The 71,571-nt window shown below is 53.2% G+C and overlaps 1 protein-coding gene across 1 annotated transcript; it reads left to right on the top strand.

Moving 5' to 3' along the window:
- The first annotated feature begins 36,871 nt into the window (after nt 1-36,871).
- On the top strand, nt 36,872-38,783 carry LOC109778193 (uncharacterized). Its single transcript, XM_020336748.1, has 5 exons — nt 36,872-37,150; nt 37,271-37,462; nt 37,547-37,737; nt 37,841-38,459; nt 38,535-38,783. Exons 1-5 carry the CDS (start codon nt 36,872-36,874, stop codon nt 38,781-38,783), a joined length of 1,530 nt encoding a protein of 509 aa, XP_020192337.1.
- Nucleotides 38,784-71,571: the final 32,788 nt, after the last annotated feature.

Genomic DNA, 71,571 nt, shown 5'->3' with positions numbered 1-71,571 from the left:
AGGTTTTCTATCCATTTACATGAGTTGTTATTTGATAATGAGATCACATCATTAGGAGAATGATGTCGGGTGGTTGGTGCGACATATGCCAACGGATGGCTTATCTGTGTGGGTGCCAATAAGACGTCGCCGGTGCCTGGAAACGGGATGAGGCGAAGACATGCACGCCGGCGGATCTTACCCAGGTTCGGGGCTCTCCGAGGAGATAACACCCCTAGTCCTGCTCTGCGGGGTCTCCGCATGATCACTAGATCAGGAAATGCAGCTACAATCGCTCCTAGAGCTGTTTGGGTTCAAGGGAGAAGAAGAACAAGGCTAGCTCTCTCTTCTCTCTATGTATGGTGTGTGTGTGCTATGCTTAGAAGCCAACCCTTTGCATGGGTGCTCCGGGGGGTTTATATAGGCCTACCCCCCGGGGGTACAATGGTAATCCGGCTGGGAGCTGGTCCCAGCCGTCAGTGTCTACGCTTGCCGGCTTCTCCGCCGGCAATTGGGTCCCGCCGGCTGGTGGGTCCCGCCGGCTGCCGGCTTCTTGGTCGACAGGCCGGCCCCACCGCCTAGGGTCTTGTCGGTGGCTGCTTACTGTAGCCTCGCCTCTGATGACGAGGGCTTTGTCGAGGTAAGCGTGGCTACAGTGGGCCGCCTCGGGGGCTCTCACTGTAGCCTCACCTCGTCTTGTCTCCTTAATGGGGCTCCTGCTTCGAGGAAGGGAGTAGCCGGCTTCTGGGGGCCGGCTACGCCCTTGGCCGACTGGGAAAGGCCGGGCCGCCTTCACGCCTCTCTCTGGCTGGAGGGGCCCGCCGCCTGTGGGCCGTACGGGAGTCTGTCGTGGATGACGTTGAGGCTAGCATGGCTACAGTGCCGAGCCGCACGGGAGACGGCCGTCCCGTACAGCCTCCTGTAGCCATGCCCGCCTCGGGCTTCGGGGGTAGTGGGCCGCACTGTGGCCACACCCCGTCTTGTCGCCGTTATGTGGGAGTAGCTTTGGTGGTTGTGGTCTCAGCCGGCTTCTTGGAGTCGGCGTCCTTCTTGGCCGGCTTCTTGGAGTCGGCCACCCCGTAGTCGTCCCGGGGAGAGGTTGCTGAGGCTGGGTCACCTTCCGGGAGTCGGCTTCAGAGGTAGCCGGCCAGGGAAGGCGGCCCAATGCTTGGAGGCCCGAAGGCCTGATAATTTTTTCAGAAGAACCAGGGGCAGTCGGTTAGGCTACCCGTGGCCATTTACTCCGACAGTAGTCCCCGAAGCTGATTGGGCTTCGAGGTGGAGTAGGGGTTGAGAAGCTCGATCAGCTTCCCATCTTAGCAAGCCGGCAGCTGGGAGCCGGCCTTGGTCAGGCGCGCCGCCTGAGTCGAAATCTTCCGGAGTCGGAGGGCGGGATCCCGTTGGCGCGTGCACCGGGCCACGGGCCGGCCACTGGCCGTCTGCGAACCACGTGGCCCCTCGTGGTCGGAAAGCCTGCCAGCCCACACGCGACGGGACGTCGCCGCAGGGAGGGGGCCCGCCACGTCCGCGCCCGGGCCCAGGCGCGGATTCTCTGTATCCCGAAACCGCCCGCACATCCCGTGCGGCAGTTTTGGCTCGCATTTATGCGCAATAATCGCGAGACGTGGGGGGAGTGGGCGCAGTTAATCCCACGTCTCCCCCCACGTCCGGCCTCTTCGGCCTCGCCTCGCAAGGCTACAAGTAGGGGGAGGTGGAGGGCGGCAGGCCCTCGCACGCTCCTCCTACTTCCACCGTCTTCTTCGCTCGCCCGTTCTTGCGACAGCGCCTCGCCGCCGCGCTCTTCCTCTGCGCATTCCTCCGCCGCCGCGCTAGCTTTCGCCATGCCTCCCGCCACGGAGCAGTATGGCGGGGATTGGGACGGCTCCAACGTCCACGACGACCACGTCGAGTTCCTCCGCAACACGCCGCGGCTGCCCAGCGCGGACAAAGTGGAGGTCCGCCTCGCGCCGGCGAAGGAAATTACACCGGAGCCGCAGGAGGGTGAGCGGGTGGTCTTCCGCTCGCACTTCTTGTGCGGCTTCGGCCTGCCAGTGAGCGCCTTCTTCCGCTCCTGTCTCGACTTCTACCAGCTCCAGCCGCACCACCTCACCCCAAACGCGGTGGTGCTGCTGTCCGCCTTCGTCACCCTGTGCGAGGGCTACCTCGGCGTCCTCCCCACCCTTGAGCTCTGGGGGGAGTTCTTCCAGTCGAAGCTGGGTACGCGCATGCGGGGCGTGCCGGCTCAGACTGGCGCCTTCATCGCGTCGCGGAGATCGGTCGCCGACAACCCCTTCCCCGTCATCACGCTGATCCAATCGGTGAAGAAGTGGCAAAAATCGTACTTCTATGTGCGGAACATCGCCCCGCGGGGCGACTACATCAACCTGCCGGCTTACGTAGCCGGCCCACCGGTGGGCAGGCTGCCCCAGTGGTCCTTCCGGGCTGTGACGCTGACGCCGGCTGGAAACGCCGCCATCGCCCGACTGCGGGTGATGGTTCAGTCGGAGGGCTTGACGGGGCCCGACCTTCTGGCCGCGTTCGTCACGCGCCGGGTTCTTCCGCTCCAGAGCCGGCCTCATCTGATCTGTCAGATGAGCGGCCAGCTCGATCCGAGCCGAATGTGCACCAAGGAGATGCCGCGCGAGGTCGCCTACATGGTGAACTACCTTGCGAACTGCAAACTCACCGAAGAGTGGCAGTTCGGCAAGGAGCCATATAGCCGAGCCAATCCGCCGCCTACGGTATGTTCTCCTTGTCTCTTTTTCTCTCTCTTTGATTTGTTGCCGAGTTCCTCTTAGCCGATTCTAACTTAGCCGGTTTGCTTCTCGACAGAGCCCTCTGCTTCGGCCGGCCGGCGGGTCAGACGCGGAGCGCCGATTCGTCCCCGACCGGGCCGAACACGATCTGGAGGACCCCGACCTAGCGGCGGCCGGCATGGACGACGACGTCGAGCCGGGTGGTGGCCAAGCCGGCGGCGAAGCAGGTGGCTCCGGGCTCAGTGCCACCTTTGACGACTGGCCGGACGACGATGAGGCCGAAGCCGTCCCGCGCCGCCAGCTGGCATCTGGACGCGGCGCGGATTCCTCCGCCGCGCAGCCTGCTCGGGGTGGAAGTCAGAAGCGTCGCGCCGCCCAGGGTTTGTTCGGCAGCCGAACGAAGAAGCCCAGAGGCGGGGCGGCAGCCACCAGGCGGGAGGAGGCGGCCGCAAAGGCGGCTCGCTTCCGCAAGGCGGTGAAGCAACCGCAGACCGTGTCGGCGTAAGTTCGCTTTCTTTCGTATACTCTTTTTTCTTTCTTTTCTTTGGTGGTTCTTGAGCTCTTGTCTTCTTCTCCAATGATCAGGGCTCCGTTGTCGCTTGAGCGGGCGGCTGCCGGCTCCGTCGTCGAGTCGCCGGGAGGCTCTGGGAGCACCACCGGCCGCGTGGACCCCCGTGCCGACCTTCTGGAGGCGACAGAAAGGAACGCGCGGGAGGCGCGGGCGGAGCGAGAGGCGTGGGAGGCGGAGGCGCGGAAGGCGGCCGCCGCCCAGGCGGCACGGGAGGAGGAGGCTGCGAAGGCACTCGCCGATGCTGCAGCCAGGGCCCAAGAAGAGGCTGCAGCAGCAGAAGCAGCGGGGGAGGTCTTGATGGTCACCCCTCTGCGCGTTGCGCCGCCGGGGCCCATGGAGCCCTCGCCAGAGGGAGCCAGCGGCGACCAGCCAGGGCTGGGGGGAAGCGGCGACGACGTCATCATCTTGGAGAGGGCGCCGGTGCCGACCCCGCCAACTGGGGCGGCCCAAGGCGGCCGGCCTGATCCGCCGCCTGCACAGTCGGCGGGGGGCGAGCCGGCCGTGAGGGCTGAGATGTCAGTCCGGATTCCGTCGAGCCGGCGTGCGGGGAAGGCCGCGTCGGAGCCGCAGAAGGCCGCGTCGGAGCCACAGCCGGCCGTGGGTTCCAGCTCGTCGGCCCGAGATGCGGAGGCGGCCAGCGCTACCTCGGGGTGGACGCCAGGCGGAGGGACGGCCGTGGTGAATGTGGCTGCACAAGACATCCGGACCCGGCTCCAAAGCCAAGCCGCGGCGCTGAGGCAGTTCACCGACGAGTTCCTCGCAACGCGGGCGGCCATCCGGGTTAGTATTCCCATCTTGCTTCTTCTTGATCTTGATTTCTCTTCTTGATCTTGATTTCTTCCGTGGGGGCGCGTCAGCGCACCCACTGGGTGTAGTCCCCGAGTTCCGAGTCGGCTGCTGAGCAGGCGGCTTGGAACTTCTTGGTGGATTTGCCCTTGCTATCTTTGTTCTTACTTCGGTCTTCTGTCCATCTTGCAGGACTACCACAACCTTCGAGCGGTCGCCTTCAACTCCCAGGCTCGGGAGCTGACTCAGAAGACCGCCGACCTTACTGAGAGCCAAGGTACGTGCTTTGTTCTTTATCTCATGTGGGGGCACGTCAGCGCACCCACTGGGTGTAGTCCCCGAGATTCGGGCCGACTGCTGAGCAGTCGGGTCGGATCTTCCTTGACGATTTCTTACTGTTCTTCTTTTCCTGCCGTCTCTGCAGCGGCCAACGCCAGTCTGAGGGCACAACTGGGAGAGTCTCAGACTGCCCTTCGCGCCAAGGATGCCGAGCTCGCCGCCTTGGTGCAGGAACGCGACCGCCTGGCCGAGAAGTTGGCCGACCAGGAGGAAAGCCACAAGGCGGCACTAAAGGCTGCGCAGGACCGCGAAGCCACTCTCCAGGCCGAGTTCGAGACGGAGGCGGCTGGCTGGGCTGAGGCCAGGCAGACTCTGGTCTCTGGCTACGGCCAGATCGAAGATCTGGTTGACGGTAAGCTGCCTACATCTCCGTCCTTTCTTGCCATCTGCCACTTTGGCTTGTTTTCTGATTTTGGTGTTCTTTTCTTCCTTTCTTCTTCTTTCTTGCGTAGAGTATTTCCCTGGCTATTCTACTGCCGCCAACCAGACCATCGAGGCCCGTCGCCAAGCGCGAAGGCAGGCTGGCTTTGAGATCTCGCCAACCGCCGGCCGCTCGCAGGAGGAACAGCTCCTGGCGATCCAGGCTCGCATCCAGCCGGCTCACCGGCTGCTCCGCCGGCTTCAGCGTGCCGGGGCGCAGGTCTTGGCTGCCCTCTGGCCTGGCCAAGTGGTCCCTCGCACCCCCAGTCGGACTGCCGACTGGCTGGAGGTGGCAGTCGGCCGCTTCGAGGCTTGGAAGGCCTCGGCGGCTCGCTCCGGCGCCAGGCGGGCGCTGGAGTTCGTCAAGGCCTGGTATCCCGGCCTGAGCCTGGACCAGCTGGCTACCTGGCGGCAGCAAGCCGACACGGAGCTGGAGCCGGCGCGGCCGGCCATCATCCGGCGGGCTTCGGCGATCGCCGACTACACCGACACCAGCGTCTTCGCCCCCGAGGTGGACGACAACGGTGTTGGCCAGCCGAAGGAGTGGTTCGGGCTGGACCCGGCGTACGGTGAGGACTCGGCGGAGGAGATCGACTCCAGCGACGAGGGCGAAGAGGAGGAGGAGGAGGGTGAAGACGCCGAGCCGGCTGGTGGAGCAGCCGGCCAGCCTCAGCCTGACCGTGCCTCCAGCACTACGTCGCGCGCGAGTGCGTCTCCTGCCGCAGGTGGTGGTCAAGCCGGGACCCGCTAGTCGGCCACTCCTTCAGCCGGTGAGGCCGCCTTCACCGACCAGCTCGGCCTCCGCAGCGCGCCTTAGTCTGCCGTCTTTTGTTTTCCTGTCTTGTTACTTTAGGAACAATGTTTGGTTAAGTCTGCACAATTCCACCCACTGGGTGTATTCGAACTTATGTCTGTTGCCAGCCTGTTGGGGGCTTTATGTATATATATATAACTTATGCATTTGGCCTTTCCTTGTACTTTTGCTTTTTGTCCTTCTGCTTTTTCCTTTGCCGCCCTCCCTTGGTTGCCGCCTCCCCAGTCCAACAGTTGCTCCGCAATCTGTAGCCGGGGGAGTGCTTGGCCGATTGGGGGGGCGGGAAGTACTCTAGCTTTGTTGGACTAAAGCTTAAGTGTTTTAGGAAGCCAGCCAGCCGGCTGCTTTGACAGCCGGCAGGCATGTTTGGAGGCCGTTTCTTTGCTATATAGGTTCGTTGTTCCTTAGCCATTTTTCGTGTGGGCGTCCTTTCTGTCTTGCCTCTTGCTAGTCGGACAGTCAGTTCTTTGAGCTGCGACTTTCAACAAGAGAGGACTCGGGAGCCGGCGCACTACTTTTCTGACTTTAGGAAGAACTTTCGATATAGCTCAAGGCGGCCAGTCCCCGGGCCGACTAGTCGAACCCGGTGCCGGACAAGAATTCAAAATGTAATAATACATTCATGGATATGACACTCGTCATTCATAGATAAATAAAAGGCAGTCCCCGAGTACTGTTCGGGGGGCCTGTTGGTTCGTGCTTAATACAAAAGGGGGGCGTGATACATACTGCTTTTCAGCTGTAAAATCGTCTTAGGAGGTTTGCGTTCCATGGTCGCTCCGACTCCTTGCCGGAGTCGTCTCTCTTGCGTGCTCTTGGTTTTTGCGCGTCGATCAAGTAGTAGGAGTCATTGCCGAGTGCCTTGCTGACGACGAAGGGGCCTTCCCAAGGGGCCGAGAGCTTGTGCTGGCCGGCTGTTCGCTGGATCAGCCGGAGCACAAGGTCGCCCTCTTGGAAGGATCTTGGCTTGACCTTGCGGTTGTAGTAGCGGCGCAGCCCTTGCTGGTAGATGGCGGACCGGCTGAGTGCTAACAGCCGGCCTTCTTCCAGTAGGTCCACGCCGTCTTCTCTTGCTTCTTTGGCCTCCTCCTCCGTGTACATGGTGATCCGAGGCGAGTCGAACTCGATGTCTATTGGGATGACAGCCTCGGCACCGTACACGAGGAAAATGGAGTGAAGCCGGTTGACTTGTTGGGTGTAGTGCGCAGGCTCCAGAGGACAGCCGGCAGCTCTTCGAGCCAGTAGCCGGCCGATCGCTCCAGTGGTACAACCAGTCGGGGCTTGATGCCGGAGAGGATGAGTCCATTTGCTCGCTCGACCTGGCCGTTTGACTGCGGGTGGGCAACGGACGCTAAGTCCAGTCGGATGCCCTGCGTCGCGCAGAAACGTGCCAGTGCTCCTTTGGCGAAGTTCGTGTCGTTGTCGGTGATGATGCTGTGCGGCACGCCGTACCGAGTAGTGATGTCGGTGATGAATGTCACGGCAGTCGCCCCGTTCAGCTTCTTAATCGGCTTGGCTTCGATCCACTTTGTGAACTTGTCCACAGCGACCAGTAGATGTGTCAGGCCGCCGCGGGCTGTCTTGAAGGGGCCCACCATGTCCAGTCCCCAGACGGCAAAAGGCCAGGTGAGGGGAATGGTCTTGAGTGCAGAAGCCGGCAGGTGTTGTTTGGAACTAAAAACTTGGCATCCTCTGCAGCTCTTGACTATATCTTTAGCATCCTCCAAGGCAGTCGGCCAGAAGAAACCATGGAGGAAAGCCTTGGCCACAAGGGATCTTGAGGCTGCGTGGTGGCCGCACTCGCCTTGGTGGATGTCTTTGAGGATTGCCACTCCTTTTTCTGGCTCGACACAATGCTGGAAGACTCCAGTGACGCTACGCTTCACAAGCTCTCTGTTGATTATTGTGTATGCTGCGGCTCGTCGTTGCACTAGTCTTGCTGAGATCTCATCAGCCGACAGCTCTCTGCTGACTAGGAACTTGAGGATGGGCTGGGCCCATGAGGGATCTGTGACTTCTTCTTCTGTTAATGTGGCCACCATGACTCGGGTGGGTGGGTTGGGTGGCGTTGAATTGGAGTCGGCCACCGCTTCTTGTGTTGTTGCAGTCCCCGGGCTGACTGCTGTAGTCCCCGGGCCGGGTTCTGAAGTCCCCGGGCCGGGTGCAACTACGGCAGTCCCCGGGCCAGTTGTTGAAGTCCCCGTGCCGCCTGCGGGATTTCTCCAGTCAGATCCGGCTGTATCTGGCGCAGGCGGTACGAAGATGGAATCCGACTCTGGAGACGGTTTGATGGACGGCTTGAGGAGGCGCTGGAGGGAGACGCCAGTCGGTATGGCTTGTCGGGTGGAGCCGATCCGTGCTAGGGCATCTGCTTGGTCGTTGTCGGCCCTTGGCACGTGAAGGAACTCGCACCCTTCGAAGTATCCGCTTATCTGCTGGACGAGGAATCGATAGCTCGCCATGTTCGCATCCTTGGCGTCCCAGTCGCCAGACGATTGCTGGACCACCAAGTCCGAGTCGCCGTAGCACAGGATCTGGCGTATGCCAAGCTCTTTGGCTAGCCGGAGCCCGTGTACGAGCGCCTCGTACTCGGCCACGTTGTTGGAGGCGGCGAAGTGGATCTGCAGCGTGTACTTGAGCTTGTCGCCTTTGGGAGAGGTGAGGACGATGCCGGCTCCCAAGCCGGTGCGCATCTTGGACCCGTCAAAGTGCATCCGCCAATGGGTAGAGTCAGGAGCCGGCGGTAGGTACTGGGTCTCGGCCCAGTCGACGAGGAAGTCGGCCAATGCTTGCGACTTGATGGCGGTGCGGGGTTGATAGAAGATCGTGTAGGGCGCTAATGCAATGGCCCATTTGGCCACCCGGCCGGATGCATCCCGGCTGCCTATGATCTCGGCGAGCGGGGCGGTGCACACGACCATGATGGGGTGCTCTTGGAAGTAGGGCTTCAGTTTCTTGGCAGCGAAGTACACCCCATAGCACATCTTCTGGTAGTGCGGGTAGTTTTGCTTTGAGCTGGACAACACTTCGCTGAGATAGTACACCGGCCTCTGGACTAGCTGGGCTCGGCCTTCCTCCGGGCGCTGGACCACAACAATAGTGCTGACGACTCGGCTAGTCGCGGCGATGTAGAGGAGCATGGGCTCCTTCTCAGTCGGCGTAGCCAGGACAGGCGGAGTGGTCAGCATTTTCTTCAACTCATGGAAGGCTTGGTCGGCTTGATCATTCCACTCGAAGTGAGTGGACTTCTTCATGAGTCGGTACAAGGGGAGAGCCTTTTCTCCTAGTCGGCTGATAAAACGATTCAGGGAGGCTAAGCAGCCAGTGAACTTCTGCACATCTCGCAGCTTGGTTGGAATCTCCATCCTTTCGATGGCCTTGATCTTGACGGGGTTGCATTCGATGCCGCGCTCGGAGACCAGGAAGCCCAACAACTGGTCGGCTGGCACTCCGAACACGCACTTCTCAGGATTGAGCTTGATTTGGAATCGGCGCAAGTTGGCGAATGTTTCTTTCAGGTCTTCCAGCAAGGTACCGCGCTTCTCTGTCTTCACCACAATGTCGTCTACATAGACGTGGGCATTTCTGCCGAGTTGTTTCAAGAGGCATTTCTGCATGCAACGCTGAAAAGTGGCACCGGCATTTCTCAAGCCGAATGTCATTGTCAGGTAGCAGAAAGCTCCAAAGGGTGTGATGAAGGCAGTCTTCAGGCGGTCAGCCGGGTCCAACTTGATCTGATGGTACCCTGAGTACGCATCCAAAAAACTTAACAACTCGCATCCGGCTGTGGAGTCTATCACTTGGTCAATCCGTGGCAGAGCAAACGGATCCTTTGGGCAAGCCTTGTTCAGACTGGTGTAGTCTATAGACATACGCCACTTGTTATTCTTCTTCAGAACCAGAACTGGGTTGGCAAGCCACTCTGGAAAGAACACTTCCATGATAAAGCCAGCGGCAAGGAGCCGGGCTATCTCTTCTCCCACAATTCTTCGCTTCTCTTCTAACAGTCGGCGGAGGGGTTGCTTGACCGGCTTTGCATCAGCTCGGACATGTAATTTGTGCTCGGCGAAATCCTTCGGGACACCCGGCATGTCCTTTGGGGACCATGCAAAGATGTCTCGATTCTCACGGAGGAAGTCGACGAGCTCGCCTTCCTATTTACCGTCCAAGTTCGCCCCAATGACAGCGAACCTCTCCGGGTTCTCCGGGTCCAGAGGTATCTTCTTCGTCTCTTTGGCAGGCTGGAAGGAGCCCTGCGCATCACAATCCTTGGGGTTGGGGGACAAGGCCGGCTGCTTGCCGGCCATGGCCACAACCCGTTCCAACATCTTCTTCTCCTCTGCCACCACGAGGGACTCGGCCAGCTGGCTACTGGCCATGGTGCACTCGATGGACTTCTTGTAGTCGCCGGCTACCGTGATGATCCCCTTCGAGCTCGGCATCTTCATCTATAGGTAGGCGTAGTGGGGCACAGCCATGAACTTGGCCAAAGCAGGTCGGCCAAGCAGTGCATGATAGGGGCTCTCCAAATCCACTACCTCGAACCATATTGCTTCTCGGCGAAAATGATCTTTGTCTCCGAAGAGAACATCCATTTTGATCTTGCCAATTGGGGAGCAAGACAGGCCGGGGACGATACCATGGAAGACGGTGCGGCTCGGCATGAGCTGCTTCGCTTTGATGTTCAGCTTCTCCATGGTATCGCGGTACAGTATGTTGATACTGCTTCCGCCGTCTATCAGGACGCGGGAAAATCTGGCTGCTCGCCTCTTCGTCGCGAGGGTGACGTCCAAGACCATTGCATAGGAGCCAAGTGAAGGCATCACCTCTGGGTGGTTAGCCTGGCTCCAGCTGATCGGCTTCTCTGACCAGTGCATGAACTCGGGGGCACTAGTGGCGACTGCATTCACTTCTTGATGCTGTCGGCGTCGCCTGCGCTTGTCATCGGCTTGACTGGTGAAGACGACATAGGCGGCATGCTCTTCGGGGAATTCGTCTTGGATGGCGCCGACTGCCGGCCGAGCCGCCGGCTGCTGGGGGGCTGGAGGCGGCGGGCCGGGAGGCGGAGGCGGCAGCATCCCCTCGCCCTTGGTGATGCGAGTGAGCCAGTGGCATTTCCGGGTTGTGTGGTTGGACGGCTTCGCGCCACTGTGGAACTTGCAGGGGGCATCGAGAGCCTGTTCGTAGGAGAAAGACGGCTGCCAGGGCGGCCGGCCACCCTTCTTCTTGGGAGCGGGCCGCTCTTCGGGCTGCTCGTCTTCAACTGTGGCCACCTGCCGACTGGAGGAAGTCGGCATGGGGCCCTTGCGCTTGTGGTCGTTCTGGTAGGGGCGCCGGTTGGGGTCGCCAGCCGGCGTCTTGGGAGCCGGGGCAATCACTTTCCCCGAGGCGTCCACTCGGAGCTCGGTCTTCATTGAGGAGTCGGCGGTGGCATACTTGTCGGCGATGACCAGCAACTCGTCGAGGGTAGCCGACTCGTCGCAGAGGAGTCGGTGCTTGAGGAGGGTGCCCTCTCGGCACCCGGCGGTGAAGTACTCGATGGCTTGGACCTCGTGCACCCCCTCGCAGGAGTTGCGGAGCTCGGCCCATCGCGTGAGGTAGTCGTGGGTCGACTCGTTGGGCCCTTGGACGCAGAGGGAGAGCTGGCAAGGCTTGGGAGGCCGCTTGTAGGTGCTGGTGAAGTTGCGGACGAAGACTTCGGTGCAGTCCAGCCAACTGTTGATGCTGTAGGGCTTGAGGCTGTTGAGCCATGTGCATGCCGTGCCTTGCAGCATGAGGGGGACATACTTCACGGCGACGCGCCGATTGCCGTTGGCTATGCTGACGGCCGTGGAGTAGTCGATGAACCAATCTTCCGGCTTCACCGAGCCGTTGTACTTGGGCGTGTCTCTGGGGAGCGAGAACCCTTTGGGGAAGGGCTCGTCGCGGATGCGGGGGCCAAAGCATGGCGGGCCGACATTGTCTTCTTCTTCTAACGCCAAGGATCGAGCAAGGCGGTCGATCCTGTGGCGGGTGTTGTTCTCGCCGACTCCTTCTCGGCGGCCGAGTCGGTCGCCAAGAGTCGGGTGTGTGATAGGCGGCGGAGTGAGGCGTCTTTCTCTTCGAGGCGGGGGAGGAGGCAGGTTTCCTTGGTGTTCAACCGCTCGAGGGCGGCCTTCCGCGTCGCGCTCGATGGTAATGCGAGTCCGGCTGCGGCTGGCAGCCGGCTCCTTGTCTTTCTTCTGGCGCGCGCCGCTCACAGTCGGCGAGCGGGACGTCGCGGCGTGCTCCCGGCGCGGGGGATGACTATCAGCACGGGCGCCGGCTTCGTGCCGTTCTGCAGCCACGTCGATCAGTTGCTGGATCCGTCTTGTCATGTAGGGGAGCTCGTCGGCTCCCAGCCCATTGAGCTCTTCTGCGGCCGCCTGGGCGGCTCGCAAATTCTCGAGCGGGGTGGCGTAGACGGGGCGATTTGCCCCCAACATGCTGGCGACGGCCGCGCCGCGCTTCTGGACGAAGCCGGCTCGGCTCGGGCCGCTAGGCGGCGGCGTACCGAAGGCGGCGCGGTCGACCTCGCGCTGGTGGGCCTCGGTGAGGCGTCTCATGGAGGCTATCTTCTGGCCCTCCGTGATGAGGGCGAGGCGGCGTGCCTCCAGGGTCTCGGCGTCGGCGTCGGCCGGGATGGGGACAGAGAGGTCATGCATTGCCGCTTGCAGGGCATCGCGGGCGTTCTCACCCGAGTTGGCGACGTGGCTGATGACCAGCACTTCGGTGACAGCGCTGCTGCCGCTGTCAGCTCGAGGGAGGGGGTCGTCGAAGACCACCACGTCGGAGGGGTAGGCGTCAAGCGATGCTGTGTCGGAGTCGATGAGCATCGGGTCGGTGGAGCCGACCGACTCCATGTCTGCAGCAGGCTCGGTGGAGACGTGGAGCTGGTCGAGGAGGCTGACGAGGCGGCTCTCGGGGTAGTCCGTGCCTGCGTCGGATGCAGGCTCGTCGGAGATGCGCGTCTCGCCGAGCAGATCGGCGAGGCAGCTCGCAGCGCAGGCGTCATCGACGCCTTGCAGCGCGTCGAGGCAAGCGCCATCGGGCGCAGCAGGCTGGCTGCGCTCGCGGGGGAGGAAGAGGGTTCCCGTCCAGAACAGGTCTCCGGACGACGGTGCACCAGGCCCCACGGTGGGCGCCAAATGTCGGGTGGTTGGTGCGACATATGCCAACGGATGGCTTATCTGTGTGGGTGCCAATAAGACGTCGCCGGTGCCTGGAAACGGGATGAGGCGAAGACATGCACGCCGGTGGATCTTACCCAGGTTCGGGGCTCTCCGAGGAGATAATACCCCTAGTCCTGCTCTGCGGGGTCTCCGCATGATCACTAGATCAGGAAATGCAGCTACAATCGCTCCTAGAGCTGTTTGGGTTCAAGGGAGAAGAAGAACAAGGCTAGCTCTCTCTTCTCTCTATCTATGGTGTGTGTGTGCTATGCTTAGAAGCCAACCCTTTGCATGGGTGCTCCGGGGGGTTTATATAGGCCTACCCCTTGTGGGTACAATGGTAATCCGGCTGGGAGCTGGTCCCAGCCGTCAGTGTCTACGCTTGCCGGCTTCTCCGCCGGCAATTGGGTCCCGCCGGCTGCCGGCTTCTTGGTCGACAGGCCGGCCCCACCGCCTAGGGTCTTGTCGGCGGCTGCTTACTGTAGCCTCGCCTCTGATGACGAGGGCTTTGTCGAGGTAAGCGTGGCTACAGTGGGCCGCCTCGGGGGCTCTCACTGTAGCCTCACCTCGTCTTGTCTCCTTAATGGGGCTCCTGCTTCGAGGAAGGGAGTAGCCGGCTTCTGGGGGCCGGCTACGCCCTTGGCCGACTGGGAAAGGCCGGGCCGCCTTCACGCCTCTCTCTGGCTGGAGGGGCCCGCCGCCCGTGGGCCGTACGGGAGTCTGTCGTGGATGACGTTGAGGCTAGCATGGCTATAGTGCCGAGCCGCACGGGAGACGGCCGTCCCATACGGCCTCCTGTAGCCATGCCCGCCTCGGGCTTCGGGGGTAGTGGGCCGCACTGTGGCCACACCCCGTCTTGTCGCCGTTATGTGGGAGTAGCTTTGGTGATTGTGGTCTCGGCCGGCTTCTTGGAGTCGGCGTCCTTCTTGGCCGGCTTCTTGGAGTCGGCCACCCCGTAGTCGTCCCGGGGAGAGGTTGCTGAGGCTGGGTCGCCTTCCGGGAGTCGGCTTCAGAGGTAGCCGGCCAGGGAAGGCGGCCCAATGCTTGGAGTGCTTGGAGGCCCGAAGGCCTGATAATTTTTTCACCAGAACCAGGGGCAGTCGGTTAGGCTACCCGTGGCCATTTACTCCGACAAATGATGTGATGGACAAGACCAAACTGTAAGCTTAGCATACGATCGTATCACTTAAGTTTATTACTACAACTTTCTTCATGTCAAGTATCTATTCCTAAGACCATGAGATCATGCAACTCCCAGATACCGGAGGAATACCTTGTGTGCTATCAAACATCACTTCGTAACTGGGTGATCATAAATATGCTCTGCAGATATCTTTGAAGGTGTCCGTCGGGTTGGCATGGATTGAGACGATTTGTCACTCCATATGACGGAGAGATATCTCTGGGTCCTCTCGGTAATACAACATCGTAAAGAGCTTGCAAGCAAGGTGGCTAAAGAGTTAGTCACGGGATCTTGTATTACGGAATGAGTAAATAGACTTGCCGATAACGAGATTGAACTAGGTATGCAGGTACCGACGATCGTATCTCGGACAAGTAACATATCACTAGACAAAGGGAATTGCATACATGATTAACTGAATCCTTGACCTCATGGTTCAACCGATGAAGATCTTCGTGGAATATGTAGGAACCAATGGGCATCCAAGTCCTGCTGTTGGTTATTGACCGGAGAGGTGTCTCGATCATGTCTACATGATTCTCGAACCTGCAGGGTCGCGCGCTTAACGTTCGATGACACTAGAGTAGAATTGGGATATTTGTATTGGTGACCGAAAGTTGTTCGGAGTCCCGAATAAGATCCAGGACATCACAAGGAGCTCCAGAATAGTCTAGAGTAAAGATTTATATATGAAAAGTGATTTTTTGGGATTCTGGAAAAAACTATTTTTCGGTATTGTACTGGGAAGCTTCCAGAAGCTTCTGAGGATTCCGGAAGGGGGGGGGGCGAAAGTCCACAAAATGGGTCCACCATGTCCCGAGGGCCATCATGGGGTAAGGGGAGGAGCTCGGCCTCTTTGGGCTAGGTGCACCAGCCCCAAAGACCCATGCGGCCAAGGGGAGAAGGACTAGGAGTCCAACTCTTCCCCCCTTGGTGCGCCAGCCATATGGGGTGGAGGGGATGGACTCCTAGCCCTCCCACGCATATAAATAAAGGGGAAGGGGCGCAACAAAGCCCCCTAATAGATTGGACTTGGTTGCTGCCCCGTTTTTCCTCTCGGCATAATCCTTGTCCCCAGTTTTTCGTTTAGCGAAGCGTTGCCGAAACTCCACCACCATCACGCCGTCATGCTGGTTGTGATCCCATCTACATCTCTGCCCTCGCTTGCTGGATCGAGGAGTCGGAGACGTCACCGAGCCGCGCGTGTGCTAAACTCGGAGGTGTCGTCCGTTCAATGCTAGATCGGTTTGGATCGTGATCAGATCGCGAAGAGTACGACTACCAACCGCGTAATATATGCTTCCGCTTAACGGTCTACGAGGGTACGTAGACACACTCTTCCCTCTTGCTGCTATTCTTCTCATAGATATATCTTGGGTGATTCGTAAGAAGTTTTTTGATTTGCATGCAACGTTCCCAAACAACTCCTCCTTGACGATGCAGGCGGGCGGTGGCGAGTGGCGCCCCCTTCATGACGTAGAGGGGCGGCAGTGAAAGCCACTCCACCTTCATGGTGCGCGGTGCTATGGCGAGAGCCGCTCTTCCTACATGGTGCGCCGAGGCTGTGGAGGCAAGAGCCGCTCTTCCTTGACGCAACGTCCGATTTGGACGCCGCTGCTGCGCGGCGGTGAAGAGCGTGGAGGGGACGCCGGCTCCGGCTTCACAGGGAGGAGCGCCCCGGTGATGGAGCTGGACCGTTAGTGTTGACGAAGGAGCGATAGAGCATCAGCTCCATCTGCTCCTCGAACTCCGTGTCGGTGCGGGCGTAGACCTGGCCCGGCACCGCTGACGCGGACTGTGGCGGCGGCAACGACGGTTGCTGGTCCTCCTCGTCGCTGGAGGAGATGATGATCTCCGCCCGCGTCGAGTCACCGCTAGCCGACGAGGATGACGAGCCCGGAGTCCGAGGGCAGCGTCTCCACAAGCCGCCAGATCCCGCCTCAGAACCGCCTGCGGGCGCCGACGCCCAGGACTTGCCCATCGCCGGAGATGTGGAGGGGGTGTGGCGAGGAGGAGGAGGATGAGGAGGAGGATGCGATGCGGACGGCGCCGGAGCGCGGCTTAAATATCCGCGTCCAGGCCATGCGAAGGGCCGGTCAGCCGCTTCAATGCGGCGCAGCAGCTGGAGTTGGTTCCTCGGAAACCTGCGTCCGCATTGAAGGGGTGACTGCCCAGAGGTCATGTGCTACTTGTGAGCTGCATTAGGATTTTCTCGAAGAGGAGATGATGATGCAGTGCATTAGAGATAAGTATTTCCCTCAGTTATGAAACCAAGGTTATCAATCCAGTAGGAGAACCAAGCAACACTATGTAAACAACACCTGCACACAAACAACAAATAATTGCAACACAACACGTAGAGGGGTTGTCAATCCCTCAATGGTTATGAGCAAGATTAAATTGTATAGATTTTGACAGATAGACTGACAAAAATACAAAATAAAATTAATAAAAGAAATTTGCAGCAATGTATTTTCGGTTTTAATATATGATAGAAAATAGACCCAGGGGCCATAGTTTTCACTAAAGACTGCTCTCATAAAAATAGCATACAGAGGGTAAACAAATTACTGTTGGGCAATTGACAGAAAAGAAAATAATTATGATGATATCCAAGGCAATGTTCATGTATATAGCCATCATGTCCGAGACAAGTAGACCGAAATGATTCTGCATCTACTACTATTACTACACACATTGACCGCTATCCAGCATGCATCTAGTGTATTAAGTTCACGAAAGAACGAAGTAACTCCTTAAGAAAAATGACATGATGTAGATAACATAAACTCACGGATGAAATAAATCCCATCTTGTTACCCTTAATAGCAACGATACATGCGTGTCATGTCTTTTTCTGTTACTGAGATTGAGCACCGCAAGATCAAATCCATCACAAAGCACCCCTTCCCATGGCAAGATAAATCAACCTAGTTGACCAAACCAAAGCAATAAATCGGAGAAGAAATACGAGGCTATAACAATCATGCATAAAAGAGTTCAGAGAAAACTCAAATAATATTCATGGATAGATCTGATCATAAATTCACAGTTCATCGAATCCCAACAAACACACTGCAAAAAGTCATTACATCAAATAGATCTCCAAGAACACCGAGGAGAACATTGTATTGAAGATCAAAAAGATAGAAGAAGTCATCTAGCTACTAACAATAGACCCATAGGTCCGTGATAAACTACTCACACATCATCAGAGGGACAGCAGGGATGATGAAGAACCCCTCCGTGATCGTTTCCCCCTCCGGCAGAGTGCCGGAAGAGGCCTCTAGATGGGATCTCGTGGTTCTGAAACTTGCGGCGGCGGAAAAAGTATTTCATGGACTCCCTGGTAGGTTTCCTAATTTTAGAGTATTTATAGAGGCGGAGGTAGGTCAAACGGAGGCTTGTGAGCCCCACTACCCACCAGGGTGCGCCAGAGGCCCCTGGCGTGCCCTGGTGCTTAGTGGGCTACTCCATCATCTACTCGTGGCCTCCCGAAGCTTCCAGGGTCTCTTATTGCCAGAAAAAATCTCCAAGTGGCATTTGGACTTCATTTGGTACTGATATTCTGCAAAGTAAAAAAACAAGCAAAAAAACAGCAACTAGCACTGGGCACTAAGTTAATATGTTAGTCCAAAAAAAATGATATAAAGTTGCTTGTAAATGTATATAAAACATCCAAGATTGATAATATAATAGCATGGAACAAAAAAAAATATAAATACGTTGGAGACGTATCATCGTGTCGGTCAGCGCCGCCCTCCCTCCCTCCGGTCACATCGCGAGGCTCCGCGTACTCTGGGTCGGCATGAATGCGGCGCGGTAAGTGATACGTCTCCAACGTATCTATAATTTTTGATTGTTTCATGCTATTATATTATCTGTTTTGGATGTTTTATATGCATTAATATGCTATTTTATAATATTTTTGAGACTAACCTATTAACCTAGATGTTGGGAAACGTAGCATGCAATTTCAAAAATTTCCTACGCTCACGCAAGATCTATCTATGAGGTGCATAGCAACGAGAGGGGGAGAGTGTGTCCACGTACCCTCGTAGACCGAAAGCAGAAGCGTTTGACAACGCAGTTGAAATTCTTCTCGTTCTGACCGATCAAGCACCGAATGTACGACACCTCCGAGTTCTTCACACGTTCAACTCAATGACGTCCCTCGAACTCTTGATCCAGCAAAGTGTCGAGGGAGAGTTCCGTCAGCATGACGGCGTGGTGACAGTGATGGTGAAGTGATCCACGCAGGGCTTCGCCTAAGCACTACGTGAATATGACCGGAGGCGTAAACTGTGGAGGGGGCGCCGCAGACGGCTAGGAATCAATGTTGTGTGTTCTAGTGCCTCCCCCTCATATATATAGGTTGGAGGGGGAGAGGCAGCCAAGGGGGCGCCCCAAGTAGGAGGAATCCTACTTGGGCGCCTCCCAATTCGGCCTCCCCCTTCCATATTCATCTGGAGGGGGAAGGAAGGAGAAGGGAGGAGAGAAGTGTGACGCCCTCGATTCAATCGTACACTAACCATACACGCAAATGTGTACGATCAAGATCAAGGACCCACGGGAAGATATCACAACACAACTCTAGACACAAATTAAGATAATACAAGCTTTATATTACAAGCCAGGGGCCTCGAGGATTCGAATACATAAGCTCGAATACACAAGAGTCAGCGGAAGCAACAATATCTGAGTACAGACATAAGTTGAACAAGTTTGCCTTAAGAAGGCTAGCACAAAAGCAACATCGATCGAAAAGGCAAGGCCTCCTGCCTAGGAGCCTCCTAACTACTCTTGGTCGTCGGCGGCCTCCACGTAGTAGTAAGCACCCTCGTGGTAGTAGTAGTCGTCGTCGACGGTGGCGTCTGGTTCCTGGGCTCCACCATTTTGTTGCGACATCTGAAAAGAAATGAAAAGGGGGGAAAAGAGGGGGCAAAGCAACCGTGAGTACTCATCCAAAGTACTCGCAAGCAAGGATCTACACTACATATGCATTTGTGTCAATGAAATGGGTAGTATCTGTGGACTGAACTGCAAAATGCCAGAAGAGAAGGGGAAAGCCTAGCCTATCGAAGACTAGCATCTTCAAGCAGCTCCAAGCATTAGAAGAGATAAGAGTGGCATATTATAATATTAGTAAGTATGTTGTAACATCGCCCAGAGATCACTTCCTCGACTCCCTGCGAGAAAACAATCCCGGGGCCATCATATCCATTACATGCCTCATCATCCGGTATCCAGTTCTAGTTGTATCGACCGGGATACAACTCCGAGTGTCTATTACCGTAGGACAGGCTATATATAGATGTTTTCTTCCCTGCAGGGGTGCACCAACTTACCCACCACGCTCGATTAACTCCGTCCGGACACATTTTCTTGGGTCATGCCCGGCCTTGGCCAAACGATACGTTGATAACCCACAAGTATAGGGGATCAATTGTAGCCTCTTTCGATAAGTAAGAGTGTCGAACCCAACGAGGAGCTAAAGGTAGAACAAATATTCCCTCAAGTTCTATCGACCACCGATACAACTCTACGCACGCTTAACGTTTGCTTTACCTAGAACAAGTGTGAAACTAGAGGTACTTTAGGTGTTGTTGGATAGGTTTGTAAGATAATAAAGAGAATGTAAATAAAAAGTAGGGGCTGTTTAGATAAAGACACAACTAAATTAGTTTTAGTAGAGAGATTTTTGTCACAAGAAAGTTATTTGTCCCTAGGCAATCGATAACTAGACCGGTAATCATTATTGCGATTTTATATGAGGGAGAGGCATAAGCTAACATACTTTCTCTACTTGGATCATATGCACTTATGATTGGAACTCTAGCAAGCATCTGCAACTACTAAAGATCATTAAGGTAAAACCCAACCATAGCATTATAAGGCATCAAGTCCTCTTTACTCCCATACACAAACAACCTACTTACTCGGGTCTGTGCTTCTGTCACTCACGCCACCCACCATAAGCAAATCATGAACATATTGCAAACCCTATAGCGGGGACCCCTCACGCTTGCGCGACACGGAGAGCACCATAGGACAGCACCAATAATAAAACATGCAACTCAAACCAATCACGATCATCAATTAACCCATAGGACAAAACGGATCTACTCAAACATCATAGGATAGCCATACATCATTGGGAAATAATATATAGCGTTGAGCACCATGTTTAAGTAGAGATTACAAGGGGTAAAAGAGGGGTTACACCGCTGCATAGAGGGGGGAAGAGTTGGTGATGACGGCGGTGTAGTTGTTGGTGTAGATTGCGGTGACGAGGATGGCCCCGGCGGCACTCCGGTGCCACCGGAAGCGAGGGGGAGAGAGCCCCCCTCCTTCTTATTATTCCTTGACCTTCTCCCTAGATGGGAGAAGGGTTTCCCCTCTGGCCCATGGTCTCCATGGCGTGGGAGGGGCGAGAGCCCCTCCGAGATTGGATCTGTCTCTCTGTCTCTCTTTGTTTATGCGCTCCACGATTCTGGCGTTTCACCGTTTCTTAAATTCCCAGAGATCCGTAACTCCGATTGGGCTGAATTTTGGACACGATCTCTATCCGGATATTAGCTTTCTTGCGGAAAAAGAAGGGCACCAACTGCCTTATGGGGTGGCCACGAGGGCCCAGGGCGCGCCTGACCCCCTGGGGCACCCCCCCCTGCCTCGTGGCCCCCTCGGGCATCGTCTCACGTTGATTCTTCTTCCCCAAAATCACATATATTCCAAAAAAAATCTCCGTCAGTTTTTATCCCGTTTGGTCTCCGTTTGATATGGATTTTCTGCGAAACAAAAAACATGCAACAAACAGGAACTAGCACTGGGCACTGGATCCATAGGTTAGTCCCAAAAATAGTATAAAAAGTTGCCAAAAGTATGTAAAAGTTGTAGAATATTGGCATGGAACAATCAAAAATTATAGATACGACAGAGACGTATCAGCATCCCCAAGCTTAATTCCTGCTCGTCCTCAAGTAGGTAAATGATAAAAAAGATAATTTTTGATGTGGAATGCTACCTAGCATAATCTTGATCACATAATCTAATCTTGGCATGAATATTAAGACACGAGTGATTCAAAGCAATAGTCTATCATTTGACATTAAGACAATAATACTTCAAGCATACTAATAAAGCAATCATGACTTTTCAAAACAACATGGCCAAAGAAAGTTATCCTTACAAAATCATATAGTCTGGCTATGCTCCATCTTCACCATACAAAATATTCAAATCATGCACAACCCCGATGACAAGCCAAGCAATTGTTTCATACTTTTGATGTTCTCAAACCTTTTCAACTTCCACGCAATACATGAGTGTGAGCCATGGACATAGCACTATAGGTGGAATAGAATATTATGGTGGAGGTTGTATGGAGAAGACAAAAAAGGAGAAAGTCTCACATCGACGCGGCTAATCAACGGGCTATGGGGATGCCCATCAATTGATGTCAATGCGAGGAGTAGGGATTTCCATGCAACGGATGCACTAAGAGCTATAAGTGTATGAAAGCTCAAACTGGAAACTAAGTGGGTGTGCATCCAACTTGCTTGCTCATGAAGACCTCAGGCATTTGAGGAAGCCCATCATCGGAATATACAAACCAAGTTCTATAATGAAAATTCCCACTAGTATATGAAAGTGATAACTCAAGAGACTCTCTATATGAAGAACATGGTGCTACTCTGAAGCACAAGTGTGGTAAAAGGATAGTAACATTGCCCCTTATCTCTTTTTCTCTCTTTTTTTGTTTCCTTTTTGTTTTCTTTTTTTGGTGGGCTTCTTTGGCCTCTTTTTTATTTGGGCTTCTTTGGCCTCTTTTATTTTTTTAAAGTCCGGAGTCTCATCCCGACTTGTGGGGGAATCATAGTCTCCATCATCCTTTCCTCACTGGGGCAATGCTCTAATAATGATGATCATCACACTTTTATTTACTTACAACTCAATATTACAACTCGATGTCTAGAACAAAGTATGACCCTATATGAATGCCTCCGGCGGTGTACCGGGATGTGCAATGATCTAGCGTAGCAATGACATCAAAAAACGGACAAGCCATGAAAATATCATGCTAGCTATCTTATGATCATGCAAAGCAATATGACAATAAATGCTCAAGTCATGTATATGATGATGATGGAAGTTGCATGGCAATATATCTCGGAATGGCTATGGAAATGCCATGATAGGTAGGTATGGTGGCTGTTTTGAGGAAGATATAAGGAGGCTTATGTGTGATAGAGCGTATCGTATCACGGGATTTGGATGCACCGGCGAAGTTTGCACCAACTCTCGAGGTGAGAAAGGGCAATGCACGGTACCGAAGAGGCTAGCAATGATGGAAGGGTGAGAGTGTGTATAATCCATGGACTCAACATTAGTCATAAAGAACTCACATAATTATTGCAAAAATCTATTAGTCATTGAAACAAAGTACTACGCGCATGCTCCTAGGGGGATAGATTGGTAGGAAAATACCATCGCTCGTCCCTAACCGCCACTCATAAGGAAGACAATCAATAAATACCTCATGCTCCAACTTCATTACATAACGGTTCACCATACGTGCATGCTACGGGAATCAGAAACTTCAACACAAGTATTTCTACAATACACAACTACCCACTAGCATGACTCTAATATCACCATCTTTATATCGCAAAACTATTGCAAGGAATCAAACATATCATATTCAGTGATCTACAAGTTTTATGTAGGATTTTATGACTAACCATGTGAATGACCAATTCCTGTCATCTCTCTAAATAGATATAAGTGAAGCAAGAGAGTTTAATTCTTTCTACAAAAGATATGCCCATGCTCTAACAAATATAAGTGAAGCAAAAGAGCATTCTACAAATGGCGGTTTTCTATGTGAAGAGAAATAGGCAATCCAAACTTCAAATGATATAAGTGAAGCACATGAAGCATTCTATAAAGCCATACTCAAAAGATATAAGTGAAGTGCAATGAGCATTCTATAAATCAACCAAGTACTATCTCATACCAGCATGGTGCATAAAATAAAAGTGAAAACTAAATGCAAAAGACGCTCCAAGATTTGCACATATCACATGAACGAAACGAATCTGAAAACATACCGATACTTGTTGAAGAAAGATGGGATGCCTTCCGGGGAATCCCCAAGCTTAGATGCTTGAGTATCCTTGAATATTTACTTGGGGTGCCTTGGGAATCCCCAAGCTTGAGCTCTTTCCTCTCCTCCTCCTCATATCGAGACCTCCTCGATCTTCGAACACTTCATCCACACAAAACTCAACAGAAAGCTCGGTAAGATCCGTTAGTATAATAAAGCAAATCACTACTCTAATACTATTGCAAACCAATTCATATTTTGTTTTTGCACTGTAGCTACTGTAATATAACTTTTCCATGGCTTAATCCACTGATAGAAATCGATAGTTTCATCAAAACAAGCAAATAATGCATCAAAAACAAAATCTGTTTTAAACAGGACAGTCTGTAGTAATCTGAACATTCACCATACCTCTGGTACTCCAAAAATTCTGCAAAAATTAGGAAAAATAAAAACTTTGTGTAGAAAGACCGTGCAAAAAGTTTCAGAACCGTTTGACGTTCCAGTAAAAAACGTAAAATTGCGCACTACAGCCAAAGTTTCTGTTCTGCACCGCACAAACCAACAAGCAATGTAAACATCCTAAAGGCAAATCTTGGCACATTATTCTTATAATACAATGGATTTGTACAAGGGGATAATTATTTTTGTTGAAAAGTTTCTGTAATCAAGGGTCACAAAGTTTCCATGGGCATGAACAAAGTTCAAGGCTAGCTCCCATTTTAACAATGCTCGTCTTTCTCACTTTCGCTTTTCTTTTTGAAAAAGTTTTAGGTTCCCCTCTTTTTTTTAAAACTTTATAAAAGCACTCAACAGAAATAAATGACTCTCTAAAACTTCTGGGTTGTCTCTCTGACAGCGCTTTCTTTAAAGCCATTAAGCTAGGCATATAGTGCTCAAGTAATGGATCCATCCGGATCCCAAGGTATATCAAAGCCAATTTTAATTAACAATGATTTGTGATTCAGTAGTGAGCACAAAGTAACATATATCATGCAAGAATGAAGTCTTACTCTCTTCCTATGCATCAGCATGTCATAAAAGAACAATTCATGCACACATAGTAAAGGCCAATGCATAGTATAAACAGTTTCTTGCAATTTTATCATATTGGAAACATGGAGAGGCGGAGATGTAATTCCTCTCTCATAATAATTGCAAGTAGGAGCAGCAAGCACATGCATATTATATCTATCAAAATCATCATGTGTAGTAGTAAAACGCAACCCATCAATATAATCCTTAATAAGGGCAAACTTCTCCGATATAGTGTAGTTTGGAGAATTCAAAAAGATAATAGGACTATCATGTGTGGGTGCAATAGCAACAATTTCATGTTTAACATCAGGAACTATAGCAAGTTCATCTCCATAAGCATAATTCATATTGGCATCTTGGCCACAAGCATAGCAAGCATCATCAAAAAGGGATATTTCAAAAGAATCAACGGGATCATAGCAATCATCATAGCATTCATCCTTCGGTAAGCACGAAGGGAAATTAAACAATGTATGAGTTGAAGAGTTACTCGCATTAGAAGGTGGGCACGGGTAGCAAATCCACTCTTCCTTCTTTTGTTCTTCGCTCTCCTCATCATCTTTTTCATCCAATGAGATCACAGTTTCATCAATTTCTTCCTCCATAGACTCTTGCAAAATATTAGTCTCTTCTTGGACAGCGGAGACTTTCTCAATAAACGCATCAATATCGGCATTATATTCATAATTCTCATAGCAATATTTAAGTATAGCAAAATTTCAGGTTTGTAAACATCATCATAAATATTTTCACACTCTTTAAACAAATATTCGATTTCATAAGCACCCATAAAAGCAACGAATTCTTATATTTGTTCCACATCATATTAATCATATATACCTTTAGCATAAGAAGCCAAGGTTTCATTATCATTAAATTTGCATGAAAAGGGAAGGCGTGGAGCCTTCATCCTAGAGCAACAAGTATAATCATATCTCAAGCAAAGCTCCCGAGCATACCAATGCCACATATGAATTTGATCCCATAATAGTTTCCCTTTTTGAGTCAAGCGATAATCCCTAAAGTATTCACGTTTATCCAACGTGTCTCCCATTACAGAATTGAATGGGGTTTTCTCAGGATTATCAAAGTAGTACATAATATTTTTCACATAACCAGCATCGAGGGTTTTAGGAGGTTCCCCATCTCCATGAGTAGCAAGTACCACTAATTTTTTTGGTGTTTCGTGTTCCATATCCATAACTAGAGATAGAGAACAACTTAGAACAAAAAATAAAAACTACTTAGTGATAAACCAAACAAGCACACACGAGAATATTCACCCCACGCTATTGCTCCCCGGCAACGGCGTCAGAAAAAGGTCTTGATAACCCACAAGTATAGGGGATCAATTGTAGCCTCTTTCGATAAGTAAGAGTGTCAAACCCAACGAGAAGCTAAAGGTAGAACAAATATTCCCTCAAGTTCTATCGACCACCGATACAACTCTACGCACGCTTAACGTTCGCTTTACCTAGAACAAGTATGAAACTAGAGGTACTTTGTAGGTGTTATTGGATAGGTTTGTAAGATAATAAAGAGCACGTAAATAAAAAGTAGGGGCTGTTTAGATAAAGACACAAGTAAATTAGTTTTAGTAGAGAGCTTTTTGTCACGAGAAAGTTATTTGTCCCTAGGGAATCGATAACTGGACCGGTAATTATTATTGCAATTTTATATGAGGGAGAGGCATAAGCTAACATACTTTCTCTACTTGGATCATATGCACTTATGATTGGAACTCTAGCAAGCATCCGCAACTACTAAAGATCATTAATGTAAAACCCAACCATAGCATTATAAGGCATCAAGTCCTCTTTACTCCCATACGCAAACAACCTACTTACTCGGGTCTGTGCTTCTGTCACTCACGCCACCCACCATAAGAAAATCATGAACATATTGCAAACCCTACAGCAGGGACCCCTCACGCTTGCGCAACACGAAGAGCACCATAGGACAGCACCAATAATAAAACATGCAACTCAAACCAATCACGATCATCAATTAACCCATAGGACAAAACGGATCTACTCAAACATCATAGGATAGCCATACATCATTGGGAAATAATATATAGCGTTGAGCACCATGTTTAAGTAGAGAGTACAGTGGGTAAAAGAGGGGTTACACCGCTGCATAGAGGGGGCAAGAGTTGGTGATGACGGCAGTGAAGTTGTTGGTGTAGATTGCGGTGACGAGGATGGCCCCGGCGGCACTCCGGTGCCACCGGAAGCGAGGGGGAGAGAGCCCCCCTCCTCCTTCTTCTTCCTTGACCTTCTCCCTAGATGGGAGAAGGGTTTCCCCTCTGGTCCATGGTCTCCATGGCGTGGGAGGGGCGAGAGCCCCTCCGAGATTGGATCCGTCTCTCTGTCTCTCTCTGTTTCTGCGCTCCCCGATTCTGGCCTTTCACCGTTTCTTAAATTCCCGGAGATTGTTAACTCCGATTGGGCTGAATTTTGGACACGATCTCTATCCGGATATTAGCTTTCTTGCGGTGAAAGAAGGGGACCAACCGTCTTACGGGGTGGCCACGAGGGCCCAGGGCGCGCCTGACCCCCCTGGGGCGCGCCCCTGCCTCGTGGCCCGCTCGGGCATCGTCTCGCGTTGATTCTTCTTCCCAAAAAATCACATATATTCCAAAAATATCTCTTTCAGTTTTTATCCCGTTTGGTCTCCGTTCGATATGGATTTTCTGCGAAACAAAAAACATGCAACAAACAGGAACTGGCAATGGGCACTGGATCAATATGTTATTCCCAAAAATAGTATAAAAAGTTGCCAAAAGTATGTAAAAGTTGTAGAATATTGGCATGGAACAATCAAAAATTGTAGATACGACGGAGACGTATCATACGCCGCAACCCGACCTAGGGTTAATAGAGAGGTCAGCACGCCGGACTAAACCTATGCCCCCAGGGGTCTTGGGCCATCGCCCCGGACGCTCCTGCATGTTGTGTACGCGGCCGGTGAGCAGACCTAGCTACCTCCTTAAAAAGGCAGGTGTTTACGCAGTCCAACCCGGCATGCGCCGCTCAGTCGGATGACGTCTATTAAGCTTGAGCTGATGCATACGACGCAGAACGCCCATACTATGCCCACATGATGGTTAGTGCTATCAGGCCAGAGGATCAAATATCCAAACCATTAGTGTGTTGGTAGTGCGGTCACGAGCAGAGACTCACGAAAGATGTGACCCCGTCGACCCATCTCGAGGACTTGCGGCAAGGGCTAAGAATGCCCGGACACATCTCGTATTCAACTCTCGGGTACCTTCCAGGTCAACCCGTCTCCACATCACTCATGGGTACCCCTCAGGGGCGACCCGCCTTTCCAAGTAATAGTTGTAAAGTCCAAGTATCCGTGTGTCCAAACACTAGGGGAACCCCAAGGAATCACCCTCGGTGGATTCCACTCGATGTAATCATCAAGGTGAACATAGGAGGGACCACCCTCGAGGTTCACACTTGAGGGGTTGCACGACAGAGTCGTATAGAAAGTGGTTAAGGAGGAATCACCCTCGATGACCAGGACCAAATAGCTACACTATAGGGTTAACATCAGAAGTGCTGATGAGGTATCACCCTCGGCACTTGATAGTAACTCTGTAGAGTCATACAACTAAGGGGGGGGGGGTGATGTGCGGTGTCGGGGCCTGGACGTCGATCACGTTGATCGAGTCACCGAACATAAAGCGGGGCAACTGGGACAAGGGGGGGTCAGTGATGGATCTCTAACCAACCTATACTGAGCAGTTTAGGATAAGATGATAAGGTACAATGAGCAGGTTACAAAAGCAGGCTATGCATCAGAATAGGAGCAAACAATAACAGTAGGAAAATCTAATGTAAGCATGAGAGAATGGAATGGGCGATATCGGGATGATCAAAGGGAGGGCTTGCCTAGAAGCTCCGCTGAAAGGGAAGAAGGGTCATCGGTGACGTAGCCGATCACAGTGGCACCGGCAACGGTCTCGGGGTCTACCGAAGAGAAGAGGGGGAAGAAACAATAAATATAAAGCAAACATAGCATCACAATTCATAACATGGCAATACGTGGTGCTAGGGGTGACTTAACACAGTACTACACGTTGGAGACGGAGAGGGAAAACATCCGGAGAGCCTTTCCCGGTGTTTGGTATTTCCAGGACAGAAGAAAAGAGGGGGACGGTTCCATGTTCAGCATGATAGGGGCATGTGACAAATGAACGGACCGTGTATTCGGATTTGTTGGATTTTTCTGAGCAACTTTCATATAGAAAACATTTTCATCCGACTTATGGTTTATTTTATATTAATTTTCTAAGAATTAAACATTCTCTGGAATTTAATCTAATTAAAAAAAGAGCGAAAAGGCTAGGTGCACCCAGTGCAGTGCACCAAAGATACACCAGAGTGACTGAGCAGTGGGTCCAGTCAACTGCTGACTCAGCAGTTGACTGGTCCCGGTTGACCAGTCAACTGGTCCGGTGGGATCCACGTGTCAGTGACCCATGGCCTAAATATAATTTTTATTAATAATAACAGGTTTTAATTAGTGTCCTGGGGCCCAGTTGTCAGTGGGGGGGGGGGGGGTTAGGGGATTTAGTGGGGGTTAGTGGGGGGGGGGGGGGTTAACCCCTGATTAACCGAGGCAGGGGGCGGCTGGGCTCGCACGCTCGTAGCACCGGCGGCCAGGCTAGAGGGCAGTGGCGGGCTTCGGCCGACGCCGGCGCGGGGCAGGCGCGGTCGGAGGTGGTGCAGCAAGAAGCAGTAGCGGCTCGTGGGGCAACGGCGAGCGACGGGTGCAGGAGGCGAGCGTTGCAGGGTGCAACGGGGACGAGCAGCGCCAGCAGCAAGCGGGTGCGCGGGCTAGGCGCGGGGCCGGCGCACGGCGAGGCGGACGAGGCCGGGCGGAGCGGGCGTACACGCGAGAGGGGGTGGCGCAGCGGCATAGGAAGCAGGCAGCAGCTATGGCAGCGCAGCAGCAACCAGCAAAGCACCAGCAGCAGAAGCTAGCGGCGACAGCGGCAAAGCAGCAGGCAGCGGCCGCGAGCAGCAGCAGTTGCCGGCGCGCACGGGCAAGGGCAGCTGTGGGTGTAGCGCACGACGACGGGAGCGGCAGGGTGCGGCTTGGGGACGGCCGGCGCGCGGCCGGTCGCGGCCAGGGGGCGTGTACGGGGGACGCGGCCGGGGGGCGCCGTACGGGGCTTGACAGAGCGCGAGGGAGGGGTGCAACGGGCCCGCACGGACGTGCTGAGCACGATTCCGAGCTCATTTGAGCTCGACGGGTAGCAACGGCACAACTACGAGCACGCCGACGGAAGCAGAGGCACGACAACGGTGGCGAACTAGCTAGGAACGAATGCGGCCGCAAAAGAAGGAATGGATGGAGAGAGGAGCTCACCGAGCGGCCAAGAAAAGCCCTCGACGGATTAGTAGCTGTAGGGTTCACCGAAGACGATGAGGATCATCGGCGACAGAGGCAGAAGGGGGCAGAGAAGAACGCCCTCAGCAGGGCCTCCCAGCTCCTGTGGATGGTCGGAGATGAAGGAGCAGAGAACAGCGGAGCTCGTGGAGGCGTTGGTGAAGCTCGGGGTCGACGGTTGCCGTGGCGGTGCGAGAAGAATGGCGACGACATGCGTTGGCAGAAGGGGAAGGAAGAGGGGATCTGGTGGGGAGGGAGAGAAAGAGGAGGAGATGGGGGAGCCGGGGGCGAGTGGGCGATCTAGGGTTTGCAGGGGCGTCGCCGGTGACCTTATCCGTGCGGGACGGCAGCGGATGGCCGACACGTGGCCATCCCGGCCATGTGCGGCCGCACGGCGTCCACGGTGCCCCCGTGAACAGAGGTGGAGGGAGACAGGGGCACCTGGTGGACTGGGCCGCGCTGGGCGTTAGGCCGGAGGCCAGGTAGGCCCTTTCTCTTTTCTGATTTTCTACTTTTCTCTTTTTATTTAAAACATAGATGGCTAGGGAAAGGTTTGGGCTACCAAAAGACTTTGAAAAAATGTGGGACTAGGCCACTTAAATTCCTTCTAGTATTTGGCACTGCCACAAAAAGTTTGAGGGACAGCTGTACCCATTTGGATTCTGCACCAATAGAATAGCATTTTAAAATGCTGAAATGGCACTGTTTTAATTGCTATAGTCCATCTTGGCTTGGAGGTGATGTTGTTTTCCTTAACAATCATTTGTTATGGAATTTTGGCTAAATGACGAACTATTTTGAAGCAACTTTTGTGCAACTTCAAAATTCACTTGCAAATTGAATTTGATCTCAAAGTGGGATTTCAAATGAGATTTTAATCAAAGGTGACCAACTCCTGTTTAGCAAAATTATTAGCTTAATCACGGAGGGTTGGTGTAGCATGAAACTGGGGGTGTTACAAGAAGGAAGGGGGAGGATGAATCCCTTCCCTTCCCTCTTCTCCTCTTTCCTTCCCCCCATTTTGGCCTACATGGGGCACACCAGCCCCCTAGGGGCTGGTCTGTCCCCTTCTTGGCCCATTAGGCCCATGTAGTTGCCCGGGGGGATGCCCAGAACTCCTTCCGGTGACCCGATATGTACCCGGTACCCTCGGAACACTTGCGGTGTCCGAATATTATCGTACTATATATGAATCTTTACCTCTCGACCATTTCGAGACTCCTCGTCATGTCTGTGATCTCATCCGGGACTCCGAACAACATTTGGCCACCAAATCACAGAACTCATATAATACAAAATCGTCATCGAAGGTTAAGCGTGAGGACCCTACGGGTTCGAGAACTATGTAGACATGACCGAGACACCTCTCCGGTCAATAACCAACAGCGGAACCTGGATGGTTCCTACATATTCTACGAAGATCTTTATCGGTCGTACCGCAATGACAACATACGTTATTCCCTTTGTCACCGGTATGTTACTTGCCCGAGATTCGATCGTCGGTATACCTAGTTCAATCTCGTTACCGGCAAGTCTCTTTACTCGTTCCATAATACATCATCCCACAACTAACTCATTTGTCACATTGCTTGCAAGGCTTATTATGATGTGCATTACCGAGATGGCCCAGAGATACCTCTCCGGTACTCGGAGTGACAAATCCTAATCGCGATCTATAACAACCCAACAAACACCTTTGGAGATACCTGTAGAGCATCTTTATAATCACCTAGTTACTTTGTGACGTTTGATAGCACACAAGGTATTTCTCCGGTATCCGGGAGTTGCATAATCTCATAGTCAGAGGAATATGTATATGACATGAAGAAAGCAATAGCAATAAAACTTAACGATCAATATGCTAAGCTAACGGATGGGTCTTGTCCATCACATCATTCTCCTAATCATGTGATCCCGTTCATCAAATGACAACACATGTCTATGGTTAGGAAACTTAACCATCTTTGATTAACGAGGTAGTCTAGTTGAGGCTTACTAGGGACAAAGTGTTTTGTCTATGTATCCACACATGTATCAAGTTTCTGGTTAATACAATTCTAGCATGAATAATAAAAATTTATCATGATATTTTGCAAATTTCTAGCACGAGGTAGTTCACATTGCCATGTGATTAACACCCAAAGAGTACTAAGGTGTGATCATGTTTTTCTTGTGAGAGAAGTTTAGTCAACGGGTCTGTCACATTCAGATCCGTATGTATTTTGCAAATTTCTATGTCTACAATGCTCTGCATGGAGCTACTCTAGCTAATTGCTCCCACTTTCAATATGTATCTAGATTAAGACTCAGAGTCATCCGGATCAGTGTCAAAGCTTGCATCGACATTACCCTTTACGGCGATCTCTTTGTCACCTCCATAACCAAGAAATATTTCCTTAGTCCTCTTAGGTAACTAAGGATAACTTTGACCGCTGTCCAGTGATCCATTCCTGGATCACTATCATACCCTTTGCCAAACTCATGGTAAGGTACACAATAGGTCTAGTACACAACATAGCATATTTTATAGAACCTATGACTGAGGCATAGGGAATGAATTTCATTCTCTTTCTATTTTCTATCGTTGTCGGGTTTTGAATCTTACTCAACTTTACACCTTGCAACACAGGCAAGAACTCCTTCTTTGACTCTTCCATTTTGAACTACTTCAAAATCTTGTCAAGGTATGTACTCATTGAAAAATCTTATCAAGCGTCTTGATCTGTCTCTATAGATCTTGATGCCCAATATGTAAGAAGCTTCACCGAGGTCTTTCTTTGAAAAACTCCTTTCAAACACTCCTTTATGCTTTCCAGAAAATTCTACATCATTTCCAATCAACAATATGTCATTCACATATTGTCGGGGGGATGAACCCCAGGCAGGCAATGGAACCTGGATCCTTGTCGAAAACAATGGGGCCAGCATCGCCCCTCAATCCGGCTCGCACTCGGCCAGGTCACTCAACCCGACCAAGTCCCTCAACCCGGCCAAACTCTCCAACCCGGCCAGATTCCTCAACTCGGCCCCAACAACTAACTCAAGACTTCCCCAACAAGCCAACTCCACCCTTGGCGTATTCTCCAACCTGGCCGAGGGTCAGCGGCCGTCCCATCCCGGCCGTACGATGGGACGAGTCTTCACCAACTGATGACCAAAGCCACAGTGCCCCGCCCATGCCTCTGGTCAGCCGGGCGTGGCAACAGTGCCCCCAGCTACTCGCTGACCAGGGCCGGCCTGGCAACAGTGCAATCATCATCACCCATGACGCCAGCAAGCGGCGACCTGACGGAACGCCACTGTAGCCGACTCGACTCGGCCATGCCCTGACGATCGACAAGATGGCGCACAGTGCCCCTAGGCGCATGGGGCCCGCGCCCAGGGAACCCGATGAGACCTGGCACCCGGCGAGTCCCAGCACCGGGTTCTTGGACACTGACAACCCGGCCCTACGGCCTTGTAACATTACCCTTGTACCCCTAGGGGGTCGACCTATAAAACCCCCAGGAGCCCTCATGCATACGGGCAATGCTCCCACCCCTCCACCCACTCACACACCTAGCAAGCAACACCCGAGGAAAGGGAGCTGCCTAAGCCTTGGCCAGCCTCCCTTCTTCCTCCATACAGCTCTAGGAGCAACTTTGTACTCATACATATGAACTACACTCAGCAGGACTAGGGGTGTTATTTCTCCGGAGAGCCCCGAACCTGGGTATGTCTTGCGTCTCGCGCTCGCTCATGCCGACCTCGCCTCTGGAGCCCACCAGTGCCCTCGAGCCTCCTCCTATCTTTAGCCATCCCTTGGCATCTGCCATGCGCCCACCACGACAGTTGGCGCCCACCGTGGGGGAGCTCGAGTCCTGGCAGGGAGCATGCTTCAGACGGGGCTCTTCTTTGACTCCAACGAGCCCGTCATGCTGGCGGACGACGTCGTCGACGCACTCACCGCCTCCTTCGTCGCGCTGTGCATCTTTGATGCGCCTACTTAGCTTTTCCGACTCCCCACTCTCCATCGACGACGGCGCTCCCGCCGGAGCGATGGACCTCTGCATGGAAGTTTTCGTCACCGACACCGGCGCCTCCTCCTCGTCGAGCGCGACGAGGAAGGCCGCCAAAGCTGAGGCCGCATCGGACAGTGCCGGCTTGCCCAACCCCCTGCGCGCCATGATGCAGATCCTCCGCGTTCCCATCGGCATCGACATCGACGCCTCCAACATCGCTGAGGCCTGGACACGACTCGACGAGGACCGCCAGTGCCTGCTGGACCTCACCAAGATGCTCGCTGCCACAAAGCGTCGCCTCGACTCCGCTTAATTGAAGCGCAACGCCGCCTACGGCTTCACGCCTACCGCGCCTGAGCCAAGATGGGTCGCCGACATGCGGACCCGGGGTGGCGCAATCGGGCGCGCCTTCGGCGCTCTTCCTCCCGTCTATGAGACTCCCGTGAAGAACATGCGCGTTGCCCAGGCAGCCGCGGTCGGCCTGGATCAGCTCGCAGGCAAGGAGCTGCAGGATCGCCTCAAAAGGGTGAACGACCTCCTCACTGCGGCCAACGCGCAGCAGGACCGCCTCAACCAGCTCGCCAGGCCGGCCGGATCCGGCTCCGTCCGTGTCGCTGGACCCGACGACAACCAGCACTTGACGTCTTCACCACCGGCGAGGCGCACTCCAGCCGCACCCGGACCCGGTGCAATCCCGCCCCAACGACTGCCGGCGGCTTGGGCGATGAGCCGGCCTCGGAGGTCTGGCGCCGCCTTGACCCCCTGCTCTAACCCGGCCGACGTCGGACTGCGGTTGACCCGCCCCCCGCGGCGCGGTCGCCGACCGGCTGGGCCCGCGCGCCATCGATGATACTGACGCTCGTCACCGCCTCGACTGACTCGCCCTCTCCCAGGAGCTAGAGGAGACCTGCCCGGTCAGGCCGGCGTGCTTCAGACCACGCATCCGGGGCGAGCCCTTTGCTAAAGGGTTCACGCTCCCCCGCGACACCCCCAAGTACAACGGCACCGTGAAGCCGGAGGACTGGCTCACCGACTACGCCACCGCCATCGGCATCGCCAGCGGTAACCACCGCCTCGCCGTGCGCTACGCGCCCCTCATGCTCCAAGGGTCGGCCCACACCTGGTTGAACAGTCTGCTGGCTGGCAGAATCAACACGTGGGTCGACTTTGAGCGGGCCTTCGTACGCAACTTCACCGGCACCTACAAATGACCCGGCCACCCTAGTCAGCTCGCCATGTGCGTACAGGGGCCGGCGAAAACCGGCCGCGAGTACCTCACACGCTGGACAGAGCACCGGAATGGCTGCGAGGGCGTCCACGAAGTCCAAGCGATCCAGTACTTCGTCAATGGGTGCCTGGATGGCACCCTCCTCATGCACAAGCTCTTGCGCTCCGAGCCAGCCACCATGGTCGTGCTCATGGTGACGGCGGACAAGTACGCCAACGCCGACTCCGCCATGAAGATCCAGGTGGCACTGGATGAAGCCGGCAAAGCAAAGACGGTTCCCCCTCCGAAGCCGGCCGGCGAAGGAAGCCGGCAGCAGCACAACCAGCAGAACAACAAGCGCAAGGCCGAAAAACCGGCCCAACGCTATGACAATCGGCTCGTCGCGGCCGCCGAGCAGGCGCCCGCAGCCGACCCGCAGCCGACCCGGCCGCCAAACGCCGGCAGACCAGCAAGACGACGTGGCAGCCCGCCATGAGCTTCGAGGAGATGCTCGACGCTCCCTTCAAGCACCATAGCGGCGCAAGGCCGTCCACGCACACGCTCTGACAGTGCGCCATCACCAAGCGCATCATGAGGGGCGCCATCCCGCCGCCTCCGGCCCCGGCTCCGGGAGCGGGGCAGCCGCCTCCGCCTCCACCGCCACCACCGGCCAGCGGCGTGATGCGTGACGACGCCTACCCGGCCCAGAACGCGACCTACGTCGTCTTCACCAGCCTTGGCGACGACAAACGCAGTGAGCGCATCCTTCCGCAGGAGGTGAACACCGTCATCCTGGCCAGGCCGGAATACATGCATTGGTCGGAACGCCCGGTCACCTGGACCAGGGAGGACCACTCGGCCGTCATGCCGAACCCGGGTGGTTACGCCCTCGTCCTCGACCCCACCATCGTCGCGCCCCGGCACACATGCAAGTTCTCCCGGGTTCTTGTTGACGGCGGCAGCAGCATCAACATGCTCTACCGCGACACCCTGACCAAGCTCGGCCTCGAGGCCAAAGACCTGGAGCCGACCCGGACGATCTTCCACGGCATCGTTCCCGGCCTCTGCTGCTCTCCGATTGTCCGGATCCGGCTCGAGATCCTGTTCGGCGACAGCAGCCACTTCCGACGCGAGCCGATCTGGTTCGAGGTGGTGGACCTATCCAGCGCGTACCACGCACTGCTGGGCCGGCCCGCACTCGCCAAGTTCATGGCGGTCCCCCACTATGCCTACCTGAAGATGAAGCTGCCGGGTCCAAAGGGTCTCATCACCGTCACCGGCGACTACCACACGTCCCTGGAGTGTGCTCGAGACGGCGCCAAACTAGCCGAGTCGCTGGTCATAGCCGAGGAGCGGCGCCAACTCGACCGGATCGTCGCCTTGGCCCAAGAGGCATTGGCTGCACAGATCTCGGGCGAGGAGCCGGCCGATGAGGCCGCGTTCAAGCCCTCCAAGGAGACCAAGAAGGTGAAGCTGAACCTGAAAGACCCCAGCTGTAGCAAGTACGTTGTTGTGGGCACCAGCCTCGACAACAAATAGGAAGGCGAGCTCGTCGACTTCCTCCGTGAGAATTGGGATGTCTTTGCATGGACCCCAAAGGACATGCCGGGTATCCCGAGGAAGTACGCCGAGCACAAACTCCACGTCCGCAAGGACGCCAAGCCTGTCCGTCAACCCCTACGACGTTTTTCCGAAGAGAAGAGAAGGACCATCGGTGAAGAGGTCGCCAAGCTTTTGGCGGCCGGCTTCATCATGGAAGTATTTCACCCCGAGTGGCTGGCCAACCCAGTCCTTGTCCTGAAGAAGAACAAGACTTGGCGCATGTGTATCGACTACACCAGCCTGAACAAGACCTGCCCCAAAGACCCGTTCGCCCTCCCGCGGATCGACCAAGTCATCGACTCCACTGCCGAGTGTGAGCTCCTATCCTTCCTGGATGCTTACTTCGGCTATCACCAGATCAAGCTGGACCCGGCCGACACCCTGAAGACGTCCTTCATCACGCCCTTTGGGGCGTATTGCTACTCACCATGTCGTTCGGCTTGAAGAACGCCGACACCACCTTCCAGCGCTGCATGCAGAAATGCTTGCTGCTGCAACTCGGCCGCAACATCCATGTTTACGTGGACGACATCGTGGTGAAGACCAAGCAGCACCTCACGCTCCTCCACGACCTGAAGGAGACCTTCGCCAACCTGCGCGAGTACAAGGTCAAGCTCAACCCAGAAAAATGCGTTTTCGGCGTCCCGGCCAGAAAACTACTCGGCTTCCTCATCTCGGAGCGCGGCATTGAGGCAAACCCAGAGAAGATCAAGGCCATCGAACGCATGCGCAAGCCGGCTCAGCTGCGCAATGTCCAGAAGTTCACCGGCTGCTTGGCCTCGGTCAGCCCGTTTCTCAGCCGGCTGGGCGAGAGGGCCTTGCCCCTATATCAGCTGATGAAGAAGATGACGCCGTTCGAATGGAACGATCAGGAGGACGAGGCTTTCCGGGATCTCAAGCGCATGCTCTCCACCGCACCGGTCCTGGCCGCACCGGCCGAGAAGGAGCCACTGTTGCTCTATATCACCGCGACCTCGCGGTCGGTCAGCACGGTGACGGTTGTCGAGCGACCAGAGAAGGACAAGGTCCAAGCTGTCCAGTGCCCCGTCTACTACCTGAGCGAGGTGCTCTCCGCCTCGAAGCAAAACTACCCACATTACCAGAAGATGTGTTACAGCGTGTACTTCACCGCCAAGAAGTTGAAGCAGTATTTCCAAGAACACGTTGTTACCGTGGTGAGCATGGCCCCCCTCGGCGAGATCATCGGGTGCCGTGACGCCTCTGGCCGGGTCGCCAAGTGGGCGCTCGAGCTAGCTGGCCACACCATCCTCTACGAGCCCCGCACAACAATCAAGTCACAAGCTTTGGCCGACTTCCTCGTTGACTGGACCGAGACCCAGTACCTGCCACCGCCGCCGAACTCGATGCACTAGCGCATGCACTTCGACGAGTCGAAGATGCGTCTCGGCCTAGGGGCCGGCATCGTGCTGTCTTCCCCGAAGGGCCTCCAACAACGGCGCCGAATACGAAGCCCTTGTGCACGGCCTCTGGCTTGCCAAGGAACTCGGCATCCGACGCATCCTATGCTTCGGCGACTCAGATTTGGTGGTGCAACAGTGCTCCGGGGAATGGGACGCCCGCGACCCCAACATGGCAAGTAACCCCTTCCTCGTCCAAAAGCTGTCCAGATTCTTCGAAGGCTGCGAGTTCCTCCACGTCCCATGTGCGGAAAATGAGGCTGCCGACACGCTCGCCAAGATCGCTTCGTCCCGACAATCCATCCCGTCCGGCATCTCCCTCGAGCACCTGCACAAGCCATCCTTCAAGACGTCCCCGGACTCCGAGTCCATCTACGTCCCGAGCGACCTGGCTGCACCTCAGCCCGGCCCGGGGACTGCTGAACCCGGCCTGGGGGCTGCCGAACCCGGCCCGGGGGCTACCGAACCCGGCCCGGGGACTGCCGAACCCGGCCCGAGGGCTGCCTCCACCAACCCGGCCGCCGCCCCGGAACCCGCCGTGGTGGCCGTCTTCACCGTGGTGACAGCACCATCATGGGCCCTGCCCATCTCGGAGTTCCTGGAGAACGGGGTCCTCCCCATGGAGGAGACCGAAGCTCGGCAAGTGCAGCGCCGAGCACCCGCTTACAGCATCATCAATAATGAGCTTGTCAAGCGCAGCTCCACAGGCGTGTTCCAGCGCTGCGTCGAGCAAGATAGGGGCATCGAGATCCTCCTCGACATACACCAGGGTGAGTGCGAGCACCACGCTGCCTCGCGGTCCTTGGTGGCCAAAGCTTTCCGCCACGGTTTCTACTGGCCCATGGCCCTCGACGACACAGAGTTGCTCATCCTCACGTGCGAGGGATGCCAGCACTTCAGCAAGCACAGCCACCAGCCGGCGTCGGCACTCCGGACCATCCCGATCACCTGGCCCTTCGGGGTCTGAAGACTCGACATGGTGGGGCCCTTCAAGACCGCCCGAGGCGGCATGACGCATCTGATGGTGGCGGTGGACAAGTTCACCAAATGGATCGAGGCGAGGCCAATCAAGAAATTGGACGAGCCAACGGCCATCCGACTCATCAAGGACATCGCAGTACGCTACAGCATGCCGAGCAGCATCATCACGAACAACGACACCAACTTCGCCAAACGCGCGCTAGCGCAATACTGCTCTGTCTCCGGCATCCGCCTCGACCCGACTTCCGTTGCGCACCCACTGTCCAACGGCCAGGTCGAGCGGGCCAACGGCCTCATCCTATCCCGCATCAAGCCATGGCTTGTCGAGCCGCTCATCCGGTCGCCCGACAGCTGTCTCGACGAGCTATCGGCCGTCCTCTGGAGTCCCCGAACAATGCCGAATCGGTCGACCGGGTTCACCCCGTTCTTCCTCGTCTACGGAGCAGAAGCCGTCATCCCGACCGACGTCGAGTTCGACTCGCCGCGCGTCATGATGTACACGGAAGCCGAAGCCAAGGAAGCCCGCAAAGACGGTGTCGACCTGCTCGAAGAAGCACGTCTCCTAGCGCTCAACCGCTTAGCCATCGTCCAACAAGGCCCGAGGCACTACCACAGCAAGAAGGTCAAGCCCCTCGATTTCCGGGAAGGAGATCTGTCGGGTGGTAGGTGCTACATATGCCAACGGGTGGCTTATCATTGTGGGAGCCAGTAAGACATCGCCGGTGCCTGGAAACGGGATAAGGCGAAGACATGCACGCCCGACATCGCCGGTGCCTGGAAACGGGATAAGGCGAAGACATGCACGCCGACGGATCTTACCCAGGTTCGGGGCTCTCCGTGAGATAACACCCCTAATCCTGCTCTGCGGGGTCTCCGCATGATCACTAGATCAACACAAGTAGCTACAAGTGCTCCTTGAGCTGTTTGGCTAGAGGAGGAAGAAAGGCAAGGCTAGCTCTCCTCTTCTCTCTATGTGGTGTGTAAAACTATCTCAGAGATCAACCCTTTGCATGGGTGCCCTGGGGGGTTTATATAGGCCTACCCCCCAGGGATACAATGGTAATCCGACTGGGCGCGGGTCCCAGCCGTTAGTGTATGTGTTCGCCGGCTTCTCCGCCGGCTGTTGGGGCCCACCGACTAGTAGGTCCCGCCGGCTGCCGGCCTCTTGGCCGACAGGCCGGCCCACCGCCCGGGGGTCTTGTCGGTGGCTGGTTACTGTTGCCTCGCCCCTGATGATGAGGGCTTTGTCGAGGTAAGCATGGCTACAGTGCCGCCGCCTGGCGGGCTCTCACTGTAGCCTTACCTCGTCTTGTCTCCTTAATGATGCACATACTTCGAGGGAGGGAGGTAGCCGGCTATTGGGAGCCGGCTACGCCCCAGGCCGACTAGGGGAGGCCTGGCCGCCTTCGAGCATCTCTCTGGCTGAAGGGGCCCGCCGCCCGCGGGCCGTACTGGCGCCTGTCGTGGATGGCGTCACGGTCAACATGCCAACAGTGCCGCACCGGATGGGGGATGGCTGACCCGTACGACGCACTGTGGCCATGCCTGCTCCAGGATTCGGGGGTGGCAGGCTGTACTGTGGCCACGCCCCGTCTCATCACCGTTATGTGGGTGCAGCCCTTGAGGGTGCAGTCTTGGCCGGCTTCCGAGAGTCGGTCTTCTTGCGGCCGGCTTCTGGGAGTCGGTCATCTTGTGGCCGGCTTCTGGGAGTCGGTCTTCTTATGGCCGGCTTCTGGGAGTCGGCCATCTTACGGTTATCTTCGGGAAGGCTTTTGAGGTCGGGTCGCCTTCCGGTAGTCGGCCTATGAGATAGCCGACCAGGGAAAGGCGGCCCTGTGTTTTGGATGCTTGAAGGCCTGATCGGCCTGATAATTTTTCAAAGAGGCAGGGGAGTCGGTTAGGCTACCCGTGGCCGCGGAGTGGAGTGTGCAGTACTCAGAGTCTGAGGGCAGATTCGACCGAGCAGATACTTGTAAAGGAAACGGCCGGGTCGCCCGAACCATTTTCCTTCCCGGACGTCTTTCGCGTGGGTGGCCTCCAGCGTTCACTCTTGCTAGCCAGACAGCCGCTCTGCGGTCTATGACTAAGAGTGGGCCTTTGGTACCGCGCACGCTACTAAGCCGTCTGCGGGAACAAACGTCTCAGGCCAAGCGGCCAGCCCCCGGGCCAACTCTGGCTGGCGCCGGGGCGAACAGTGCTGCAACTGTAATAAAATCCGTGCTCTCGCGGTGAAAAAATATGCGGGTGAGGAGCTCACATTGATTTTCATGTAGCCGAGGCGGAGGTCGTTGAAGATAGCCGGCGCTCGCGGAGCGCGTCGGCGCACCCGCTGGGTGTAGCCCTCGAGCCTCTAGGCGCTCGAGGAGGGTCCAGCCGGTCGGGTCTGACCGGCCAGGCGGCGAGGCGTCTGGCCGCCCTTTTCTTTCTTTTGTTTTTGTTTCTTGCAATCTTCCATGGGGGCCCGCCAGCGCACCCACTGGGTGTAGCCCCCGAGATTCGGGCCGACTACTGAGCAGTCGGGCCGGATCTCCTGGCAACTACTTTGTCTTCTTCCTCGAGGGGGCGCGTCAGCGCACCCGCTGGGTGTAGCCCCCGAGATTCGGGCCGACTGCTGAGCAACCGGGCCGGATCTCCCGGCAACTACTTTGTCTTCTTCTTCGCGGGGGCGCGTCAGCGCGCCCGCTGGGTGTAGCCCCCGAGATTCGGGTCGACTGCTGAGCAGTCAGGCCGGATCTCCCGGCAACTACTTTGTCTTCTTCTTCGCGGGGGCGCGTCAGCGCACCCGCTGGGTGTAGCCCCCGAGATTCGGGCCGACTGCTGAGCAGTCGGGCCGGATCTCCCGGCAACTACTTTGTCTTCTTCTTTTTCTTCTTCAGCCGGCTGGGCGGGCGGACCCCGACACAGCAGTCGGGCTCTTTGCAGCCGGCCAGGCAGCCAGCGGTCGGACGCACATCTGGCATTCAGACGCACATTTTTTTCTTTCTTTTTTTTCTTTTTCTCCAGTCAGCCGGCTGGGCACCCGGCCACTTCTTTTCTCTTTGCTTCAGCCGACGCACTGTGCTGAACCAACCGGCCCCTCTCTTTTCTCTCTCTCTTTTTTTCTTTTTTTCTCCAGGTGCCGGCCATAGCAGGCGGCTCGAGCGGGATCCGGCTCTTTCTTCTGTCCTTGTTTCTTTGCTTCTTCTTCAGCCCGAGCAGCAGGGCAACCGCAGACGAGGCGTGGCTGGCGACCCAGAGCCGGCTTGGGGCGGGCGGAGCCGGACCCGGCCAGGTGCGGGCGGCGACCCGGAGCCGGCTTGGGGCGAGCGAATCCGGACCCGGCCAGGCGCGGGGCGGCGCCGGGGACCCGGTGGCTGGGACGCGGAGGGGCCGGCGGGGCGCGACAGCGGCGAAGGCAGCCACGGGGCGCGGCAGCGCGGGAGCTGGGCGCAAGAGCGGTAGAGGCGAGCGCGGGGACGACGAGCGTGCGGCCGGGTCGCGCGGGAGGCGGCGGCCGGGTCGCGCGGACGGCGGAGCATGGGAGACGGCGGGACGAGGACCCGGCGACTCGAGGAGCGATGGGCCTGGGCGGAGCCGAGGCGGCCGAGCGGCCGGGTCGCGCGGGAGGCGGAGGGAGGAGGCGGCGCGAAAGCCGGCGGGAGGAGCCAGCGAGCGGCCGGGTCACGCGGGGAGGCGGCTGCCGCGTCGCACGGATGGCGGAGCGGGGCGAGCGCGCTCGGGAGCTGGCGAGTCGGCGCGTGCGCGAGGTTGTAGCAACATGGAGGCAGGGAACGGAGGCGTTAGGGATGCGGGCGTGAGCGGGGCTCAGCGACGCGAGGCCGACACGCAGGCGTGGCGCAGCGGAGCCAGCGCATCTCAAGCCGGATGGAGGCGCGGCACGCGGAGCGGGACGGAGGCGCGGAGCCGGACGCAGAGCACAACGCGGTCCGGGCGGGCCGATCGTAGAGGAGCGAGGATGGCTGGAGATGCACGAGGCATAGTGAGCAACAAGCAACGCCATAGTCTGGGTGTTGTGTGGGGGTATCTGACTATTATCCGAGCAATATCTGGGTGGTGGATGGCCATCGTATAAGCATTGTCTGGCTTTGCCTCTGGCCATCGTATAAGCATTGTCTGGCTTTGCCTCTGGCCAGTGTACAAGCAGTGCATGGGCATCGTCTGACTAATGCATAGGTGGTGTTTGGCTAATGGTTTGACCATGGTTTGACTTGTATCTAGCTTGCTTGCATAGATGAGATATGGAGTGGCAAACGCGTGCTTCAGCCGGAGCAAGGCACAACGCGGAGGGGAGCAGACGCGAGCGACGCGGCACGGCACGCGCACGGATGCGGCCGACCGAAGCGAGGCACCGCACGCGCAGCGCGTGCGCAGACGGACGATCGGTGTTGCAACGGTGATGATGACGAAGGCGGTGAGGCCGACGACGAGGACGCGCCGTCCCGCGCGGCCGCTCCGGGGGCGGGTCGAAGTCGAGCCCCCGAGCGCTACCAGAGAGACGGCGCGACGCCACGGCGGTGATGGCGAAGATGGTCCCACCTGGACTACGAAACCAGCGGCAGCGTGGTAGCATAGTAGTAGTACCACACCACGGTGGGCGCCTAATGTTGGGTGGTAGGTGCGACATATGCCAACGGGTGGCTTATCATTGTGGGAGCCAGTAAGACATCGCCGGTGCCTGGAAACGGGATAAGGCGAAGACATGCACGCCGGCGGATCTTACCCAGGTTCGGGGCTCTCCATGGAGATAACACCCCTAATCCTGCTCTGCGGGGTCTCCGCATGATCACTAGATCAACACAAGTAGCTACAAGTGCTCCTTGAGCTGTTTGGCTAGAGGAGGAAGAAAGGCAGCTCTCCTCTTCTCTCTATGTGGTGTGTAAAACTATCTCAGAGATCAACCTTTTGCATGGGTGCCCTGGGGGGTTTATATAGGCCTACCCCCCAGGGATACAATGGTAATCCGGCTGGGCGCGGGTCCCAGCCGTCAGTGTCTGTGTTCGCCGGCTTCTCCACCGGCCGTTGGGGCCCGCCGACTAGTAGGTCCCGCCGGCTGCCGGCCTCTTGGCCGACAGGCCGGCCCACCGCCCGGGGGTCTTGTCGGTGTCTGGTTACTGTTGCCTCGCCCCTGATGACGAGGGCTTTGTCGAGGTAAGCATGGCTACAGTGCCGCCGCCTGGAGGGCTCTCACTGTAGCCTTACCTCGTCTTGTCTCCTTAATGATGCACATACTTCGAGGGAGGGAGGTAGCCCGCTATTGGGAGCCGGCTATGCCCCAGGCCGACTAGGGGAGGCCTGGCCGCCTTCGAGCATCTCTCTGGCTGAAGGGTCCCGCCGCCCGCGGGCCGTACTGGCGCCTGTCGTGGATGGCGTCACGGCAACATGGCAACAGTGCCGCGCCGGACGGGGGATGGCTGACCCGTACGGCGCACTGTGGCCATGCGTGCTCCGGAATTCGGGGGTGGCAGGCTGTACTGTGGCCACGCCCCATCTCATCACCGTTATGTGGGTGCAGCCCTTGAGGGTGCAGTCTTGGCCGGCTTCCGGGAGTCGGTCTTCTTGCGGCCGGCTTCTGGGAGTCGGTCATCTTGTGGCCGGCTTCTAGGAGTCGGTCTTCTTATGGCCGACTTCTGGGAGTCGGCCATCTTATGGTTATCTTCGGGAAGGCTTTTGAGGTCGGGTCGCCTTCTGGTAGTCGGCCTATGAGATAGCCGACCAGGGGAAGGCGACCCTGTGTTTTGGATGCTTGAAGGCCCGATCGGCCTGATAATTTTTCAAAGAGCCAGGGGGACCCGTGGCCATTTACTCCGACAAGATCTCGTCCTCCAGCTCGTCCAAGAGCAGACCGGCCAACATAAGCGGTCCCCCCATGGGAGGGCCCCTTCATCGTCAGTAAGGCCTTGTGCGATCGCAACGCGTACTACCTCATCGACGCCCGCAAGTCAAACAAGCGCAAGAGAGACACCGCCGGCGAAGAAACAACCCGGCCGTCGAACGCAGAACTCCTCCACGTGTTTTACAGTTAGCCGTATGCACGTATGTATCGCTGCCTTTTGTAATCATCTAAAAACCATGGGACCCCCGAACGCCGCTCGGGGGCTACCCTTTCCCGACAAAGCTATTGTGTCTCCTACATTTGTGCATTACTTTCCTCTTAAACCATCCCGACCATCGGGCTGGCTCGCTCGACCCGGGAGCTCGGGGGCTGGCCGGCTTGGCCACCCGCCATTCCCCTTAGCAGCTCCTGACGCGTTGGATCGCCACGGCTTCTCGCTTCGCCCTAAGCCGCAGTACCGGCTTCGACTGCTGGCCGGCAAGCACATGAGACCAAAGCACCAGCACGCCGGGAACAATAAGTCAAGAACCGCCAGGTCGCCCAACCCGGCCCCGCCACTTTAAGTTGCCGCACGACCGGCTGCTCGCCAACCCGGCCCCGCCGGATTGCCGCCAGCCGGACCAGTGGGTGTTTCGCTCACGCTCAACGTTTCGAAAGCCTAAGTATTGTACGCTCCTCTCAAAGGCCGAACCCCTTGTCACGGACCGGAGCCTCGGCCGTCAGACTCGCGGGGGGAAACCCAAAGGGGGAAAGTTGCAAGAAAACGGCTCCAAATACGAAAAGCAAAGGCGCAGACATCCACAAAGTTTCTGCATACTGCCGGGTCACTCAACCCGGCCTCACCACTTTAAGTTGCCACACGACCGGCTGCTCGCCAACCCGGCCCCGCCGGATTGCCGCCAGCCGGCCCAGTGGGTGTTTCGCTCGCGCTCAACATTTCGAAAGCCTAAGTATTGTATGCTCCTCTCAGAGGCTGAACCCCTTGTCACGGACCGGAGCCTCGGCCGTCAGACTCACGGGGGAAACCCAAAGGGGGAAAAGCTGCAAGAAAACGGCTCCAAAAAATGAAAAGCAAAGGCGCAAACATTCACGATGCTCGTACATCATAAATTCAGAAACAGGCCCAAGGCCGGAGTTCATTACACCCAGTTAACCCCCAGTGGGCGGGTGGACCTCCTACCGAACAGAAATTTTTACTAAGTTAAAAATCAGGCAGTCCCGTCGCCGGATCACGCAGCTCCCGGGTCCGCTGAGGTGCCGCTATCCTCCTCCCGAGCGTCCGCGTCGCGGTAGACGTCCGTCTCCTCAGAGCTGCCCTCCAGGTCGTCCAGAAGCAAACTGTAGTCGTCAGCAGGCACGACTCCGCCATCTTCCGCCCGCTCCGGCCGGAACTCGTCGTGGAAGGCAAACCCGACGATGAAGCTGGCCCGAGCAGCAATCCGGCCGGCCTCCGCCTGCAGCTGGCTCTTTGAGCCGGCTCACTGGCCCATCAACGCATCCAGCGACAGGTCCAGATGCCAAGACATCATGAACCTGAGCGCCATTTCGGCGCCAGCATGAGCGGCGGAAACCCGCCAGTCATGGAGACGATCCGACCTCGCCTCCAACCACCGCGCCAGCCGCGTGAAGCTGTTCGGCGCAACGGAACCCGGCCAGAGGGCCGCCGTCATCGCCGCACCAGCCTCAGAAAACCGCCCCATCTGCTCGCCCAAGACTCGCAGACGGGCCTCGGCGGCGGTCACGATCTCCGAGAAGGTCCAGGCCACCCGCGGGTCAGTCCCGGAACTGATGATCCCCTGTGGGTCGCGCTAAAAACGGACCGCCTCCTCCGCCAGCTGGCGGGTCTCCGGGAAGGCCCCTGTCGAAAAGAAAAGCAAGTCAGAAGAAAAGTCACCAAGAACAAGAAGCCGGAGTCCCAACTCGGCAACAACAAAACCAAAGGAAAGCACTTATTGGAGAAGGACTCTTCCAGGTGCTGCGCTTCGAGCAACGTACCGCGCCGCACCTGGACGATGGTGCGGTCATGCTCCTGGAGCGTCTTCTCCAGATCGGCGACCTTGGCAAGGGTCGCCTTCAGCTCGGCGTCCTTGTCCTCGGCCAGCTTCACGGCCTCCTCGCGGCGCCTGGTCTCCGCCTGCCGGGTCTCCTTCCCCGTGGCCACCAGCACCTTTAGGCGCTCCACCTCGGCCTGGAGCTGCCCCTTGTCGTCGGCCAGCTTGCCACATTGCTGGTCCGCCTCGGCAAGGGCCTGCTGTGCCTCCACAACCTTGGCGACCTCCGCCTTGAGGCGCTCCACCTCGGCCTCGAGGCGGCCCTTGTCACCCGCCAGCTGCTCCTACAGCTGGCTGGCTTCGTCGAGCACTCGCCGGGCACCCGTCGCCTCTGCCCTTGCCCTCTCTACCTCGGCTCCAAGCCGACCGACCTCTGCTACAAGCCGGTCGTAATGAAAGCCGGCTCAAATCAGCCGGGTGCTCCAAGATAGCACCTCGGCTGCAGAAGAGAAACTCAGAAACAAAGTACTACTCTAAGATTCGACCCAACTACTACGTAATTGGCCCGAATCTCGGGTGCTACACCAAGTGGGTGCGCTAGCGCGCCCCACTATAAAAGAGCATGCAAGAAAAGTACCTGCCGCGGCACGGAGCTCCTCCTCCTTGGCGGCGAGCCTTTCCTTGAGACGCCGGTGCGTCTCGACACTACAAAAAAAAGACACATCCGTGACATTTTGGGCCAAATGAATTTTTTTTCTGTCATACATATGACACTTCTATGATGATAATTGTGAGAAAACCCGGTATCATCATAGATGTGGTGGGCTCCTACTTCTATGACAAAAAATCATGACAGAAAATTGGCTTTTCGTCCTGGGCGGGCCAGAGACACAGCTGCATGACATTCTTTGGGCCGTCCATGACGGAAAAAACCGTGGTAGAAGCGAGGGCGAGGAAAATTTCGGGGAGTTCCCGGTTACGGTGGGAGGTCGGGGGCCGAGCGATGCGCGTTTCTCTCGTACACGTACGCGCGTGTGTGCGAGGCGTTGGCTCTAACTGAACCCGAGCGAGGCGTTGGGCTCTAACTGAACCCGAGCGATTGCACTGCAGGCTACGCGTTACTGAACCCGAGCGATCGATCGATGGTTATTAACTGAACCCGATCGAGCGATTCCTTCGCTACTGCTGCTAACTAAAGCCGATCGATGCTGCCTCTGGATGAACAGTGAGCGTTGCTGTGGGGGGGGGGGGTTTGGATGAACAGTTCCCGGTGGGGTTGGATGAATAGGACCCCGTGGTGTTGCCTCTGGATGAACAGGACCCCGATCGATCGAGCCGGTTGGGGCTGGATGAACAGGACCCCGTGGAGGGCAGGATGAACAGGACCACCCCGTGGAGGGCAGAATGAACAGTAGACGGTGGAGGGCTGGATGAACAGTAGCCCGTGGAGGGGTGGTTGAACAGGAGCCTGTGGAGAGGGCTGGTTGAACAGTAGCCGGTGGAGTAGCGCGTGGTGGAGGCTGGATGAACAGGAGCTCGTGGATGAACAGTCGCAGGTGGTGGCTGGAGGAGGTCGACGGTGGATGAACAGTAGCTCGTGGAGGCTGGAGGGGGTCGACGTTGGAGATGAACAGTATCCTGTGGAGTCCCGTTTTGCGGTACGCCACACCCCTCCCGATGAACAGGACCCCCGTTTCGACCGTAGCGCTCCAACACAAGTCCGTTTCCTCCGTTTTGCGGTACGCCACACCCCTCCCGATCAACAGGACCCCCATTTTGACTGTAGGAGGTCCGTTTCCTCCGTTTTGCGGTACGCCAGACCCCTCCCGATGAACAGGATCCCGTTTCAAACGTGGCCGGTCGAACACAAGGCCGTTTCCTCCGTTCTGTGGTACGCCAGGCCTCGTTTCCATCGGCTTTTCCGTCCAAGCCCTCCCGATGAACACGACGATGCATTCCGTTCCGACCCAGCCGGTTGGCTCCCCATGAACACGACGACGACGCTGTTTCTCCGTTCCGACCCAGCCATGTACACGAGCCCTGGCCGTACGTATGTGCGAGTAGGCATTCGAGACCCCACATGTATGTACACATACGTGGCCGTATTTTCTTTCTTGCACCCTGGCCGTTGTACGTACGTGTACATGCTACATGCGCGCCTCTACTACGACACGTACGCGCCTCTACTACGACACGTGCGCGCCTCTACATCCACCAGTATATATGTACGTACACGTTCGCGACCAGAATGACAACGCTACGTACGCTTCGACCAGGTGGGTCCCGACTGTCAGGCACTTCCTTGCCTGCAAAGATGTAGCTGGTGGGTCCCAGCACTCAGGGGGCGAATCGTTTTTTTGCCCAGACACACTTGCTTGCGTGCGAAGATGTAGCTGGTGGGTCCCAGCAGTCAGGGGGGAACGTTTTTTTTTCGCGAAATACAGTGGCCCGTCTGGTGGGTCCCAGCTGTCAGGTGGAGGAATAATTATTTTCCGCATAATAAGGAGGCACTTACTTGCTGCGATGGAAGTCGTTCCTTGACCACGTTGACCACGTCGCGCCGAGAGCACCAGGGCGGTGGACGACGGCGAGGCCTAGGAAGGGGACGACGGGGAGCCGGGGAAGACGCAGTAGTGTAGCCCGCGCGGAGAGGAGTACGAGGGTTCACTGGTTCGGCAGCGGTGTGAGGCTGCCGTCGCCGCAGGGCCTGGCCAGCGGTGGGAATAGTAGGGGGCGGTGAGGCCTCCGCGGCAGCACAGCCGGCTACGAGAGGCAGGAGCATGCGGCACGACCGGCGCTGCTTTGGGCGGCTGGAGCAAGAAGACCAGAGGTTGAAGAAGCACTACGGCTGTTGGATGGACATCGTACGGTCACTGGAGCTAGAATCGTGCATATTGACTAAGTTGACAAAGCCCTTCGTCCCCGTCAACTTAGTAGGCCCACAAGTCAGCCTGCCACTATACTGGGTCCCAGCTAACAGGGGGAGTATTCATTTTTTTTTGCGTAATAAGGAGGCACTTCCTTGCGTGCGAAGATATAGCTGGTGGGTCCGAGCTGTCAGCGGCGATAATGTTTTTTCGTGAAATACAGAGGCCCTTTCGGTGGGTCCCTGGTGTCAGGTGGAGGAATCATTATTTTGCGCGTAATAAGGAGGCATTTCCTTGCGTGCGGCTGTGGACCCAGCTGTCGGCCTCTCCATGTACAGTCCACTTCAGATGCATGTCGGTCATTGACCATGTTGACCAGGCCGTGCCGAGAGCACCAGGGCGGTGGACGACGTCGAGGCCTAGGAAGGGAATGACACGGAGGCAGGGAAGACTCGGCAGTTGTTTCCCACGCGGAGGGGAGTACGACTGTACGAGGGTTTACTGGTTCGTCTGCCGTCGCCGTATAATAACAGCAGGTGTGGGTGAGTAGAGGGATGGCTAGGCCAGCGATGGGAGTACGGTGGGGCGGTTAGGCCTGCGCGGCAGCAGAGCCGGCCGCGGGGAGGAGGGAGCAGGCAGTCCCGCCGGCACTTGTTTGAGCGGCTGGAGCAGGAAGAGCAGAGATTGAAGAAGCACGACGGCCGTTGGATGGACATCCAACAGTCAGTGCTTGTGCGTCAACCTTTTTTTTAGGAAAGCCTCAAATCTATGGAAAACAGCATACAGCCCATCTGCCATTATTTCTAAAAATTTACAGCCCATTTGCTAATTATTAAGGTTTTTTTTGAGCCCATATTCTTTTTGTTAGCATTACAGGCCATATTGTGGCCACGGTTAAAAAATTATACGAAATTTTGCATATTTCGGTGCGGTCCGAACTGTTTTTAATCCCGAAATTTCGACTCACATTCAAACTGATTTTAAAAATAAATGTATATCAATATAAAATCCAACAAATTCTCCACGCATAAAAATTAATGTAATTTAAAATCTCAAAATGAAAAAAAAAGATATTTGAAACTAATTGCCGGTTTGATGTGTTTTAAAAATGTATAGCCAATTTCTCATTACTGATGGGCCATTTTCTTGGCCAGCCGAATGAAAGCTCTCCTCGTCTTGAAGATTTGTAGCCCAACAGGCCTGACAAAGCGACTTACTTGGCAAATCACAAAAAACTGGGCTGTGGATATGGACCCAGCTGTCAGCCTCTCCACGTACAGTACTCTTCCGATGGAATGTCGTTGACCACGTTGACCACGCCGCGCCGAGAGCACCAAGGCGGTGGACGACGGCGAGGCCTAGGAAGGGGACGACGCGGAGCCGGGGAAGACGCGGCAGTGGATGCCCACGCGGAGAGGAGTACGAGGGTTCACTGGTTCGGCCGCGGTGTGAGGCTGCCGTCGCCGCAGGGCCTGGCTAGCGGTGGGAGTAGTAGGGGGCGATGAGGCCTCAACGGCAGCAAAGCCGGCCACTGGAGGCAGGAGCAGGCGGTCTCCCCGGCGCTGGTTTGGGTGGCTGGTACAAGAAGAGCAACGATTGAAGAAGCAGCAGGACCATTCGATTCAAATCCAACGGTTACTGCTGCTAGAATCGTTTGTTGACTAAGTTGACAAGCCCTGCATACGTGTCAACTTAGTAGGCCCACAAGTCAGCCTCCCAACCGGTGCGCCCCAGATGTCAGTGGGAGGAATCATTTTTTTCACGTAATAAGGAGGTAGTTGATTGCGTGCGGCCAGGCCAGCGGAGGGAGTAGGGTGGGCCGGGGAAGCCTGCGCGGCATCACAGCGAGCCACAAGAGGAGGGAGCAGGCAGTCCCGCCGGCGCTAGTTTAGGCGGCTGGAGCAGGAAGATCAGAGATTGAAGAAGCACGTCGGCCGTTGGATGGACATCCAGCAGTCACTGCTGCTAGAATCGTGTGTTCACTGACAAAGCCTTGCGTAAACAAGTCAGCCTCGAAATCTGTGGCGTGTACAACCCATTTGCTATTATTTTTATAATTTTTACTCATTTTCTAATTCATATGGAATTTATTGCAGCCTATTTTCCATTTTAAGAATTGCTGGCCATTTTCTGGTCAGTACCAGGGTCAAAAAATTAACTAAATATGTGGGAAATTTTGAAAATTCGCAATTTTTTGCTGGGGAACGGAATATTCTTAATCCAAAAATTAATATCCATACTAAAACAAATTTAAAAATAAATTAGTACTATGTCATGTTAAATCCAATGAAATACGTATAAGATATCAGTGAAGAACAAAAACAAAAAAAGAAACTTATATCCCATTTGCTATAATTTTTTTGGAATTTTCAACCCCTTTTGGTATTACTTTTAACAGACATTGACCATACTCTTAACCAGGCCGGAATGCATCTCTCCTCGTCTTGAAAGATTTGCAGCCCAGTAATTCGGAGAAAACAAATAGGCCTAGCTTGGGTATTCTTCAAAAAGAAATACTGGGCTACCTATTTTCCCAAAGAACTAGTGCATGAGCATTTAGCTTTATTTATTTATTTATTTACTTATTTATGTTTAGGGGACCATGAGCATGTACCTGGGCCGGATTCATGTGAGAGCCTCCCTTCCAATTAATTATGGGCTTCTCTATTGGGCCTTTATCAGTGGGCTGCATGTTATCAACAAGTGGAAAATGTGTTCCGTACGAAAAATAGTATGCGCTACGTACGGTACAGGGCACTAAAGGATCGAACCATGCAACGACTTCCAAAACATTGTGTTTGTCGTTCTAACAACACATTTATTCAACCAACAGACGAAATATACTACTGATTGTACATTGAAAACAGCAGCAGCAGCAACCAGGGCTGGGGGTGCAATAGAAGCAGTAAGCAGGCCAGAAGAGTGAAGACGCAGCTCTCTCTTCCAAACCAAACATCAGCCATCATTACAAAAGGGCTACCAAAAAAGAACAAGTGTATGCCTCAAACTAAATAAAGATCCTACTACACCAAGTGTACGCATCTAACTAACTGGCTCAGTTAGACGTTACTATTTATTAAGCTGTGGAGATTGGCTGACGGCTTGAACCAGATGGGTGCCTGATGGGGGAAACTCCAGCCAGTAGGTCGAAGTCTGATACTTGCGACCCTCTCTCCTACTTTGGGCTGCAGAGCGTGGCGGCACATATCAGGGTATGGTGCATGCAGAGACGCATGGTACGCTGTGTACACACAGTTTTGCCTGATGAACGAAACCGCGCATCCATCATGATCCTTGCCGTCGGTTATCACGTGGTTAATCGGATAATTCAGCCTGACAAACGGAGAGCGTGTACCAAGGCTACTTACCAGCCTCCAGTCAAAAATTCCTGAAGGCCCAGAGAAGCTGGGATCCTGCTCAAAGACCTTGCAGTGACTGTGATTGTATTTCGCGAAACAACAAGTCCGGTACGTGCGAACGATCATCAATCTTTCGCCGTCGTCTGATCGAGCCAGGAACCACCTGCAACTGCCATGCCGCTTTTCTTTGAAAGGTTCTGGGATTAGGAAGGGTAGGGACACCAGGCGGCCTACAACATCATATCAAGTTGGAGTCAAATAAAAAAGGGCTCTTGATTTAGTCAATCTTAAGAACAACATGTTATGAGCATGAATATTTTTTCAGCAAATGTTGACAGTAATATAAGCAAGCCATCATGATATCATAGGAAAGTAACATACTGCTGTAACAGCCGTTTGTAGCGATGACTGGAGTAGGCCAGCAATATGTCTAGCCATAGAAGGAGTCGACAGCGTAAATGAAGCCCTTGTGTTCAATGGCATCAGAGAACCACGGAGGATGTATGATCCTGCGATGGACGTGCAGATTTATCCACTTACGGTAGTGACCTGTCAGATAGGCGAGACCGCGGTTGAAGAACACAATTAGCCTGAAGTCTTTATAATTCGCAGATCTTGTGGGCACTTGGCAGATTACAACCTTGAGCAAATCAAACTTGGTATCATGTTGGCTACTGTAAGATTCCGAGTATTCTGGGCTGCGGTGCCAAAGCAGTGCAGTGTTAATCGAAGGAAGGGGAATCAATCGCTGGGTGTAGACCTCCACGAGTATCCAGGTGCCGCGACCGTCGACGAGCACCATCCAAGACGTGTTCATGCCGACCCAGTACATACCGTTAATGTAGTTGAGGCTGACGGGGATCGGATCGCAGTCAAGGGGGTTGATGCTCGCCACCCTACGATCGTTATGCTGCGTGACACGCTGTTTCTGAAGATCAGGCGGCATCAGCAAGCAAGGAGCTGGCTTAAAAAGCTCCGGCCTAAGGGCTTTGGGTAAACGGTACAGCCCCGACGAGCACGCGGCGAGCGGGATGGTACTGAGATTGTCCACACGCGAAACAATGAGCTTGATTACCTCTGTGGGGAGCGATTCCAGCCACTCTTTCGGCGGACGCTGCTCGGTTCTGCCATTGTTAGCGGGGATGGAAGATTGGATGAGATTATGTGCGGACAAAGATGGAGAAGCGAATATGTGCTGCTGGAAGTGGACAGGTGATGATGACTACAACATGCCGCTTGACTTACGACACATACCAGCAGCATAGGGTCATGTCGATGCCACACAACTTGCTTGAGTGATCACAGTACTGGTACTCCATACAGTGCTATGCCCTAACTTGCTTGAGTAGAGTAGTAGAGTAGGACTCTTCTCTACTACTAGCACTAGAGGAGTATTATATTCTAATCTAAAATAGTTACAAACTTCAATGCCCGAGCGTGAAACGACTACGAACCATGCTCAAAGACCGTGTCTACGTGGTGTTTGGACATGGGCGACAACCTCAACGCCAACGGTGCTGCTCCCGTTGCACCGTATGTGTTTCTGTCCTTCCTGTTCGAAATCGTGGTAGAATTCATGTTTCTACTCTGTATCCTACTACTATGCTAGTCCACATGATTAGTTTCATCTCTGTTATAGCCGTCATGATTTATTTTGTGCTTATTCGGATTAAATCTCGTAGTAACTTGCTCATATATTCAACTGGCGCAACGTCCCCTACAGCCACTCCCGTTTCATGGAGGGCCTGGTCGATGCCTCCAAGGAGCCCTTCGTCCACTGCTATGAGTGCCCGATGCCGTTTTGTGGCTCGCCGGCGGACATGGTGCATCACCTCACGGATGCGTGCAGCGGTCACTGCTGGCCCTTAGCGGAGAACATCAAGTACGAGACGTGCTACCCGTTCACCATGCCGGAGTCGCTGGAGGATCGCCGCCGCCTGCTAGTCGCGGAGGAGGACGGCAGCGTCTTCTTCTTGATCGTGGGCACCGGCGAGGCCCGCGCAGGCCGCCGCCCCGTCTCTGTAATGTGCGTCAGGGGCGACGCCGCTGACGCTAACACTGACATGAGGCCGATGTACGGGTGCGTGGTCAGTGTTACTACCCCTCTGGGTCGCGTGGGCGGCGACACCGGCCTCATCGAACGGACTTGGACTCTGGGGAGCTGGGACTATCCCGCCAATGTGGACTTGGAAAACCCATGGCCTCCTTTACCCGCCGACGCGGTGCACGGGGACTCCAAGGAGGTTCACCTGGAAGTACGCATTATCAAGTTGAATGTTGATCATTAGTCTTCGCTCAATGTAATCCGCTGTCTAAGCATGTGGAGACTTCCATGCAGGATCTTGCTCTATTGGAGTATCGCGCATGAATAAAAGTGTATCCGTTTATGGTTTAGTCTAGAATCTTCCATGTGTGAATTTTTACTACAGTACTGGTGAAAGACTTACGATGAACCATTTCTTACATCTCCTCTGCCCGCTTGCAAGTCATACTGATTTAATCCCTCCGTCTAGGTGTATAAGGGCATGGTTAATATTACTTAATAGTATAGCCAACTGTTGACTATAAGAAAGTGCCATGTCATCTGTAGCCAACATGTATAACAATCGATACTCAAAAACTAATTCTTAAAGATCATTTCTTGCAAAGCACAATAAGTGTTATTTCTTCACAAGTTTTGGATGCAGGTTGAACAGTTGAACGCTTTTGTTTGCAAAAGATACTTTTTTATCTATTTCACCCGGATGTTTGTGATCTCTAGAGATGAAATAATATCCGAAGAAACCTATCGATACCCGTTACACATGAGATGACCCCCACATCCTTTGTCAAAATAAACAACTCCCCGATCAATGCATTTCACTCTTCGGTGCAACGCACGGGCACCTTACTACTATAGATTAGTACGACCAAAAATTGAACTAACATTATATATAGTACGATAAATGCTGATGCATGTCACCTAAAATTATATCATTCAAAACTATGTTCAAATACAAATCCAACGATATAGTTTTTGTTGACATGCACTAACATTTTGTCAGTTAAATCTTCAGTCAAATTCAATGGGGGACTAATAAACCACGACCGATGTAGTACAAGTGTAGAGGGCGGCGCTGCACGAGAGTCTCACCTCTCACCCCGCTCGTGGCGTGGCAGTAAAGCCATCATATCACAAAACCCAACCACTCCCAGTAATAAGTGGCCTGGTAAAATAAATGGACAAGCAACCATCACATCCCTCCGTCATTTTTGCACTTCATCTCTCTGCATTTACTTTCTCCGGTTCATCTCGCACACTCGATCCCTAGCTACTACTCCTAGGGCCAGTTCTTTTGGCGGCTTCCCCAGCTTTTCCCACAAGACTAGTCAGAGTGGAGAGTAACAATAAGGCGCCTCACTCATTTATTTGGGCTTCTAAACTACTACTCTGTCCTGGTTTATTCCTCACCATTGTAATTTGTGCTAAATTTTGACCAAAGATTTAACTGGTTTATTCCTCACCATTGTAATCCCTCCGTCTAGGTGTGTAAGTCATCTTACGAAAACCAAATAATCCCAAAACACTTAGGCGCGGTGCATTAACTTCTACCTCGTTTCTTGTTTCTTGACATATCAACCAATAAGAGATAAAGAGTGTGCATGCTTTTAATGACTTGAGATATCAAACACGACATGCAGTGGTTAGTTCATTGCATGCAATACTATTAATTAGCAAATAAACATTAACGTTTCTTGTTTTCCCCTCCTCCTTGGTCACGGTGCACAGCCTAAGATGACTTACTCACCTAGACGAATGGAGTAGTGCATGTGACAGGCACTAACATTTCATTAGTTAAATTTATGATCAAAATTTGACACAGATTACAATGGGGACCAATAAACCAGGACGGAGGTAGTAGTTAGAGCATGGTTAATAATATAGCCAGCTGCTGGCTATAAGCCAGTGCCATGTCATCTACAGCCCATCTTATAGCCAACATGTACAATAATAGATCAAAAGAGTGTACTACTTTTTTATTATGTGGCCCACTTCTCATTCTCACAAAGTGCCTAGGAGCACGTGCTAGAGCTGGCTCTTCACGAAGAGCCCGCTTACCTTCTCTCTCCTCTTCTCTTTCCTCCAACTAAGCAGAAATATACTAGTTTATTTTTTATAGCCCGCTGACTCAGCTCTATTGTACTTGCTCTTATGGGATTACTAATCTAGAAGCCTAAAAGAACTGGCCCCTGGTACTCCTACTAGTAGTAGTACTCAAGTTGGAATTCCAATTGCACGACACAACTTGTTAGGCAAAAAATTCGATACAGGGTGTAGGAAGAGGTTTGGGAATTTGCATGCCTTTCCAACCAGTGAGATACTCCGTACAAAGTACGACAGAGAAATAACCATAGAGAAGGAAGCTAAAAGTAGACAATCAAATGAGCATTTTTGCATTTGTTTTGCATTGAATCGTTTCACAAGCTTGAATAGTGCTGTTTTTCTACTTTTACAAAAACCGCATCGTAATGTTAAAACGTGCATTTGCACATACATAAGTAATAGTAGTACTCCCTCCGTCTAGGTGTATAAGTCTTCCCTCCTTCTTGGTCACGGTGCACAACCAAAGATGACTTATTGACCTGGACGGAGGGAGTAGCGCAGTCTGCAAGCATATATCGAGAGAGACGTGTAGTGCGATAGTATATAGTAAAGTTTGTGCTATATGCACGTACTTGCAAAATGCGTACGAATACACAAGGTTTCCAAACATTCCCCTTTACATACTTAATTAAGGACGCTAAAAATTCCTGAACGTTCGGGATTTATCATTTGCGTCCCAAAACTAATGAGATCGCCTTACGAAACAAAAATTATACTCCTCCTAAAAGCCACGGCGCTCGCAGGAGCGCTTGCGGCGCGCCACGAGTGCCCTGGTGCGCGGCCGTTTCCCAGCGCGCTGACACAACGCCTCTTCCTCAGCCTCGCAACTCGTGAGGTGCTGATTGGCGGCTTGCCGGCGGGCGAGCGCGATCTCACCGGTGTGGTGATCCGGCGCCAATAGGTACTCCTCCTCGCTGGAAGCGTGCACCCGGTCCACGTACCGCCAAGCGTAGATGAGGCGCTTGGGCCCGACTGCACTCAGGGCGTCGGCACGGGCGTCCTCCGCCACCCTCACGGCCCTTGCACGAGCCTTCTGCCAAAGAGCCAATTGCCTGACTCTCTCGGATGTGACATAGGCCTCCCAGGCAGCTTGTTCCGCGGTGCGCTTCTCTTCCTCGGCCTTCTTCTCTGCCTCTATTTTGGCGCGCTCTGCTGGAGGCAAAGCCTCCCACAAGGCGACATCCATTTCTTTCCAAAGCTCCTCAAGGCTGGGGGGCTCGGCGGGCGGCGCGGCGTTCTCCTCGTAGCGGGGAGCCGACGCGTCCTCCGGCGCGCGTGCTGGCGAGATGGAGAACGCCGACGCTTCCACCTCGACGCGTCGCGGCGAGGAGCGGAACACCGACACGTCCTCCTCGACTAGTGGCGGCGAGGAGGGGAACACCGACGAGTCCTCCTTGACTAGTGGCGGCGAGGAACGGAACGGCGACGCGTGACCGTCCGCGCGGTGCAGCGAGGGGCTCCTAGGGCTTGGGAGGGGCGATGCCATGGTGGTCGACGTGAGAGGGAGGGGGAGGAGATAGCGATGAACGTGAACGTGAGGGGGAGGAGATAGCGATGTCGTGGGAGGCGCAGTATTTATAGCGAGCAATGGCACACCTATGTAAGATATGGACTGAGCTACACTGACTTAACTGCAGGTCCAGTTGCGTCACTGACATGTGGGCCAGACCCCTGTTGGGCCCATATGTCAGTGACCCAATGCACCTGCAGTTAAGTAACAGCTACGTGGGCATATTGGTTGGAGTAAATTACGGGGGAGCGAAGGGGTGGAAATATTGCTGGTCACAACGGATTGGAGGAGCGTGGGGGGAGGAGAGTCATGCATGCAGATTTTTTCACACGGGGTGGAGTGGTGGGACCGCCGGAGGGAGAAGGAGAGTTTGGCAGGAATATTGTTTCCACACATGGAGAGGAAAAGATTTGGAGACGAACGGGGTCAACATTTCTTTGCAATGAACGTTTATTAGGTCTGGAAAACCTTGTTATCCTACAGGTATGGGGAACGGTGCATAATAAGTCATCTTGCATGTCGGGCTAGGTATAGTCTCAAGTCATTAAAAACATACACGCCCCACACATGTTCATATTTCAAGGTGCACTAAATTATTGCATGCTATGATTAAGGCTCGCCATAATGGTGGTATCTTAGCTGGTATCATGCACACGGGAATATCAAACATGTTGATGTGGCAAAGAATTAAAGAAGAGAGGGGGGTTAGAGTAACTAGTGTTCATGCATGCATTGGTAAACACATTTTTTTGTGAAGAACGACAGCACTAGTTGAGTACTTTTGCAGATTTCAAAAACTATTCCACCGCCTCTACTATCTTGCTAAGAGTAGGTGAAAATTTTGAATCGAGCCCTTTAAACTAGAAGGGAGGTAGTGGTACTCTAAGGCTGGTCATAGTGGGGAGTAACTTAGACTAGTAACATGCATATGTTACTAGTCTATGTTACTACCTCTATAGTGCATAGTATCATAGATTAGTATCATAGGTGGTCTCATTTATTGCCATGCATGACACATAGTAGCATCACATTTATTATGTTACGGTATCTACCTATGTTACTATAATCATCTCTCTCTTATACTCATTATAATCAGTATTGTAGATATTGATATTTTTAGTATAATTTTGGTCGTGGGATTTCATTGATGCCTGTCAAAACGTGGAGGCAGCGGAGCTTAGGGCTTGCATTACCGGTCTCTACATAGGTATTTCTCTTCATAATCCTGTAATTTTAGAGACTGATTGCGCTTTTGTGGTAGCGTCTCTTGCATCGGGGGACTATGACAGGTCTGCTATGCGTGACCTGAAGATGAAAGCGTTGAGCATCTCGAAGTTGATCAACAATCTTCAATTGTCAAAGATTAGCCATTCGGCCAATAAGGTGGCACACTTAATCTCTAAGTATAGCTTTGACAATAGATTAGATGGTATTCTTGTAAATAACGTACCGCCCTGTGTGGTGAATATTGTATCGAATGAGTGTACTGGTGTGGCTGGTTAATTAATATAAGGTGGTGTTCAAAAAAAGTATAAATTTGGTCAAACACTTTGCAAACGGTTGACGGGAGTAAAAAGGACCAGAGGGAGTATCATGCATGCGGAGTAGGCAAAAAAATTGCTTGTCTAAAAAAAAGGCAAAAAAATTGCTCATTTATAGCCGGTCGAAGTCTCAAAGGGCGCGATCGCGCGAGGGAGGCGAAGGTCGTGGGAGGCGCGACGTTTGACGGAATTAAGTGAAGTTACATCCACGCGCCGGCATGGCGTGCGAACAGGCAGAAGCTATACCGTCAGGCCTACGATATGGGTCTAGTAGACATGACATCTAGTGGGTCCCGCATAGTTCTCGAGAACTCTTTGGGGGCTTGCAGCCGTTTATCCACCGGGCAAGCCAGCAACCCCACGCCGTTTGCACGCCCTACTCGTCCCCGTCTTCTACCTTACAACAGTTCACTCCTAGTCGTCCCGTCCTTTCACATTAGTTCGCTCCTAGTTTTTTTTGTGGGGTACAACAGTTCAACTTCTCCTAGCCCTCCTCCAAAATCCATGGCCTCCCAAATCTCCATGGTCGCCGCTGAGTACCAGGTTAGAGCCATCACCGGTGATCAGTTCATCGTCATCTACACACGTGGATCCGAGACGGTGAAAGCATGGCTTGCTCGCTTCCTACGCATGTTCAACAGTTCAACGGATGAGTGGGTCGCTGGGATAGATGTTGAGTACACCATAGTCCTGGGACGAGAGAAGGATCTAAAGGACGAAGAGAGGAAGAAGCCCACTGTGATCCAGGTTTGCGTACATAACGTTTGCTTGGTCTACCACATATGCCATGCCGACGTTGAGTGCCAGGATTTTAAGAACTTCCTCAAGGACAAAAGAGTGAAATTCGTTACTGTAGGCTTTAAGAACGACAGGGATATCCTGCGTCGGATAGGTCTAGTTGTAGGCCAGCCCTTCGATCTCCAGAAGGCAAGCCTGGTGTCCTCCTCTCAACCTTCAATGCTGACCCTGGCAGCAGCCATGATTGATCCTTCGTACGCTAAACTGAAGAAACCTCATCACGAGTTTCATCATGCATGGGAGTCGAGGACATTAGATGAAGATCACATCCTGTACGCAGCAATGGATGCCTACCTTTGTTTAAATATCTACAAGGGTTGGATGAAGAAGCAGAGCCCAGTGTCCGGTTCAAGCAAAGAAGCATCGGCGAAGAGGAAGAGGAAGAGGGACGAGGACGAAGTCGAGGACATGGACTCGGACTCCGAGGAGGTGGTAGTGCCGTCACTCATGCTAGTTCTACTGCAGTGTCAAGCGGACTAGTTGCTTAGTTTATTTTCAAGGGTGTGTTGTGCTGAGGCCCCAGCAGAACTATGTTTATGTTCTTTCTCGTTATTTGAACTCTTTAGTATGTACAGTAGTACTAGTACTATGTCTTACTACTGTTGTTCTTGCAGTTGGTACTACTGCTCGTATCTTCGTGTTCCTACTGTACTTAATACGTTCGTACTAGTAGTATAATTTGGGTCAGTCGATTTGTGAAAGAAGTTCGACGGAGCGAAGGAAGAAGACGACAGAAGAGGTGGAAGAAGCCCTTCTAGCCATCCATGTTGCATCAAACGGCTCACATGAGTTGACTGACCCAAATTGCTCCTTCAGATTGCAGGATCCACGTGGCATTCAAGGTCTCGAAGGTAGATTCCGCGTCCGCACCCGGTTTGCGGGCTCGACGCGCGCGCGACCGGTTTCCGCAGCGACAGCCACCATGCGCGCCTCCTCCGCGCGGGCGGAGACGACAATGACACGCTAGTTCCTCCTCGCCGGCGTGCTGGAGCACGCGCTCGTCCTCCTCTTTGTACACTGCGTGCATAGACGCGGCTCCACCAACTGCTCGCGTGCTTGGCAGCGCGGCGGCATCGCGAGGAGGGACTGCAGACGACGTGAGCGGGCGAGCCTTCGGCTTCATGGCACAGGGTTTGCGGCGACACGACGGTGATGGGCGAGAAATTGTTGGCTGGAGCAGGTGGGCACCGGCATGCGCAACGGCGGCGGCGGCATATTGATGAGTGCGCGTGTGGGAGCTTACTTTAGTTTTATATATAAGGTTGGTCAAACTTAAAAGAAAACCGTACTAGTACACGTAAACATTAGACGTAGGCATCGCTTTTATCAGTTAGTACCACAGCCATGATACGGAATCCTGTGCAAGCGCGTGAACCGCGGCCGCGCGGTCGATCGAACGGTGCGTCACCGTGTTGCGCTCGTAGGACATCCACCGAACCTTTGTGTGTGTGTGAAAACAATCCTCGAATATTACTCAACTTTTTTTTTCCTGTGAAAGTTCTTGACGCTGCAATATTTCCATATATTTGAATTTAGCTCCAGTTCGTGTTTATTTGGATTTGGACGTTTTAGGTTCGCCCTAGTTTTTTTTAATACTGATTTTGTGTGTGTGACTGAGAGAGAACTTCTGTATGTGTCCATATGTGTGTTGTGGCGGAAGGGCAATGTGGAGACGGTGTGCGTGTGATACAGACATAGAGAGGTGTGAATGTGCAACTGATCATGCATGAGTGAGACATAGACAGATGCCGATACGTTGTGTATACATGAGAGAACGGTCTTCTAGTTTACTTTGTGTGTGTGTGTGTGTGTGAGTCGAGCATGTTGTGAAGTACTATAGACCTTGTATACATCTTGGGATTCGACAATGATTGTAACTATTGAATTGTATAGACCATTACATTCGAAGTCAATAGCCTAATATATTTATTTCACAATTTCAACAAATGATTAGTTCACTACAAACTGAGAAAACAAATGTGTACTCCCTCCGTTTTTATTTAAGTCCGCGTATTAGCATTGGTCAAAGTCAAGTTTTGTAAACTCTTAGAAAGCTTATAACAAAAAAATATTAACATATACAATAACAAATAAATACCATTAGATTCATTATTGAATGTACTTTCACATCATACATATTTGTTATGGTAAATGTTTATATTTTTCTATAAACTTGGTCAAACTTTAGGAAGTCTAACTTCGGTCAAACCTAATATGCAGAGTTTACTACTACTACTCGCTAGTTGCTTAGCCGAATCACTCAACACGCCACACGGGGAGTCCATTGTCACAAAATTTTGAGGTCGGCGGGAAAATCTCCCGCGACCCTGATTCGAGCAGTGGGAAGTTACCATCATAGCCTTCGGAACAGGCCTACGGATGACGCTTGGTAGGGGGCTGTTTTCGTAACTTCAGGTTCACCCTACCCAGCCAACCCCACCTCGGCACCCAGAGTAGTACACCTGAGTACTCCCCATTTTCTATCCCCACCGCAAAATAGACTTCTCCACGGCACCGCAGCCTTCGTGCTCCTCCCCTTTACATCGGTGCACTCGTCCACCGCAGCGCATCTGCCTCATCGACGACCTCGTACGCCGCACTGGAGCCGGTCCACCGTCATCGTCGTACACGGAGCCTCTTCCCCGGCATCGTCTTCCACGGTGTCGGATCTGCTTCCCAGAAGCCGACGCCAAGCGCAGAACTACCACCGTCGTGGACAATGAACTGACTCCCGTTGCCGACCATGACTCACAGAGGCCGCTGCGACCATCGTTCTCCTCCTCGATTGGTAATGTGTGTATTGAATCACTTAGCAGTACATGTGCAGTTCCAATTTTGTTCATACCTACCCTTCAAATTTCCTGGGTGCTATTGTTCCCGTAAAAGTAATTGGTTATAGCCTCCATTGTCCAACAGAATATTAGCTTGTAATTGTGCGTCAATCCTGTATCGCGCTGTGCTTGGGTAGGTTTTTCATCTGCAACCAGTAGTGTGGCAAATGATGGAAAGGTTTTTAGAAATAGCAAGATGCCCATGCGTTGCACGCATCAAGATGCATTTGTATGAGTAGTTTATCTTGTGGGAGAAAAGGATGAACGAGGGAAGGCCTTATTTGCAAATCTGGAGAGGGGTATGGGTATCTTTTTGCAAAATTCCCATTTGTTTCCTTCCTATCTGTCAGATATAAATCGGACGGCCTATATTGCAAGAAAAAAAAGTATAGAGAAAAAAAAGTAGACAGTAAAGGAAGTAGAGATAAATATTAAATATAAAATATAAAATAAATATAACGGTAGAGAAGAGAGTAGAGATAGCAGAGACGTCGGGAAAGGATCGCGCGCGCGCGGGAAAAAGCGGTCGGGCGTGCGCTAGTTTTGGCGCGCGGCGTCCGGCGCGCTTTATGAAATCCAACGCCCTCCCACCACTCTGTGCCTTGCCACCGCTCTCTCCCCGCTCTGTGCCTCGCCACCGCTCTCTCCCAGCTCTTTTTCGCCTCGCCACCGCCGCGCCGCCGGGAAACTTGGGGATACCGCGGCGTCCGCGCGCGCCCCTCCGGCGGCTTCTCCGCCGAGATCCAGTTCCACGGGATGCGCCTCGGCAATTTCGACACCGCCACGAGGCCGTCCGCGCGTACAACGCGGCGGTGTGGCGCCTCCGGTGGCCTCATAGAACATTGAACTTCCCCAACGTGCCGACGCGGGAGCGGGCGCAGGAGCTCGCGCCTCTGCCACGGCTTAGCACCGACGAGGATCGCCACGACAACCAGAGGCGGGAGCACTGTCTCGGCATCGCCGAGATTAACGAGGAAGCCATGGCGCTGTGGTGCCAACACTTCCCGCAGGACATCATCAAAGAGCGCGAGTTCTATGCGCAAAGGAGGGCGGAGAGGGATAAGAGGAGGGCGGAGCGAGCCGCCTATCGCGAGGACAAGCATAGGCGAAAAGCAGACGCTCAATTCAACATGAGGCTAGGAGCAGCATCGCCCTGGGAATCCGACGATGATCGATATCTTCACGCCTACAGTCAGACGTCGGAGGAGGACATCACCGAGGAGGAGTCGGACGATGAGGAGTAGTTGAATTATCTTTTTTTGTCTATCTATGCTGAGAACTATCCTCTACTCTCTAGTATCTACTTCTCGATCTCAGCACTGTAAACGCTTTTTGAAGCGCCGCGCGTTGCGATTCTGTTGGAGATGCTCTAACATGGCAGACGAGTGCTTTAATGTTGCCCACAAGATGCGCGAGTATTACTAGTAGTATATTTTTCTTGCCATGTTGAGATTTTAAAACCACGAGTGCGAACATGCAGAGGAGCAATGAAGACCAAACACGGGATATTCGGGACATCTTCAAGGAGCGTGGCAAGTTAAAGAGGAGCTGCACCGAACCTGTAAAACGAGCTTTGGTGGGTAACACCCTTTCAATTACTTTCGTGTAGCCTCGTGTTCTTCGATGTGTATATGTTGTAGTTTCTGTTTCTCTTAAGCGTGGTGTTCTTCGATGTGTAATAAGAAGAGTCTTAATCGTCCTAATGCTTTCGTTTTTAGCTTGATGTAGGAAGTGGGTGTTCTCACCTTGTAGTCTGTTTTTTTTATTTTTCCTTTTGAATTCACTTCTCCGAGTTCTGTTTATCTGGCTTCTACTAAATGGATCTAGGTTGCTCTGAGTATTGATCTAAAAAAGAAGTAACTTCATGTCAGGATGCAGTTCCTGCGAGGAGGGAAGTATGGTCAACCTCGAGATCATGTTTCCAAAATGAGGCTCGATTACACACAAGGTGCCATTTCCCTAATGATGCTGGATTAGACACAAGGTGCAAATTCCCAGATGATGCTGGATTACACACAAGCCAGGTGGAGTCGTCAGCTGTTCGTGTCCTCGTGGCATTAGTAAAGGCTGAAAGAAAGCATGCAGCAGCCCTTGAGAATGTAGCTGAGTTCCTGAAGAAGCGAAAAGAGCAATCAGATGCTCTCTTCACCCAAGCCAAAGGAGAGATGGAAGAAGCCAGAAATAAGCTAACAGAGGCAGAGCAGGCTAGGCATCTCCTGCTATCTAAAACTGTTATCAATACAAAATTTCCTTCATAATAGCTAGGTTCAAATGTTTATCCAGTCAGCATGCTTGTTGTGATGTCCGTGCATCTACTGATGTGGCACAAAATGTTTTTTTCGGGTCATGTAATAACAACAATTACTTTCCAAACAATAACAGACGAAGCATTGGACATGGTATAGTTCACGCGCAAGCCCGACATTCCAAGTTCAACTTCCACATCAAACTCATGTTCACAGATATCTGCACATTCATACATAATGTCCACAACCATGATTCACTTCAAAGCCAAAAAAAATGTGAGGAGAGTTATAAATAAAGAAAATCCTCTACTAGTTCCTGCTACCAGTGCGAGCACAACAAGTCAAGACCATGCGTAAATTAATTATATTTTAGTCATTTTTTGTGTTCTAAAAGGCCTACCGGCTCGCGGAAGGACGTGTTGCCAGCACACGCGCAGATTCAATGAAGGCAGGCGGGGCAGTCTTAAGCTGGTTGCACGCGGCGAGGAGGCGTGCTCAGCCGGGCCTGCAGCGAGTGCGTCCCTCTTGGCCGGCGCGTCGGTTCAATGCCTGTGCTATGAGAGGTCGCGTCCGTGTCAGAGCAATCACTCCCTCCAGTCCTTTTTTGTTTGGGTATAACAAAATCTCATTTTCCATTCACATTTTACAAGTAAAATGCGTGGACAAACTTTGACCCAAAGTACGATGGGGACTAGTAAACCAGAATGGAGGTAGTAGTTTTTTTTAACCAAAGAAGGGTTTCCCCTTCCGATTTTCATTACTGAAAACCAGCATCTAAATCTAAACCATAGTATTTGCCCTAGAACTACCAGGTTCCACATCTTGCAACATAAACCCATACAACCTCCATCGCAAAAAAAAACCATACAACCATACGCCAAGGAGGTACGTAGTAGTGTGAATTCCATTTTCGCTCCATACCAATCGTTCTAAAAACTACTTACTACTTATAACGCGCCATTGAAAATCGGAACTCTTAACCCCGCTAAAAAATGATATTTTAAACGTGGCTACTCGATCTGTGGCAACTGGCGAGCCACCGCGCTCCAAGTCGTTCACCTGTGGTCCCGACCATCAACTCCTACGGATCAAATTATCACGCGAGCTGACTATTCCTACAAAGGTGCTCCACCACGTACCCGGTACCCGCGAATGCAGCAATCGTGCACCTAGGGTTTTAGGGTTTATTTGTTAACATCGCCTTTACGTAACACTCATGTGTGCGAGACAGCGAGAGGCCTACTGCGTGCGTGCGCGTCTTCTCTTCATATATGTACTCCACCGTTTGTCTGGTGTCCAAAAAATTATAATAACTACTAGCAATGTGCCAATGCGTTACCACACGATCAAAGTAGATTAATACATATTCACCGATTTGATAGAAAAAAGTCTAGTTTTGAAATACGTATATCACTAAAAATATGTTATCTTTCACTCAAAATATATTCCTTTGGCGGTTTTGATGAGATAAGGGAGGAATGTTGTTGGTTTCAAGATTCGAGAAGTGGTATATGTCTAATTTGTACTCTTACTAGCAAGATGCCCGTGCGTTGCACGGAACATCAAGATCTTGTGGGAGAAAAGGATGAACGAGGGAAGGCCTTATCTGCAAATGTGGTGAAGAGTGCGGGTAAATTGCCATATTTTCCTTCCTATCCGTTAGATATAAATCGAACGACCTACATTGCAGGATGGCAGGCCCACCATCATCACCAACTCTATTTTTTATCCCTACTCTTATAAAAAGCATTGTCGGTGATGATCGTGTGCCTGCCATCCTGCAATATAGGCCGTCCGATCTACTTCTGACGGATAGGAAGGAAACTATGGCAATTTTGCAAAAAGATACCCACACCCCTCTCCACATTTGCAAATAAGGCCTTCCCTCGTTCATCCTTTTCCCCCACAAGATAAACTACTCATACAAATGCATCTTGATGTTCCATGCAACGCATGGGCATCTTGCTAGTTGTTGCAAAAAGCCGATGTGTGTGTGAGAGAGAGGGAGAGTGGAGGAGGACGGAGTGCATGTGTGACAAAGACACAAGGAGTGTGTGTGCGATAGGTATCAGCTTAAAATGAGGCGATAGTGTGTGTGTGTGCACGATCGAGAGGGCGTGTCTCAAGAAGGGAAGAAAAATCTACATAGATACAAGGAGCGGGAGAGAGACATGTATGCGATGGTGGAAGCACGAGTGTGCGGGTGTATAAACCTATCTAGAGGCTAGCTAGTCGATAAATGTTTGTGAGAGAAATACGAGTCGGGGTGCGAAAGCGAGAGTTTTGTGTGTGTGTGAGAGAGGCGGTAGTCAGGAAGGGGAGTGGAAGCAGGAGTTGTGTGTGTGTGTCTGTGAGAGAGAGAGAGGAGACGGTAGTCGGGGTTGTCTGATCGGTAAACAAATGAATAATGTCAGTCTGGGATGGAGACGAAAAGGAGACCGCAACAAATGTTGTGTCTACAGGAGAGAGAGAGAGAGTAATTTTAGTGGTATGAGTCATATGTAGAGACATATAGGGTGTGTGAGAGAATCCCATAGAGAGAAAGACAAAGTGAAAGACGAGTGGAGACTGTGTGTGTGGCGGTGAAAAAGAAAGCTTAGGTACCGAGTGATACCAGAGAACAGTAGAGATGTGAGAGATAATGAAAACCATGTAATGTATAATGATAGGGAGAGTGTGACACTTCTGAAGGGAGACGTCGAGAGACCTTGTTTGCGAGGATAGGAGAAACATGAAGTGAGCGTGCGGGTGAGCTGGAGAAAAGAGAGTGATAGCTACCTGAAGGAGCATGCATGCGAGAGAGATGGGCGTGAAAGGAGTGAACAAAAAAGGGATTCAAATATTTGAATTCGAGATGATGATACATGTAATCCATACTCGAACCAAAATTGATCTATCAAACATGCATACTCATATGAAATTCACGCACATCTATGTTATTTAATATGTAGATATTACTGATCCATACATTTTAGTAGAACATAATTTGGTTAATTTTTTTCGAATTCAACCTTAAGATTTCGAGATCGTTGTATTTGTAAATCATATTATACATATAAAGGAGCAGAATTCTTTGTTGTGCTTTTGAAAGTATATATAAAAAAATGATGTATATAGAATGTAATTCCAATTGAAAATGGATCCCGCCCGAAAAAAATAGAATACAAACGGGATTCGAATTGAGTTGCCACGGTAAACGTGCACTCTGCAAAATTTGAACGAAGCGGGGAAAGTCGCAGTAACCGCCCGAAACCAAAATCTGCGAGATGGAAATCACTACTGCCTATCCCTGCCACGCAAAGCCTATCTGCTGGATTTCTATAGGTTTCGATAGGGGTAGGTTTGTAATTTCACCCAAACGTGACGTAACCGCCTCTCACCCGGATTCATACACGGTGGGCGCCAAAACACAGTGTGTCCTCGGCCGAAATCGACTTCCTCCCCGATTCATATTCATACACGGTGGGCGCCAAAAACAAACTCTCATCGGCAAATATTCGGTCTATGCGAGATTACCGTCCTATCCCCAACCGACTAATGTTGCTGTGATGTAGTAGAAATTTGAAACGGGGGCTAAGTTTGTAAATTTCCTCGCATTTGAGACAAGCGTGCCCTGAATACATGGTTCCCCCCTTCCTCTCTACCTCCCTTTTCCCCATTCGTACTCCGTGGGTGCCAAAACACCCTCTCCACCCCATCCTCCTCCGCCCGCCGCCGCCCGCCACCCCATCCACCGCCGTCCTCCTCCACCATGCCGGAGCTGATACCCCGATGCCGCTGTCCATTACAAGAGATCGACCTCTCTCATCCATGGCTTCGGACCGGGATCCTTGCATCCCGTCCTCTCGCTTCATCCCCGCTGTCGTCCACCTTGTCGGCGCCGCTCCTACGACCGTCTCGTCCACCGCGCCCCGCCGCCACCGTCTACCCTCCTAGATCTGCTTCCACGCCACCGATAACCATCGCCACCGCAGCACCGTCAAATTCTCAGCAGATGCGTACATGGCGCCGCACCAGAGGCGGTACTCTTTCGTATCTGCTCAACTTATTTATCGCAGCAAGAAAATAGATCGCCACTGCTTTACTCTGATTTCTTGTCTTGGTTGCGAAGTTGCCTTTGTCCGGTTTGCACCTTCAGATCCGCCATGGCACGCTCGACACTATACTCCCAATGCTTATGGTTTTCCCCTTTTATATTCCACACTAGTTAAATCACAGTAGACTAAATTTCAAAATTGGGTCAGTCGATTTTTCAGAGCTCGCCGGAGTTCGCCGGTGCGATCGAAGGGGCTCAGGTGGTTGTGGGGCCTCGCCGAACGAAGAAAACTCGACGCGGGTGGGGGTTGGGGTGGGGGTGGGGGGTGGGGGTGGTGGAGGAACACAGGCGGTGGGGGCCGGTGGTCCGGCTGGCGGCCCGTGCGGTGTTCTGTATGGGAAGAATCAGAGACGAGGAAGAAGAAGGGTTAGGAGACGTAGGATCTTCATCCAACCGCCTGAAATGGTCGAGAGACAGCTGGGAGTTGCATTCTTAATGCGCTCTGGTTCATCATGTGTGGGCACCGCGCAACCAACATTTTATTATCCAAAATCTGCTTGCTCTTCTTTACCATGTTCCTCTTCCGTTCTTCTTTAATATGTACTCTCTCCGTTCCTAAATACAAGTCTTTGTATAGATTCCACCATGGACTACATATGGAGCAAAATGAGTGAATCTACACTCTAAAATGTATCTGGATTCATCTGTATGTGATCCATAGTGGAAATCTCTACCAAGACTTATATTTTGGAATGGAGGGAGTATGATAGTAGTACAGTATGTTCCTTGTACTGAAGATGAGCAGGGACATTTGCAGTGTAGAGGTCTATACGGTCGGTTGTGATGGACACTTTGAGCCTCTTTGATTCGTATGATCTTGTAAACATAGGAATAGGATTTGTAGTGGCCTGCCCACTTGATTCCTATAAGAATAGCAAGGAAATGCGGGGAGCTGTGTCGCCTTTGAGAGTTACACTGATATTAACAGTACTGCCCCTTCACTTGAAGAGAGCTGGTATCCGAAGCCTTTCTAGCCGTACTGGCAATACTAGCACATATATTCCAGCAAGTTCCACTTTGCTGATTTTACTCTGATGCTTAAGATTTTCCCGTTATATCTACACTATGATCTGTGCAGCTGCTTTGTGTCGCACTAGCAGCAGTCCACTCTTGAAGCTAAACACTGCAATGACTTACAAAATTGGCACCAAGGCATTGAGTGCCATTCTGGATGCAATGAAAGTCATACGCTCCCCACCTGTTGATTCTTGTTCAGAATATGATCCTAATGACTATTCTAACCTCGAGGAGTCAAAGGCAGATGGCCTGTCCTGTTCACCCATCAAGGTGCCTGTTCTAATTTGGCAATGTTTTATTGATTGCGGGTATCTTGCATATGTTGTCTTGCATTTCTTCCACTTTGTTGCACCGCCATCTGCTTAGTTTACTCATCATATATGTCGAGATGCCATGCCCATCCATTATCAATACATATTCCATCTGTGATCATACCATGTTTTTCCACTCAAATGCTGTTCTTGTGCATCAGACATCAAAAAGGAAGAGGGTGATTGCCGAACCTGAAGGAGCACCAGCAAAGTCCTTGAAAAACGTGGTG

Source organism: Aegilops tauschii, chromosome 3, assembly GCF_002575655.3.
Source record: "Aegilops tauschii subsp. strangulata cultivar AL8/78 chromosome 3, Aet v6.0, whole genome shotgun sequence".
In the NCBI taxonomy this organism is placed as follows: Eukaryota; Viridiplantae; Streptophyta; class Magnoliopsida; order Poales; family Poaceae; genus Aegilops; species Aegilops tauschii.
The sequence above is the reverse complement of the archived record's forward strand: the minus strand, read 5'-3'. Positions and strand labels throughout refer to the sequence as shown.

What these genes read in the sequence shown, in the direction of transcription:
- LOC109778193 (XM_020336748.1), top strand. Translation starts at nt 36,872, where the DNA reads ATGCAGAAATGCTTGCTGCTGCAACTCGGCCGCAACATCCATGTTTAC. An exon ending in CCGTCTACTACCTGAGCGAG is followed by an intron (nt 37,463 to 37,546) that starts GTGCTCTCCGCC and finishes AAGTTGAAGCAG; the next exon opens with TATTTCCAAGAACACGTTGT. An exon ending in GTTGACTGGACCGAGACCCA is followed by an intron (nt 37,738 to 37,840) that starts GTACCTGCCACC and finishes TCTTCCCCGAAG; the next exon opens with GGCCTCCAACAACGGCGCCG.